The sequence below is a fragment of the Coregonus lavaretus genome (assembly GCF_964263955.1).
Source record: "Coregonus lavaretus genome assembly, chromosome: 14".
NCBI classification, from domain to species: domain Eukaryota; kingdom Metazoa; phylum Chordata; class Actinopteri; order Salmoniformes; family Salmonidae; genus Coregonus; species Coregonus lavaretus.
The window spans coordinates 27645858-27712632 of NC_140001.1; the positions used below are offsets into that span (position 1 = coordinate 27645858).

At 41.3% G+C, this 66775-nt stretch overlaps 1 protein-coding gene across 4 annotated transcripts; it reads left to right on the plus strand.

The window, feature by feature from the left end:
- Nucleotides 1–7291: 7291 nt before the first annotated feature.
- On the plus strand, nucleotides 7292–48700 carry LOC311141932 (MLX-interacting protein-like; the record flags this gene model as incomplete). Of its 4 annotated transcripts, XR_014614253.1 has the most annotated exons (18): nucleotides 7292–7608; nucleotides 23955–24061; nucleotides 26005–26090; nucleotides 26361–26450; nucleotides 26709–26750; nucleotides 29127–29367; nucleotides 31566–31655; nucleotides 31856–31950; nucleotides 32112–32709; nucleotides 33118–33224; nucleotides 33330–33432; nucleotides 33742–33854; nucleotides 34025–34132; nucleotides 34676–34803; nucleotides 34955–35078; nucleotides 35469–35598; nucleotides 36612–36686; nucleotides 36917–37000. XR_014614253.1 is itself a non-coding variant. In XM_084177446.1 (17 exons), the coding sequence occupies 17 exons, from the start codon at nucleotides 7292–7294 to the stop codon at nucleotides 44221–44223; spliced, it is 2601 nt and encodes an 866-aa protein (XP_084033572.1). In that variant the 3' UTR covers nucleotides 44224–48700. The 4 variants fall into 4 exon arrangements, 3 of the variants coding, with proteins under 3 accessions (XP_084033572.1, XP_084033574.1, XP_084033573.1); XM_084177446.1 differs by lacking the exons at nucleotides 36612–36686; nucleotides 36917–37000 and adding an exon at nucleotides 44102–48700; XM_084177448.1 differs by lacking the exons at nucleotides 36612–36686; nucleotides 36917–37000 and adding an exon at nucleotides 44102–48700 and having other exon boundaries at nucleotides 29196–29367.
- Between the last annotated feature and the right edge of the window lie 18075 nt (nucleotides 48701–66775).

The following is a 66775-nucleotide window of genomic DNA, read 5'->3' on the forward strand; positions in this document are numbered from 1 at the left end:
ATCAGACAGATGTTTTACATGGAAGATACATTGGAGATAATATAAGGCAAGTACTGGAAACAATAGAACAATATGAAAAATCTGGGAAACCAGGCCTGCTGTTTATAGCAGACTTCGAAAAGGCATTTGATAAAGTACGACTGGGGTTTATATATAAATGCCTGGAGCATTTCAATTTTGGAGAATCTCTTATAAAATGGGTTAAAATCATGTATAGTAACCCTAGGTGTAAAATAGTAAATAATGGCTATTTCTCAGAAAGTTTTAAACTGTCAAGAGGAGTGAAACAAGGTTGTCCACTATCGGCATATCTATTTATTATGGCCATCGAGATGTTAGCTATTAAAATCAGATCCAACAATAATACCAAGGTATTAGAAATCCAGGGCTTAAAAACAAAGGTGTCATTGTACACTGATGATTCATGTTTTCTTTTAAATCCACAACTTGAATCCCTCCACAGCCTCATATCTAGATACATTTTCTAACCTCTCTGGATTACAACCAAATTATGATAAATTTACTATATTACGTATTGGATCACAAAAAAATACAATTTTTACATTACCATGTACAGTGGGGAGAACAAGTATTTGATACACTGCCGATTTTGCAGGTTTTCCTACTTACAAAGCATGTAGAGGTCTGTAATTTTTATCATAGGTACACTTCAACTGTGAGAGACTGAATCTAAAACAAAAATCCAGAAAATCACATTGTATGATTTTTAAGTAATTCATTTGCATTTAATTGCTTGACATAAGTATTTGATCACCTACCAACCAGTAAGAATTCCGGCTCTCACAGACCTGTTAGTTTTTCTTTAAGAAGCCCTCCTGTTCTCCACTCATTACCTGTATTAACTGCACCTGTTTGAACTCGTTACCTGTATAAAAGACACCTGTCCACACACTCAATCAAACAGACTCCAACCTCTCCACAATGGCTAAGACCAGAGAGCTGTGTAAGGACATCATGGATAAAATTGTAGACCTGCACAAGGCTGGGATGGGCTACAGGACAATAGGCAAGCAGCTTGGTGAGAAGGCAACAACTGTTGGCGCAATTATTAGAAAATGGAAGAAGTTCAAGATGACGGTCAATCACCCTTGGTCTGGGGCTCCATGCAAGATCTCACCTCATGGGGCATCAATGATCATGAGGAAGGTGAGGGATCAGCCCAGAACTACACGGCAGGACCTGGTCAATGACCTGAAGAGAGCTGGGACCACAGTCTCAAAGAAAACCATTAGTAACACACTACGCCGTCATGGATTAAAATCCTGCAGCGCACGCAAGGTCCCCCTGCTCAAGCCAGCGCATGTCCAGGCCCGTCTGAAGTTTGCCAATGACCATCTTGATGATCCAGAGGAGGAATGGGAGAAGGTCATGTGGTCTGATGAGACATAAATAGAGCTTTTTGGTCTAAACTCCACTCGCCGTGTTTGGAGGAAGAAGAAGGATGAGTACAACCCCAAGAACACCATCCCAACCGTGAAGCATGGAGGTGGAAACATCCTTCTTTGGGGATACTTTTCTGCAAAGGGGACAGGACGACTGCACCGTATTGAGGGGAGGATGGATGGGGCCATGTATCGCGAGATCTTGGCCAACAACCTCCTTCCCTCAGTAAGAGCATTGAAGATGGGTCGTGGCTGGGTCTTCCAGCATGACAACGACCCGAAACACACAGCCAGGGCAACTAAGGAGTGGCTCCGTAAGAAGCATCTCAAGGTCCTGGAGTGGCCTAGCCAGTCTCCAGACCTGAACCCAATAGAAAATCTTTGGAGGGAGCTGAAAGTCTGTATTGCCCAGCGACAGCCCCGAAACCTGAAGGATCTGGAGAAGGTCTGTATGGAGGAGTGGGCCAAAATCCCTGCTGCAGTGTGTGCAAACCTGGTCAAGACCTACAGGAAACGTATGATCTCTGTAATTGCAAACAAAGGTTTCTGTACCAAATATTAAGTTCTGCTTTTCTGATGTATCAAATACTTATGTCAAGCAATAAAATGCAAATTAATTACTTAAAAATCATACAATGTGATTTTCTGGATTTTTGTTTTAGATTCCGTCTCTCACAGTTGAAGTGTACCTATGATAAAAAATGACAGACCTCTACATGCTTTGTAAGTAGGAGAACCTGCAAAATATAATCTTCGTAAATGATATCATCGGTAGGACTGGTGGAGTTATGTCGCACATGCAGCTAACAAAAACATATGGAAATGTCTGCTCTATCCAAAATTACAACCAAATAATTGCAGCATTACCGCAAAAATGGAAGAGGAAAGTGGAAGGGGGAAAAAGTAAGGAACTTGTCTGTCGGCCTTGCATTAAAGAACATAATTGGTAATTTTTCAATTTAAATTATTATATACAATTCTTGCTACCAATAGAATGTTATTTAGATGGGGGATACAATCTTCCCAACTCTGCAGATTTTGCTGCGAAGAGACAGATTCATTAGATCATTTGTTTTGGTACTGTCCATTTGTAGCTTGTTTTTGGACACAGGTCCAGGAATGGCTAAAGGATTGCAATATTTACCTGGAGCTAACCCTGCAGATAGCATTACTGGGTGATCTGAAAAGTCATAGTCAATCGATCAATAATATAATAATACTTTTAGCAAAACTGTTTATTTTCAATGTACAATCTGTAGAAACAATGAGAATAGAAAGGTTCAGAACTTTTGTAAAACATCACAGTACAGTTGAAAAATATATGGCAAATAGAAACCCAATATGGATGGTGTTAAGAGATAGATGGGTGGTGTTGAATGGAGTTGAAGGATGGGACTAATAACAACTAACAATATCTAATAACAACAAGATAACTAATAATGTAAGCATACTGTGTCCATAATAAGTATATAGGTTATAGGTTGAGAGCTTTTGTGAAAGAGCACAGTTAGAAAGATATGGCATATAGAAGCAAACCGGATGGACATCATGAAAATGATCGGAGAGGTTGAGGGTAGAGGAAGTTCAGTAGTAAAAACAAACAAAATAGAATTATTGTAAAATTGATTGTGTCCATAAAGTGTATATAGTATGTATAAGATGGAAGTAGAGGCCTAAGCATAGTTGTTCACTAGTTTGCTCCAATTAGGGAAGGGGTGGTGGGGTTGGAGGGTAATAAAGGGAATTATAAAAAAAAAAAAAAAAAAAGGGTATGTATGTATGTATATATATATATATATATATATATTTGCGAGAAAAAAAAACATATGGGGGATTGGAAGTGATGCAGACAATTACATTGATGGAAGTTACAATCTATCTGCAATATTAAAGCTGATCTACCCCCTAAACATTTTTTTTTTTGTAACTATCAAGATGTGCTTTAAGTGTAAACTTTCATCTCTAATTTAAGGGTTTTGTCAAAATTATTGTTTTGCCTTCAGTTTTGCCTTCAGCAAGTTGATTGACTTGGCCATCGCAGAACATTCCACTTCTTTGCCTTAAAAAGTATTGGGTTGCTTTCGCAGTATGCTTCGGGTCATTGTCCTTCTGCACTGTGAAGCACCGTCCAATGAGTTTTGAAGCATTTGGCTGATTCTGAGCAGATAATATAGCCCTAAACACTTCAGAATGAATCCTGCTGCTTTTGTCAGCAGTCACATTATCAATAAAACAAGGGAACCCGTTCCATTGGAAGCCATACATGCCCACGCCATAACACTACCTCCACCATGCTTCACAGATGAGGTGGTATGCTTCAGATCATGAGCAGTTCCTTCCCTTTTCCATACTCTTCTCTTCCCATCATACTGGTACAAGTTGATCTTTGTCTCATCTGTCCATAGGATGCTGTTCCAGAACTGTACAGGCTTTTTTAGATGTTTTTTGGCAAATCTGGTCTTCCTGTTTTTGAGGCTTACCAATGGTTTACATCTTGTGGTAAACCCTCTGTATTTACTCTGGTGAAGTCTTCTCTTGATTGTTGACTTTGACACAGATACACCTACCTCCTGGAGGGTGTTCTTGATCTGGCCAACTGTTGTGAAGGGGTTTTTCTTCACCAGGGAAGGAATTCTTCTGTCATCCACCACAGTTGTTTTCCGTGGTCTTCCGGGCCTTTTGATGTTCCTGAGCTCACCAGTGTGTTCTTTATTTTTTAGAATGTACCAAATCGTTTATTTGGCCACACCTAATGTTTGTGCTATCTCCCTGATGGGTTTGTTTTGATTTTTCAGCCTAAGGATGGCTTGCTTCACTGGCATTGACAGCTCTATGGACTTCATATTGAGGGTTAACAGCAACAGATTCCAAATGCAAATGCCACACTTGAAATCAACTCTTGGCCTTTTATCTGCTTACTTGTAATGAACTAATGAGGGAATAACACACCTGACCATGGAACAGCTGAGCAGCCAATTGTCCAATTGCTTTTGATCCCTTAAAAGGGGGGGACCACATTTAAAAAGTGCTGTAATTCCTACACCTTTCACCCGATTTGGATGTAAATACCCTCAAACTACAGCTGAAAGTCTGCACTTCCAGCTCATATTCATTATTTAATTTCAACTCCAATATACTGTGGTGGACAGCTAAAATAATAATAACTTGGTAAATTTCCAAATATTTATGGACCTGACTGTACCAGTGTCTAACAATTTATACACACAGGACATGTCAGAAGTGGCATCTTTCTTTTTTTTTGAGAGGTAATGTTTAGCAAGGACTACTTCCTCTGGCTTCAGAGGAATATGCCATGTTTGTCTTGTGTGGGCCTGCCCACTCTATGTTCTCCTGTGTTCTCGCTCTGTCCTGTCTGCTCCCCTCTATTCCTTGCTGTCTGAAGTTCTGCTGTCCTGGATCTCCTATATTATTACAGAAATGGCATAGTATCAGTGCCGTACCAATATGGATGATTCTGAACAGAAAAACACACATAAGCAATATAAGCACGCACGCGCGCGCACACACACACACACACACACACACACACAATATGAACAACAAGCAAATAATGTTTACCTGAATTGAGCTAAAAGGTAAAATCTGGGATCATTTCTGTTCCTTAATGATATTAGCAGTTCACTCAATCTTAAACCTGATTAACATTCAACTGTATTACCCTTCACTAACCACAATACCTGTGTTCTCTCTCTGTTGCTTTAGCAACAAAATCAAAATGTGTGCAATCATGGGGCAAAACAGATGAGGTTGGCTTAGATTGTTAACATGTAAGCTATATTTCGTCTCTAATGTTTATTGAAAACAAATACATTTGCACAATGACCACTTGTTGTTTCAAATACATCGTTACAGTTGTTGGTTAGCTAGTTAGCGAATTTTACCCATATTTGCATTGACATGAAATCAGTCAAAACACCTCAAAACAAGACATGGTATCAATAACATGATGAAACATGCTGAAATAAGCCACTTATGATTCCCACACATGGCAGTGTCATTCTTGCTAGCAATCTGGCCATCCAGAATCACAACAGGCTGACTTATGCCCCATGGAAGTGCGCACATTGTTTTCGTGACGTTGTCAGCCAACCCATCTATGTAGCTAGATGCTAAATAATTGTATTGTAAACATACATACACACACACACATTTTATTCACTTACTCCTGCAAATACAACAACCGTCTTTGCGTTAGCTAGACTGGGTAGTCCCTCACGTTAGTTAGTTAGCTTAACGTTATCTGTCAGTGCAGCTTTTGAGTCAACATGTTGAAATGTAAGTTACTCGAATCTGGCTTACTGTGAGGTCAATAACTCTGAATAACATCATCATGGGCTAACAAAATGTGCTATAGTAATAGCAAGCTAACAAAGTTTACCTTCGGTTCTCCTTCTCATCTTTGCGCTCGCTCCCTCAGAGAATGAACAGTCGCCCGCGCGGCCCCGAAATATGCTTTTTTGGGAGGAATCAAAAATGACTTTGGAAAACCCTGTTTGACTCCGCCTCCTAAAGTGCCACCATACACAGAAATGCTGGTTTTAGGCAGCACTAAAAAGGCAGGGCAGGCCAGGGCTCATGTTTGGAGTATTTATTGCAGTGTGTAATGCAGTGTAGCATAGCTTGTTTTACACCATCCCAGCAGGGCAAAAGACTCGGGGCTGATACAAAATCATTCGGGGCTAAAGCCCGGGTCTGGTGACGTCAATGCTGTGATGCACGCCGTTTGATGCGACGCAGACCCGGTGGCAAGCGTGAGACTGAGGAGACCCGGTCTGTCCTTTAGAGTTTTGATGCAGTGTTGCCTGATAAAGCCATGCTAGGGAATAAGTTATCCCGTGAGAGCTTTTGTTCCGAACCCACTAAGGTGTTTCAGGTGCCAAGTTTATGGTCATGTTGCAGCAGTATGTAGAAGGGAGATTCCAAGGTGTGCAGGAGGGCATGGGACAAGTGGGTAGTTTCAAGGGAAAAAGTGGAGCGTTTCAATTGTGGGGGTGGCCATGTTGCTGGGGATCAGAAATGTCCTGTGCGAGTGAGACAGGTTGGAGCCTGAGAGGATCCCTGTGAGTAGTAGGCCAGTACAGAGTGACCTGAACAATTTGTGCTTTAGTAACGTTGGCTTGTTGCCGTTTATTGTTATGGTCATTAATTGTACCTCACAGATGGAAAGGAAATCCCAGAAGATTGAATTGGTAGTAGCAGCAGCAGAGACGTTTTGGGTTATGAGATTTTAGTGCAGAAGAACTACAGGGGATTTTGAGAGAAGGGGGTCCAGCCTCCCAGGCCAACGGCCTGGTGTGGGATCTGTTAGGGCCAAAGTAGTGAGAAGGTGTGTTGGGTATAGTGGTATGTATAGGGTTATATGGCGGTGTAATTTCCTTTTTTCGTGAACAAATGTGCAATGCAGCAATATGCAACAAAGCGTCTAGCGTTCTGGAAAACCACACGAAGAAGATTACTCTCTACGTCGAAGTTATTTTGAGCCTGCAGCTCGAGTCGAGGGTGTGAGACTCCAGCCAATCACGTTTGCAGACATGACGGAGCAACAGTTAGCCCCTTCAGCTTCACTGGAAATCCTTCCATACCAGCAACACTTTTGTTAGCTGTAAGCAAACTATATATAGTTAGCAAAAGAGGATACTGTAAAGACTGGCAGTGGCTGCCAACAATTCAACGTTTCTTTCTCAATAAAGGGTGGGGCAAAACGGGAAAATTATGTTTTCGAAAGAGCAAAGTAACATCATGTATGAATAGTATTCACTTTGCTTTATTTGAACTCGCTACTAGTACTAGCTATGAGAACAGCTAACGTTAGCAAAGAAGTCCAGAAGAACGAATGTTAGCTAGTTAACTGGCTAGATAACTAAGACATGGCTACCACCAGGAAAATACGACAATACCGAAGCCCTACAGTGAGTATCAAGCAGGAGCAGGACGATGACTCGGACACGGAGGAGTCTCACATTGGTTTCAAGAAGTCGGATGGACGCGAGTCACAGATAATCCACAGTGGTCACTTCATGGTGTCCTCGCCGCACATTGAACACCCGCCAAGAAAGGGTTACGATTTCGACACAGTCAACAAACAAACCTGTCGGACGTATCACTTCGGGAAGAAGTGTACATCACACATCTCCATTGACGCGTCGTTGACAAAACTTTTCGAATGCATGACGCTTGCATACAGGTTTGTGTCTTGGTTGCTTCTCGTCGTCAATCAATTAAAAGTGTAACGTTTCCTAACTAACGTTAGATAGTTACCTAGCTGCCAAGTATTGCTTTACTGTCGTGGCATTAATTAGATGGGCTACATCTTGGACTGTGACTTGGGTTAAAAATGTACGATGGCCTTAGTGTTTTCGAAGTTTCAAAAGGTTTTCCATACCCAGCTACCGAATGGTGAAGTTTGTTTTGCATGGCCCGGTGCTCCGGGTGAGTGGAGATTACATTTAAGACCAATGGAATGGTCTCAAATGAGAACTCCGCTGACGCGGGGCACCGGGCCATACAAAACGAACTCTACCAATGACAACTAGCTACGTTTTGTTTTCTAAGCGAATCACAACAACAAGTTGGACGAGCGTTTCCTTTTCCAGTGTCTCTCGAGCATCAGATCCCACGCCCAAAGCACGGGGTGTAGCTGAAGTCACGAGTCTAAATTTCTTAAAAACACAGGCTTGTGGCATACAACAACAAGCATACAGTCTAATGCTTTAAATGTAATAATTCTGTGCAATATTATGTGTTGTGCAGTGGTCCCAAGATCAACAGTCTACTGTTGCAGTATATGGTCCTGTTCTACTTGCAGGTCTGGGTAACATTGCATAGTTTGTATAACAGTTTGACAGTTAGACCGAATTAGGTACTAGTTATTGGCATAACCATCCGTAAAAAAAGGTTTACTGTTAAAAAATTTAGTCATATGTTTCAATCCTGCCTAATAATCTGAAGTAGGGCTAGTGGAAGAAAAATATTTGTACACAGAAGGTAACTCGGCCGAAAATGCCTTCTCCAGCAGGTGGCGTTTAGAGTTTTTTTTAAACTCACCAAGGGAGGAGATTTTGTATGGAGGTCATTGAGTGTCGAATTTGGTCAACCAAAAATGTGTCTTTATTTCCTATGTGAGGTTTATTTGATCAAATAGAAGTTTCGTAATGCTTAGGTTGTTAGGCGTGTACTGGTATAAGTAGGACACGTGTCATCCGGCAACTTTGAGAAAAAACACTATCAGAGTTGTGCCTGAGGGTGCAATCCAGAATCCTTTGGACGTCCGTACCCTTAACCCTAACCGGTACCTTAACCAATTTAAATGGCAACTTAATGGGGTAGGGACATCCCAAGGATTCCGGATAGCAAGGACCATTGTGGTTCACACGCGTATCTGCCATCTCATTGGCTAGAATAGTCCCACCTGATGCCTCCACCCGACTACCTTCCATTTTTTAATACATTTATTTTCATTGTTAGCGCGGCCAATGGAGTATCTGGTCAATATAATGGAACATTTGTGGCCATAACTTTCAAACTAACAGAGATAATAATAATAAATAATAATATGTCATTTAGCAGACGCTTTTATCGAAAGCGACTTATAGTCATGTGTGCATACATTTTTACGTATGGGTGGTCCTGGGGATCGAACCCACTACCCTGGCGTTACAAGTGCCATGCTCTACCAATTGAGCTACAGATCCCACTCTGGAATTTTGATATGCCTGTAGAGTATATTATGTTCAACAATATATTTTCAATATTAATGTTTATATTTTTCAATATTCATAGATGAATGTAAAACAATTATAATATTGAAAGCTAAATACTACCTATATTACAGAGCAAGCAGTAAAGATTCATGACACCAATTCTTGCTTTGTAGCATCTACAGGGAGGGAAAAAAGTATTTGATCCCCTGCTGATTTTGTACGTTTGCCCACTGACAAAGAAATGATCAGTCTATAATTTTAATGGTAGGTTTATTTGAACAGTGAGAGACAGAATAACAACAAAAAAATCCAGAAAAACGCATGTCAAAAATGTTATAAATTGATTTGCATTTTAATGAGGGAAATAAGTGCTTCTTCTTGAGCCACTCCTTTGTTGCATTGGCTGTGTGTTTTGGGTCATTGTCATGCTGGAATACCCATCCACGACCCATTTTCAATGCCCTGGCTGAGGGAAGGAGGTTCTCACCCAAGATTTGACGGTACATGGCCCCGTCCATCGTCCCTTTGATGTGGTGAAGTTGGCCTGTCCCCTTAGCAGAAAAACACCCCCAAAGCATAATGTTTCCACCTCCATGTTTGACAATGGGGATGGTGTTCTTGGAGTCATAGGCAGCATTCCTCCTCCTCCAAACAGGGCGAGTTGAGTTGATGCCAAAGAGCTCGATTTTGGTCTCATCTGACCACCACTTTCACCCAGTTCTCCTCTGAATCATTCAGATGTTCATTGGCAAACTTCAGACGGGCCTGTATATGTGCTTTCTTGAGCATGGGGACCTTGCGGGCGCTGCAGGATTTCAGTCCTTCACGGCGTAGTGCGTTACCAATTGTTTTCTTGGTGACTATGGTCCCAGCTGCCTTGAGATCATTGACAAGATCCTCCCGTGTAGTTCTGGGCTGATTCCTCACCGTTCTCATGATCATTGCAACTCCACGAGGTGAGATCTTGCATGGAGCCCCAGGCCGAGGGAGATTGACAGTTCTTCTGTGTTTCGAATAATCGCACCAACTGTTGTGACCTTCTCACCAAGTTGCTTGGCGATGGTCTTGTAGCCCATTCCAGCCTTGTGTAGGTCTACAATCTTGTCCCTGACATCTTTGGAGAGCTCTTTGGTCTTGGCCATGGTGGAGAGTTTGGAATCTGATTGATTGATTGCTTCTGTGGACAGGTGTCTTTTATACAGGTAACAAGCTGAGATTAGGAGCACTCCCTTTAAGAGTGTGTTCCTAATCTCAGCTTGTTACCTGTATGAAAGACATCTGGGAGCCAGAAATCTTTCTGATTGAGAGGGGGTCAAATACTTATTTCCCTAATTAAAATGCAAATCAATTTATAACATTTTTTATATGCGTTTTTCTGGATTTTTTTTTTGTTATTCTGTCTCTCACTGTTCAAATAACCCTACCATTAAAATTATAGACTGATCATTTCTTTGTCAGTGGGCAAATGTACAAAATCAGCAGGGGATCAAATACTTTTTTCCCTCACTGTACAGATGAATCATTATGGGGTCTTAAAGTGGCAATCTGCAGTTGCTACATACATTTTTGGACTTATAAATTAATGATATGTACCCATAGATTCTTGAAGAATACACTTCAGTATACCAAAAACTTTTGCCCCCAGAACAGCCTAAATTCGTCGGCCGTGGACTCTACAATGTGTCGAAAGCATTCCAGCAGCGTTGCAGTAAACACAAACCTGGCACCTACTACTATACCCTCTTCAAAGGCACTTAAATATTTTGTCTTGCACTTCACCCTCTGAATAGCACACATACACAATCCAAATATGAAGAGTGGTATTCAGTGATTTGTTGGATTTGCCCCAAACATAACACTTTGTATTCAGGACATAAAGTTAATTTCTTTGCCACATTTTTTTCAGTTTTAATTTAGTGCCTTATTACAAACAGGATGTTTTTGAATATTTTTTATTCTGTACTGGCTTCCTTCTTTTCACTCTATCAATTAAGTTAGTATTGTGGAGTAGCTACATTGTTGTTGATCCATCCTCAGTTTTTTCCTATAGTAATAGTAATATGCCATTTATATGCCGTTTAGCTCTGAACTCTGTAACTGTTTTAAAGTCACCATTGGCCTCATGGTGAAATCCCTGAGCGGTTTCCTTCCTCTCTGGCAACTGAGTTAGGAAGGATGCCTGTGTCTTTGTAGTGACTGGGTGTATGGATACACCATACAAAGTGTTACTATTAACTTCACCATGCTCAAAGGGACATTCAATGTCTGCTTATCTTTACCCATCTACCAATAAGTGCCCTTCTTTGCGAGGCATTTGAAAACCTCCCTGGTCTTTGTGGTTGAATCTGTGTTTGAAATTCACTGCTCGACTGCAGGACCTTACAGATAATTGTATGTGTGGGGTACAGAGAAGAGGTAGGCATTCAAAAATCATGTTAAACACTATTATTGCACACAGTGTGAGTCCATGCAACTTATGTGACTTGTTAAGCACATGCTTACTACTGAACTTATTTAGGCTTGCCATAACAAAAGGGTTGAATACTTGACTCAAGACATTTCAGCTTTTCATTTTTAAAGATGTACTATGCAGAAATCGCTCCACCATTTCCCGGTTGCTAAAATGTTATGAATGCTATTCCCATCTGCTGTCGACATCAGGATACGATTTGAGAGCACTAGTTAGCTCCAAAAGTGGTTATAGCTTTGACTGCATGCTGACAGTGAATTCAGAGCCATTAAGTGGCTAGCTAAACAATTTTACCAGGTTCCCGTGAAGCAATTGTAATGACAGTCCACCACAACATACACAAGAGTTTCCTGATTAGCAAGGGGTAGTCGGTTTTAATTTAATTGTGTATTAGAAACACAGTTTGAGGTCATTGTGAGGAGATTTCGCAAGTGGTTAAATGGGGAATTGGGCTTCCTGGGAAAATGTTGTCAGAGTTTGAAACAGTAACCAAGGCGGGCGGAGCATAGCGAAGGGTCATTTGGCTCCAATGAATGTAATTTGCTCAATAGGAGTTGAGAAATAAAGTTGACCTCATTAGAAATAAGATATTCTCCTATTTTCTACTGTAGGTAGGCCTATGTAATAAAAAATGTGTTTATTCTGTTGCTAGCGATATTCATAAAAACATTGAAATAAAAAAACTTTTTGCGGACCCCCTGCAGTACCTCCACGGACCCCTAGGGAGCCGCGGAACCCCGGTTGAATACCCCTGGTTTAAACTTTGATATCATGGATGGTCAGGCCTTGCATCCATAGCTCTGTCTATGAATTTGAGGGTGGTTACATTTCTCCATCCCTCAGATTTTTACAGAAACTGGGTCGGGTAGATGCTGATTGCCGCTTTAAAGGAGGCCTGGGTGAGAGCAAAATAACATAAATATGCCAACTTTGATAAATTATTTCTTAATTATGCTTTTAGATACAAATGTCAAATATGTCAACAATCCTTCCTCCAAAGGACTATTCTATAGATTACATTTTGTGAAAATCCCCCAAATCATGTTATTTTTCTGTCTGCATTCTATAAGAAATCAATCAGATGCAGTATTTTGTCTAGTGCCAAACACAGGCAGACACATACTCACCCTGTTTCGCTGAGAGAATGGACCCTGGATTGTTGGGATTTTAAAGCCTGTGTTTAGCCATGCTTGATGTGCTGAGTGTGAAGAGGACACTTGACACCAGATGCCCAGGCAATGCAAACAGCCTGCGCACCACTTTGCTGACAGGGGTTTTGCGATAAAAGTCGGTATTGCTCCTTCTCGGAACACCCTCAACCCATGTCAACACATGATATGACACCTGTGCAAGGGAGATTGCATCCCTTTACAGCTCTCTGCTTGCCAAGGATTGGCACCATCGCACATCCCGCAACCTTTGCCCTAGTTTTACTGCAGACTAGGCTTAGTGGATGTAGAGAACAATGACAGATGTTCAGAACCTGAACTAAATGTAGGTGGTAGGGCCATGGTGCAGGTACACAATACGAACCTGGCCAATTAAATCAGCAGCATTTTTTGCACTTTCATTCTCATAACCTAAGGTCATCCCTCAATGATGTCAGGTAAGCGCTGCTAGACAGTTTACCTCTAGTGAACCACACCCTTTACTACATGGTCCATAATCTGGATTCCTTTAGCACTTTGGCTCTCTCTTAGAGCAACAAGTGTACTGCAATGTAGATGGTCCAGGTACACCCTATTTTGCTACACAATAGGACAGAGCCTGAAGAGTCCACCATAAAATCAAACTCACTCCTCTTTTTTTTTATTACACTACATTTGAAAATGCACCCAGCCAATGTGCAACTACTATGAGTGAAAAAGGTTGACAGAATCATTGTGGTTCCTTAAACTGGGCCAGTCTACCACATTCATGTCCACTCTTGACCTCGGCACTTGCTCAAATGGCTTGACACGGCACAAATAAATCACCCACCAGCACTGTCGCTCAGAAGCAGCGTGTTGCCTTTCAGTTGGGGGGTTGGGTAGGGAGTGGGCGGGCGGGTGAGTATGTGGGCGTCCGGAACAACAAGTGTCCTCACATGGGCTGTCATAGATGGAGAGGTTTTAAGGCTTGGTGTCCCCAGGAATCTACAATGCAGTGGCTAGTGGCTACATTTGTAGACATGTAGCCAAGTGGATGGGTGATGCGGGCATCCGGCTCAGGTGGCATTGTACCCATCAACTTGGCTTAAGGGAAGGACATGTCCTTGACCCATTGATAGTTTCAGTTCACTTGTCAGGGGACAACATACCTTTCATTCTATTCCTATGCAAAATACATAGTAAATAGAGTCTATGCCCATTGTCATTGGGTAATTTAAACTGAAAAACACTTGCTTGAGTGGTGAGGTGATTTGCTAAATGATGGACTGCAAGCACCACTTGAGCTGCGACTAGCGCTACCGAAACAGGGCCCGGTTTACCAAAAACACCTTCGTAGGAGCATCGTTAAATCTCCGAGCTGTTTCCCAAAATCATTGTTAGTAAAGTTGCACTTGAAAACGCTCGTTATTTACCGACTGCCTCAGACCACTCGTGGAACCAGCCCCAGCCTGGCCTCCGGGCCAATACGAACTGTTTCGTTAGATGCTTTTTTGCATCTAACGAAGATCTCTGCTAAACACAGAATCAAGATGTTTATCTGTCTCTCTGACCGCCGATAACTTCAGAATGAAGTTGACTATGCTACAAATACAACGTTGCCAATGTCTTTGCAATTGTTACAAATAAGCGAAGGATAAAAAGACGCTTCAGATGAAAATTGTGATGACTGCATTTAAAGATAAGTATAGACTACATAGGCCTATATATTTAAATCCTATTTAAATCAATTTAATGTTAAATCAATTATGTTTAGCTAATTGTAGGCTACTGTCTGTAATTTTTTGCCTCAATATATTTAGTGATGTGTAGGCCTAACAGCATGTGCGCAATGATGTGCCAAATCTGTGATTTTAGTGCATTATTATTGGGTAACCATTGGGTAACACTCCTCTATATTTGCAGTCATAGGTGGTAATATCTCTCTAGGAGATGATCCATTCTCAGTATTGTGAAATAATTATAATGTTAAGGTGAGATTTTAATATAGAAAGGTGATCCGAGAGCAGAGCTACCTTTTTTCCCGTCCTTTTCAGTATCGACACATGCTTAAATGACGTATTTAACAAACGTTCTCTCTGCGTGGTGTTTTGGGAAAATGCATGTTACGTCTTCGGCCGTTGTTGGAACGATGCGTTGTTAAAACACTCCTAAGCCCAGGTGCGTCTTTCTCGCTGTTCATCGTTTACTCCTGTTTTAACAGGGTGTTTTTCCCCTAATATTGTGAGTTGAGACATGCAGTTAACAGCATTAGAAAGCAAAACATTCACCTCTTTTTAACCATACATTAATTTGTTTGCCTTGTGTTTGATTTGTGAGCTTAAACTTGGTGGGCAGGCTTTTGTTAAAAATGTAACAAAGTAGACTAATGATTCTGAAAGAAATATGCTCTTTGCCTTTACCAAAACAATGTTTTTGTTGCATATTTCAGTCTGGAACCTGCCTAGGAGTAGGGGTGTTGTAACCAATTCTAAATGGCACACTAGCAGTTAGAAAAATAGCACTTGTAAATAGACACAACGCACAAATTATTTAAAAAATGCAGCTTGTGCTTGGAACACAGGCTTATTCCCTACTTAAATCAACCAGTCTATTTAGAACTTGTGATTTGGCAAGCAATGTAGCTTGTCTATAGTTTTGTTTGTACGTTTTTATAGGCAGTATATCTGAAGGCCTAATATAATATTTTGTGCGCAGCACGCGTGTGTATAGACTAGAGGAAGTGGTGAGATCAGAATTGAGTCAGTGAGGCATGGAGGGAAAAGAGAATGTAGAGGAATGAACTGTGTGATCGCTTGGCCTTGGTTCCTTTTTTTCGGAACACTTCTATATTTAATGTGGATGCTACCATGATTATGGATAATCATGAATGAATCGTAAATAATGATGATTGAGACATAAATATCGTAACCCCCCCCCCCCCCCCCCCCCCCCCCCCCAAAGAAATGCAAACCTCCCCTGTTATTGGTAATGTAGAAGTGTTCAGAAACATATTATATTCTTATTTAAAACAAAAGATTTACCATTAATTTATATTGGGCGTAATATAATCTAATACACAACAAACACAAACTGCAAATGCATCCAACAAGTTTGTAGAGTCACAAGCTGGATGTAGTCATTGTGTGCTAGGAATATGGGACCAAATACTAAACTTTTGACTTCTTTAATACCGAACAAAAATATAAACGCAACATCTTTTTTTTCTTTACTGAGTTACAGTTCATGTAAGGAAATCAGTCAATTTAAATAAATTCATAAGGCCTTAACCTATGGATTTCACATGACTGGGAACAGATACCTTAACAAAAATGGGCCTCAGAATGGGCCTCAGGATCTCGTCACGGTATCTCTGTGCATTCAAAATCCCATAGATGAAATGCAATTGTGTTCGTTGTCCGTAGCTTATGCCTGCCCATACCATAACCCCACCGCCACCATGGGGCACTCTGTTCACAACATTGACATCAGCAAACCGCTCGCCCACACGACACCCACACGACGCCATACACGTGGGCTGTGGTTGTGAGGCCGGTTGGACGTACAGTACTGCCAAATTCTTTAAAATGACGTTGAAGGTGGCTTATGGTAGAGAAAGGAACATTCAATTCTCTGGCAACAGCTCAGGTGGACAATCCTCCAGTCAGCATGCCAATTGCACGCTCCCTCAAAACTTGAGACGTCTGTGGCATTGTGTTGTGTGACAAAACTGCACGTTTTGGAGTGACCTTTTATTGTCCCCAGCACAAGGTGCACCTGTGTAATGATCATGCTGTTTTTTTATTTGTTAAATTTGTTTTTGTACTTTTACCCCTTTTTCATGATATCTAATTGGTAGTTACAGTGTTGTCCCATCGCTGCAACTCCCCTACGGACTCGTGAGAGGCGAAGGTCGAGAGCCGCGTGTCCCCCGAAACGTGACCCTGCCAAGCCGCACTGCTCGCTTAACCCGGAAGCCAGCCGCAGCAATGTGTCAGAGGAAACACTGTCCAGCTGGCGACCGAAGTCAGCTTGCAGGTGCCCGGCCCGCCACAAGGAGTCTCTAGAGCGCGATGGGACAAGGAAATCCCTGCCGGCCAAACCCTCCCCTAACCCGGCGCTGGGCCAATTGTGTGCCGCCTTATGGGTCTCCCGGTCACGGCCGGCTACGACACAGCCTGGGATCGAACCCGGGTCTGTAGTGCACTGCGATACTGTGCCTTAGACCGCTGCGCCACTCGAGAGGCATGATCATGCTGTTTAATCAGCTTTTTGATATGCCACACCTGTCAGGTGGATGGATTATCTTGGCAAAGAAGAAATTCTCACTAACAGGGATGTAAACAAATTTGTGCACACAATTTGAGAGAAATAAGATTTTTGTGCATATGGAACATTTCTGGGATCTTTTATTTCAGCTCCTGAAACATGGGACCAACACTTTACATGTTGTGTTTATATTTTTGTGCAGTGTAGAGCAGTGCTGCCTTTTTTTCTGTTTCTATTCAGTATCGACAAATGCTTCAACGACTCATTTAATAAACGTTCTCTCTGCGTGGTGTTTTGAGAAACACATGTTACATCTTCGGCCGTTGTTGGAACGATGCGTCGTTAAAACACTCCTAAGCCCAGGTGCGTCTTTCTCACTGTTCACCGTTTACTCCCGTTTTTATCAGGGTGTTGAGACAAACAGTTAACAACATTAGAAAGCTAGAATTCACGTATTTTTAACCATAAATCACCCATATTTGGTGGGTGTTAATTTGTTTGCCTTGTGTTTGATTTGTGAGCTTTAAATTGGTGGGCAGGCTTTTGTTATAAATCAAACAAAGTAGACTAATGATTCTGAAAAAAAGACACTCTTTGCCTTTACCAAAACAATGTTTTTGTTGCATATTTCAGTCTGGAACCTGCCTAGGTATAGGGGTGTTGTAACCAATTCTAAATGGCACGTTAGCGGTTCGCAAAATAGCACTGGTAAATAGACGTGACGCACCTATTTTAAAAAACGCAGCTTGTGGTTGGAACACAGGCCTATTCCCTACTTAAATCAACAAGTGTATTTTGAATTTGTGATAAAGCAGTCGTGATTAAGCAAGGAATGTAGCTTGTCTATAGTTTTGTTTGTGTATCCCATCAGTTAGATACGTTTTATAGGCAGTATTTCTATAGGCCTAATGGGATCTTTTATGCGCAGCACGCGTGTGTATAGACTAGAGGGAGTGGTCGGATCAGAATTGAGTGAGTGAGGCACGGAGTGTAAAGAGAATGTAGGGGAAAGAACTGTGATCACTTGGCCTTGGTTTATTTTTTGTTGTTTTAAACAAATGGAACACTAGAATCAATGTGAAATAAAGGTCGTCTTTGTGAAAACATTTTACCTTCCCGACCAGGCAACCACAAAGCAGATTCCACTTGCCGGACTGTTCAGTTTACCTGCCCCGGGCCATTGGGCAACCGTTAATGTCAACCCGACATAGAAATATGCTATCTGAATGTAACAAAATGCTGTGTCTTGCTGAACGCGGCCCCAGATTCTCATGGAAAGTTCAAAAGGGGAAAGATAGTTCCAGGGAGGGTCCTCTTCAGACAGACTCTCCCAACAAATGACGAGTTTGGGTAGGTGGGGCTTAAAATGCGGGCGGGAATCGTGCTCATGTTTAGCTAGGGCAACAAGCAGATACGGCAGTGACGTGCGTCCCATTTCTGACTCATCCTCTCTGTCCCAACTGAAGCCGGAACTTCTACAGACGTGTAAGCTGGAGCGTTGTGGGAGGCAACCCATCTGTGTAGAGAGACGAGCTAAACATTGGCCTTTAACACCATGTCTGTAGGGGGAACAAATCCATTGCTGTGGTGCAACCTGTTAGTCCTATAAATATGAATGTCATGTTGTTCCTGTTTTTTCTTGTCCTGTTGATAACCTCTGTCTTCCTGTGTTTGACTCAGCCCTATGAACTTGCCCTTTAGTTATAGTTCAGATCATACTAGGCCAGGGGTTCCCAAACTTTTATGGGCCACGACCCCATTTTGATATCGAAAAATTATTGCGACCCCAACCAAGTGAAAAACATTGTTGAGGTCAGGGCTCTGTGCAGGCCAGTCAAGTTCTTTCACACCGATCTCGACCAAACATTTCTGTGTGGACCTCGCTTTGTGCATGGGGGCATTTTCATGCTGAAACAAGAAAGGGCCTTCCCCAAACTGCTGCCACAAAGTTGGAAGCACAGAATCATCTAGAATGTCACTGTATGCTGTACTGTTAAGATTTCCCTTCACTGGAACTAAGGGGCATAGCCCGAACCTTGAAAAACAGCCCCAGACCATTATTCCTCCTCCACCAAACCTTACAGTTGACACTAGATGGCAGCCGTTTTACACCTCTCTAACCAATTGTACTATTATGTGTTTTTTTTGTGTTATTTGTAATTTATTCTGTACATAATGTTTCTGCCACCGCCTCTTATGACCAAAAAGAGCTTGTGGATATCAGGACAGCGATTACTCACCTCGTATTGGACAAATCTTTTTTTCTTCAACAAGTTGGACGCAAAGGATATCCTTCAGACACCCAACAAGGCCCAAATCCCCGTCATTCACGTGAGAAAGAGACGGCGATATCGTGGACGTATGTCGGGGTGCCTTGGAAGGATCCGACGGCGAGCGAGTAAACTGCCTCTTCCATCAATCCTATTAGCTAATGTTCAATCATTTGAAAATAAATGAGACGACCTAAGATTACGGTTATCCTACCAACGGGACATTAAAAACTGTAATATCTTATGTTTCACCGAATCGTGGCTGAACGACGACATGGATAACATACAGCTGGCGGGATATACGCTACATCGGCAGGATAGAACGGCTGACTCCAGTAAAACAAGGGGTGGCGGTCTGTGTATATTTGTAAACAACAGCTGGTGCATAAAATCTAATACTAAGGAAGTCTCAAGGTTTTACTCGCCTGAGGTAGAGTATCTCATGATAAGCTGTAGACCACACTATTTACCAAGAGAGTTTTCATCTATATTTTTCGTAGCTGTCTATTTACCACCACAACCGATGCAGGCACTAAGACTAAGGCTGTATAAGGCCATAAGTAAACAGGAAAACGCTCATCCAGAGGCAGCACTCCTAGTGGCCGGGGACTTTAATGCAGGGAAACTTAAATCCGTTCTACCTCATTTCTACCAGCATGTTAAATGTGCAACCAGAGGGAAAAAAAACTCTAGACCACCTTTACTCCACACACAGAGACGCTTACAAAGCTCTCCCTCCCCCTCCATTTGGCAAATCTGACCATAGCTCTATCCTCCTGATTCCTGCTTATAAGCAAAAACTAAAGCAGGAAGCACCAGTGACTCGGTTAATAAGGACGTGGTCAGATGACGCAGATGCTAAGCTACAGGACTGTTTTGCTAGCACAGACTGGAACATGTTCTGGGATTCTTCCGATAGCATTGAGGAGTACACCACATCAGTCACTGGCTTCATCAATAAGTGCATCGATGACGTCGTCCCCACAGTGACTGTACGTACATACCCCAACCAGAAGCCATGGATTACAGGCAACATCCGCACTGAGCTAAAGGGTAGAGCTGCCGCTTTCAAGGAGCGGGACTCTAACCCGGACGCTTATAAGAAATCCCGCTAAGACTTCAGACGAATCATCAAACAGGCAAAGAGTCAATACAGGACTAAGATTGAATCGTACTACACCGGCTCTGATGCTCGTCAGATGTGGCAGGGCTTGAAAACTATTACAGACTACAAAGGGAAGCACAGCCGCGAGCTGCCCAGTGACGCAAGCCTACCAGACGAGCTAAATGTTACATTTTACATTTTAGTCATTTAGCAGACGCTCTTATCCAGAGCGACTGACAGTTAGTGAGTGCATACATTTTTTTATTTTTTTTTACTTCTATGCTCGCTTCGAGGCAAGCAACACTGAAGCATGCATGAGAGCATCAGCTGTTCCGGATGACTATGTGATCAAGCTCTCTGTAGCCGATGACAGTAACACTTTTAAGCAGGTCAACATTCACAAGGCCGCAGGGCCAGATGGATTACCAGGACATGTACTCCGAGCATGCGCTGACCAACTGGCAAGTATCTTCACTGACATTTTCAACATGTCCCTGACTGAGTCTGTAATATAATAGTTTCAAGCAGACCACCATAGTCCCTGTGCCCAAGGACACTAAGATAACCTGCCTAAATGACTACCGACCTGTAGCACTCACGTCTGTAGCCATGAAGTGCTTTGAAAGGCTGGTCATGGCTCACATCAACACCATTATCCCAGAAACCCTAGACACACTCCAATTTGCATACCGCCCCAACAGATCCACAGATGATGCAATCGCTATTGCACTCCACACTGCCCTTTCCCATCTGGACAAGAGGAACACCTACGTGAGAATGCTATTCATTGACTACAGCTCAGCGTTCAACACCATAGTGCCCTCAAAGCTCATCACTAAGCTAAGGACCCTGGGACTAAACACCTCCCTCTGCAACTGGATCCTGGACTTTCTGACAGGATGGCCCCAGGTGGTAAGGGTAGGCAACAACACATCTGCCACGCTGGTCCTCAACACTGGGGCCCCTCAGGGGTGTGTGCTTGGTCCCCTCCTGTACTCCCTGGTTACCCACCACTGCGTGGTCAAGCACAACTCCAATACCATCATTAAGTTTGCCGACGACACAACAATGGTAGGCCTGATCACTGACAACGATGAGACAGCCTATAGGGAGGAGGACAGAGACCTGGCATTGTAGTGCCAGGACAACAACTTCTCCCACAACGTGATCAAGACAAAGGAGCTGATCGTGGACTACAGGAAAAGGAGGGCCGAGTACGCCCCCATTCACATCGACGGGGCTGTAGTGGAGCAGGTTGAGAGCTTAAAGTTCCTTGGTGTCCACATCACCAACAAACTATCATGGTCCAAACACACCAAGACAGTCGTGAAAAGGGCACGACAACGCCTATTCCCCCTCAGGAGACTGAAAAGATTTGGCATAGGTCCTCAGATCCTCAAAATGTTCTACAGCTGCACCATCGAGAGCATCCTGACTGGTTGCATCACTTCCTGGTATGGAACTGCTCGGCATCTGACCGCAAGGTGCTACAGAGGGTAGTGAGTACTGGGGCCAAGCTTCCTGCCATCCAGGACCTCTATACCAGGAGGAAGGCCCTAAAAATTTACTCCAGCCACCCTAGTCATGACTGTTCTCTCTGCTATGACACGGCAAGCTGTACCAGAGCGCCAAGTCTAGGTCCAAAAGGCTACTTAACAGCTTCTACCTCCAAGCCATAAGACTTCTGAACAGTTAATCAAATGGCTACCCGGACTATTTGCATTAACTATTTGCATTTTTACGCTGCTGCTACTCGCTGTTTATTATCAATGCATAGTCATTTTACCCCTACCTACATGTATAAATTACCTCGACTAACCTGAACCTCCTGTATATAGCCTCGTCATTCTTATTTTATTGTTACTTTTTTTATTTAGTTAATATTTTCTTAACTCTTATTTTTCTTAAAACTGCATTGTTGGTTAAGGGCTTGTAAGTAAGCATTTCACGGTACGGTCTACACCTGTTGTATCTGGCGCATGTGACAAATACAATTGTATTATATTTTTCTGTTAGAAACATGCACAGCCGAGGGAAGGGGGGGCATGGTTCGCTTTTGAAAGACTCTCCAATAAGAATTATTTCCTCTGAATCCACTGATTCAGTCACTCATCTGTATAATGCGTTCAGTTTCCCAAATATGTCTGTTACATAGGCAAGGAGACACATTTTATTTTCATTACACAGAAAGTCAGTGTTTTATTTTTATTTTTTTTACATCCATTGTGAATGACAGCAGTTCCTCTCTCAATGCGAAAAATCTTTCCAACACTCCCCCTAGATAACCACCAAGCCTCGGTGTGCAATAGAACATTGTCATGCTCTGATCCCATATCTCCACATAGTTTTGCGAACAGTCGTGCGCGCGGTGGATGTGGTTAAATGTAGTTTACAATCAAAGTTATCTGCTGCAGTATATCTGAGTTCTGTGCTCCTGCTCTTTTACCGCCAGTTTCTCTCGGTGTATCATATAATGCGTCCATATGGCAGAGCGAGACACATTCTTAACTAGAGTGCAGAGGCCTGCATCAATACCTTTGTCTTATCTGACAAAGGTATTGATGTGAGTTTCTGTGCCTCTGCCTCCCCACACATTGTTTTCAACATATGAATTGTGGCCGGTAATATCAAAGTCGCTGCAATAGTGTGTGGTTTCATAGCGTAGCGGGCCTAGCCATTCACCGTGGGAATAATTCATGTGCAACGGTCAAGTGCAGCCTTTTCCCATATTCTAAAAGCGCTCTCTGGTTGAATTTGATCTTTTAGATTTGAATAATTTTCATTTCGATTTTTAAGATGAACCACATAACCATGAGTTTGAGATACAAAGACGATATTATAATATATTTTATTTTGTGAAATGTTTTATTTTTCAGGATTTTGGAAATTCTCCCACAACCCCATATTCATATCAGGTGACCCCACATGTGGTTGCAACCAGCAGTTTGGGAACCGCTGTACTAGGCTGTGTGGTATCATCTGCCAAAAGTCCTATGTGAACACGGCCATAGGAACGTTGTGGTTGCTTGAAGTAGAACAGTATTTGATCTCTCAATTGGGTTTAGACAGTGCCTCTTGGCCTATGTATATGCTATGGTTTATTATGTTTATTTTGTATCGTATCATTCTATGCCTCAGATTATCTTTATTACAATCAAAGACAATGGATCTTATAGGCCTGAATGTGAAACTACTGATACATTCTTTTGAGAAACAAGTTGTTCATGATTGATTAGAACATGCTAAAACCTCCACTGCCTTGTCTTTGCCTCACCTAAGCGCTCTGCCTCTCACTGTTGTGTTTTGTGTAGTCTCCAGTGTCAACGGTGGCCTACTTAGTCCCTATGGATGCATGTGTTATGTTGGCCTTTTCAGAGTTGGAGTCATGGAGTGTGTCTACTGTCAAGGCAGTCTGCCTACACTTAGGAGAAAGGGTGTGTTGAGCTGTCTGAAATCAGGGGTGACATCCATATTTGTTCTATGATAACCTCTAACTCAACTGGTAACATTACCTCTTGATTTTGTCAACCTGCACCTTTCCCACTTGAGTAGGTCATTTAGATGCTTGTGTTATCTTTGGCCTTTTCAGCGGCAAGTTGGTGTCGCCAAAATGGAAGAACTTCAAAGGCCTGAAGCTGCTGTGGAGAGACAAGATCCGGCTCAACAACGCTATCTGGAGGGCCTGGTACATGCAATGTAAGAGCTCCACACACGGCTTCATACTCTATTCTGTCTCTCACTAAAAACAGCAAACCCACTGTTGTAACGAAGTTGAACTTGGCTGAAAAAAGTATGGGGATTAACGCTTGTGCAGGGGTATTTTTGGTTGGGTCTGGAGTGCCACTAAATGGCACTTGAATCCCCTTCTGATTGAGAAGTACAGTGGGGAAAAAAAGTATTTAGTCAGCCACCAATTGTGCAAGTTCTCCCACTTAAAAAGATGAGAGAGGCCTGTAAATTTCGTCATAGGTACACGTCAACTATGACAGACAAATTGAGAGAAAAAATTTCCAGAAAATCACATTGTAGGATTTTTTATGAATTTATTTGCAAATTATGGTGGAAAATAAGTATTTGGTCACCTACAAACAAGCAAGATTTCTGGCTCTCACAGACCTGTAACTTCTTCTTTAAGAGGCTCCTCTGTCCTCCACTCGTTACCTGTATTAATGGCACCTGTTTGAACTTGTTATCAGTATAAAAGACACCTGTCCACAACCTCAAACAGTCACACTCCAAACTCCACTATGGCCAAGACCAAAGAGCTGTCAAAGGACACCAGAAACAAAATTGTAGACCTGCACCAGGCTGGGAAGACTGACTCTGCAATAGGTAAGCAGCTTGGTTTGAAGAAATAAACTGTGGGAGCAATTATTAGGAAATGGAAGACATACAAGACCACTGATAATCTCCCTCGATCTGGGGCTCCACGCAAGATCTCACCCCGTGGGGTCAAAATGATCACAAGAACGGTGAGCAAAAATCCCAGAACCACACGGGGGGACCTAGTGAATGACCTGAGAGAGCTGGGACCAAAGTAACAAAGCCTACCATCAGTAACACACTACGCCGCCAGGGACTCAAATCCTGCAGTGCAAGACGTGTCCCCCTGCTTAAGCCAGTACATGTCCAGGCCCTTCTGAAGTTTGCTAGAGTGCATTTGGATGATCCAGAAGAGGGTTGGGAGAATGTCAGATGAAACCAAAATATAACTTTTTGGTAAAAACTCAACTCGTCGTGTTTGGAGGACAAAGAATGCTGAGTTGCATCCAAAGAACACCATACCTACTGTGAAGCATGGGGGTGGAAACATCATGCTTTGGGGCTGTTTTTCTGCAAAGGGACCAGGACGACTGATCCGTGTAAAGGAAAGAATGAATGGGGCCATGTATCGTGAGATTTTGAGTGAAAACCTCCTTCCATCAGCAAGGGCATTGAAGATGAAACGTGGCTGGGTCTTCAGCATGACAATGATCCCAAACACACCGCCCGGGCAACGAAGGAGTGGCTTCGTAAGAAGCATTTCAAGGTCCTGGAGTGGCCTAGCCAGTCTCCAGATCTCAACCCCATAGAAAATCTTTGGAGGGAGTTGAAAGTCTGTGTTGCCCAGCGACAGCCCCAAAACATCACTGCTCTAGAGGAGATCTGCATGGAGGAATGGGCCAAAATACCAGCAACAGTGTGTGAAAACCTTGTGAAGACTTACAGAAAACGTTTGACCTGTGTCATTGCCAACAAAGGGTATATAACAAAGTATTGAGAAACTTTTGTTATTGACCAAATACTTATTTTCCACCATAATTTGCAAATAAATTCATTAAAAATCCTACAATGTGATTTTCTGGAGAAAAAAAATCTCATTTTGTCTGTCATAGTTGACGTGTACCTATGATGAAAATTACAGGCCTCTCTCATCTTTTTAAGTGGGAGAACTTGCACAATTGGTGGCTGACTAAATACTTTTTTCCCCCACTGTATAGCCTACAGTTAATGTGTACAAATCATATTTAATCAATCTGGGTAAATTGATTTCTGCTCTCAAAATCATATTAGGTATATTCTCTGATTAGTATAGAGGGTGTGTTATTTGGTGTTATTTTCGCTCATATGGTAGCTCTTGCATGTGTTCTACTCTACAGATGTGGAAAAGAGAGAGAACCCTGTCTGCCATTTTGTTACTCCTCTGGATGGTACCATGGACATGGAGGACCATCGTCCGGCAGAGGTAAGGAAGGGTAGTGGATTTCAGATTAGATAGGCAACACTACCATACAGCTGCTTCACCCTAATAACCAAACGCTTCTTTTTGATCACTTTTTTATCCCATACGTATCGTTTTAGCTCCTTTGCATTACCTCTTCATTATCAATCATATGATTTTTCCTCTCATCTGTTCCACTCCAACCCATGGCTCTCACCCCTCCTTACCACTCACTCCACTTTCCTGTCAACCTCTCCTCATGTTCTTTTCTCCCTCCCCCTCTATCTTCCATAGGCAATAGCCACAGAGGGTAAATATTGGAAAAGAAGAATTGAAATTGTAATTCGAGAGTATCACAAGTGGAGGACATATTTCAAGAAAAGGGTAGAGTAATGGATTTTGTTATTGCCTGAAATTGTGCCTTTTCTGTGTTTATATTAAAGTACCGCAATGTCGCAATTAAACAAAGTAGGCTAATGTTCAAGACTAAGCAGCAGTAGGCCTATTTTAGGTTCTTGTCAGTTGCTTTAACTGGATGGTGAGGCAACCAGTTGAATATCCTACATTTACTATGCTCTACTACATGTTATACTTTCAATATAGGAATCTGCCAAATAACATAGATTTTCCAATTTGTCACAGTTACAGAAGCACAAGGATGATGATCTCTCAAGCCTTCTCAAGGTATGCATTCTTAGCGTTCTTGTATGTGTTGCTGCCTCTATTCAAATTTGGTAATAACAAAGGAGTGGTTAACACCCAAATAATCAGTACATCTGAAATCTAATGTGAAAATGAAAAATAATAGGTTATTAATGTCACAGAATAAATTAACTAGATGTGGGTAGGAAAGTTGTAGGTTATGTTCTAATGCTGTTTTTGAGTACACATACACTCACTCTCCTATGTATTTATTTGGACAGTGAAGCTAAAACGTTTAATTTGGCTCTATACTTCAGCATTTTGGATGTGAGATCATATTTTTCATATCAGGCAACAGTACAGAATGTCACCTTTTATTTGAGGGTATTTTCATACATATCTGTTTTACCGTTTAGAAATGAAAGCACTTTATGCATCTAGTCCTCCCATTTTAAAGTGTCAGAAGTATTTGGGCAAATTCACTTATGTGTTTTAAAGTAGTCAAACTTTAGGATTTGGTCCCATATTCCTAGCACGCAATGACTACATCCAGCTTGTGACTCTACTAACTTGTTGGATGCATTTGGATTTTGTTTTTGTTGTGTTTAAGATTGTTGTGCCGTATATAAATTAATGGTAAATAATGTATTGTGTCATTTTGTAGTATTTTATTGTAAATAAGAATATAATATGTTTCTGAACACTTGATTACCGAAAATCATGAATGAATCACATGTTTTCAGTTCTGCCCACACATTTTCTATAGGATTGAGGTCAGGGCTTTGTGATGGCCACTCCAATACCTTGACTTTGTTGTCCCTAAGCCATTTTGCCACAACTTTGGAAGTATGCTTGGGGTCATTGTCCATTTGGAAGACCCATTTGTGACCAAGCTTTAACGTCTTGAGATGTTGCTTCAATATATCCACATAATTTTCCTTCCTCATGATGCCATCTATTTTGTGAAGTGCACCTGTCCCTCCTGCAGCAAAGCACCCCCACAGCATGATGCTGCCACCCCGTGCTTCACGGTTGGGATGGTGTTCTTTTGCTTGCAAGCATCCCCCTTTTTTCTCCAAACATAATGATGGTCATTATGGCCAAACAGTTCTAGTTTTGTTTCATCAGACCAGAGGACATTTCTCCAAAAAGTACGATCTTTGTCCCCATGTACAGTTGCAAACCGTATTCTGGCTTTTTTATGGCGGTTTTGGAGCAGTGGCTTCTTCCTTGCTGAGCGGCCTTTCAGGTTATGTCGATATAGGACTCGTTTTACTGTGGATATAGATACTTTTGTACCTGTTTCCTTCAGCATCTTCACAAGGTCCTTTACTGTTGTTCTGGGATTGATTTGCACTTTTCGCACCAAAGTACCTTCATCTCTAGGAGACAGAACGCGTCTCCTTCCTGAGCGGTATGACGGCTGCGTGGTCCCATGGTGTTTATACTTGCGTACTATTGTTTGTACAGATGAACGTGGTACCTTCAGGCATTTGGAAATTGCTCCCAAGGATGAACCAGACTTGTGGAGGTTTACAAAAAAAATTCTGAGGTTTTGGCTGATTTTCTTTTGATTTTCCCATGATGTTAAGCAAAGAGGCACTGAGTTTGAAGGTAGGCCTTGAAATACATCCACAGGTACACCTCCAATTGACTCAAATGATGTCAATTAGCCTATCAGAAGCTTCTAAAGACATTACATCATTTTCTGGAATCTTCCAAGCTGTTTAAAGGCACAGTCAACTTAGTGTATGTAAACTTCTGACCCACTGGAATTGTGATACAGTGAATTATAAGGGAAATAATATGTCTGTAAACAATTGTTGGAGAAATTACTTGTGTCATGCACAAAGTAGATGTCCTAACCAACTTGCCAAAACTATAGTTTGCTTTTGACTACTTTAATACACATAAGTGAATTTCTCCAAATACTTATGACGCGTTCAAATGCGGGCACTAGATACATAGTACTTTCATTTCTAAATGGTAAAACAGAATATATAAGAAAATGCCCTCAAATAAAAGGTGCCATTCTTTACTGTCACTTCATATGAAAAATGTGATCTCAAATCCAAAATGCTGGAGTATAGAGTCAAATCTTCACTGTCCAAATAAATACGTAGGGGAGTGTAATAGGCCTACTTCAATTGTGCAAACAAACACCGCCCAAAAAATAAAATAAAAATAAAAATAAAAAAACAAACACCGCTTGTTGCATAATTATTTGGATTGTTATGAGGCATATGTCTTATCAGAGAGACTGCTTGGAATCAATTTGAGTATGCAATGTGCATATTTCATAATTGTTTTCTTACTCTGTTAAATAGATTAGTTATATGACTGATATGCTGTATAGTGTGTGCACTGCATGTTTTTTTTGTGTGACTGGCTGGCTTGTTGCATTTTGAATACCCCAAGGGGCCAGAAGAGCAGTTTTCGCTGTTTGGGGAGGTCTTTCCAGACACCTTCTGTGTGTCCCTTTGTCAGGATGAGGAAATGGCTGGGCGCCGCGTTGCTCGCAAGAGCTGTGAGTCACCCGTCCCCATGGAGATGGACCCACTCTTTGACATGGACGTGCTGATGTCAGAGTTTTCTGACACACTCTTCTCCACGCTGGCCTCCCACCAGCCCATGGCCTGGCCCAATCCCAGGGAAATAGGTGAGGGCCTGCCACCAACATCCCATTCCATACACCAGGGCTTATCAACTATATTCTTACAGGGGCCAGATTTGATATGAATGATATTTACAGTGGGGAAATAACACATTTATTTAGAAAAGAAGTCCGTTTTTCAATCATGTCAATAACTGTTTTATGCCTCCCCTGTAGTCCCAAATTAAGTCAATTTAATTGATTTGAAGATGTCACTAACTCCCTAGTCCTTGCCGATGACAAGCATACCCATAACATGATGCAGCCACCACCATTCTTGAAAATATGAAGAGTGGTACTCAGTGATGTGCTGTGTTGGATTTGCCCCAAACATAACACTTGTATTCAGGACAAAGATGTAATTTCTTTGCCACATTTTTTTGCAGTATTACTTTAGTGCCTTATTGCAAACAGGATGCATGTTTTGGAATATTTGTATTCTGTACAGGCATCCTTCTTTTCACTCTGTCATTTATGATAGTATTGTGGAATAACTACAATGTTGTTGATCCATCCTCAGTAATCTCCTATTACAGCCATTAAACTCTGTAACTGTTTTAATCTTTGTAGTGACTGGGTGTATTGATACACCATCCAAAGTGTTAAATTAATAACTGCACTATGCTCAAAGGGATATTCAATGTCTGTTTTTTTTTACCCATCTACCAATAGGTGTCCTTCTTTGCGAGGCATTGGAAAACCTCCCTGGTCTTTGTTGTTGAATCTGTATTTGAAATTCACTGCTTGAATGAGGGACCTTACAGATAATTGTGTGTGGGGTAGTCATTTAAAAATCATGTTAAACACAATTATTGCACACAGAGTCCATGCAATTTATTGTTATATATATATATTTAAAAAATATATTTTACCAGGGAAGTTGACTGAGAACACATTCTCATTTAAAGCAACGACCTGGGGAATAGTTACAGGGGAGAGGAGATGAATGAGCCAATTGGAAGCTGGGGATGATTAGGTGGTCAGATTGGGAATTTAGCCAAGACACCGGGGTTAACACCCCTACTCTTACGATAAGTGCCATGGGATCTTTAGTTACCACAGAGATTCAGGACAGCTGTTTAACATCCCAACCGAGAGATGGCACCCTAAAGAGGGCAATGTCCCCAATTGCTGCCCTGGGATATTTTTTTTTACCAGAGGAGAGTGCCTCCTACTGGCCCTCCAATACCACTTCCAGCAGCATCTGGTCTCCCATCCAGGGACTGACCAGAACCAACCCTGCTTATCTTCAGTGGCAAGCCAGCAGTGGGATGCAGGGTGGTATGCTGCTGGCCTACAGGGTGGCTAAGCACATTTTTACTCATGAACCTATTTAGGCTTGTCATGACAAAATGATGGAATTTTATTAATTTGTAAACATTTCTAAAAACATAATTCAACTTTGACATTATGGGGTATTGTGTGTAAATCAGTGACACAAAATCAAAATGTTATCCATTTAAAATGTAGTCTGTAACACAACAAAATGTGGAAAAAGTCAAGGGGTGTGAATACTTTCTGAAGGCACTGTATGTGTTGGCTTTCTTGTGGCGGCAATCGCTGAGAAAAGCAACTCTCCTCCCTAAGCTCACATAGGCTGCTCAGCCATTATTACCCTTGCTTAGTCACCGAACATCTTTATGTAAAAGTAGATCATGATGCTCAGCAGACTACGAAACAAGCGATGTTGCAGGCTAGATGTTGATCGGATAAAGTTTATGATAGCCATAACTGAGTCCGTGATGTTTTTTAACTCAAATCGCGCGCTGCTGTATCAGGCAGTGTAGTGATCTCATCTGTAGTGAAAGCGCCAATAGGCGGGCAGACAGACCCTGTACCCCTGTTAGCAGCTCTGATTGGCTGTAACTCGTATGTTGGGTGATATTGATTGACGGCACTTAATGGGTGGGACTACAGGAAAACATATTCTCCCATTGGAGAATATTGAACGAGGGCTCCTTTTGGCACTAAACATTGGATTTTGCTGGGATTTTTTAACTGTTCTTTTTATTAATGTTCAGAATTGATCAAAGGGCCATTCTAAATTGATACAGGGGCCAGATCTGGCCCGCGGGCCGCCAGTTGAATAGCCCTGCCGTACACCAAGCCTGTTTCTATTCACTCAGATCCACCCAAGCCTTTCCCCAATCAGATCTATAGGAAAAGTCTGTTTGTTTTTCACACCCCATCCATGTTCCCCATAGCTCATGCAGGGAACGCAGACATGATCCAGCCTGGACTCATCCCCCTACAGCCCAACCTGGACTTTATGGACTCCTATGAGCAATTACAAGGTAATGACAATGCACTCTGCCACAGCGACAAACTCTAAAATAATGTCACTTGCACAGTGCACAAACTCTTTAACAGCACCCTGGAGCACCATGTTACTCTCATATGGGAAGTGTAATACAGCAGGTGACATATCCTAACACTTATGAGGGTAGAGTGGATGTTATACTAATTCTAACTAACCTAGAGACTCTTCTTCCAGACTTATTTCACAGCCTCCGTCAGCCCATCTTCCCCTCTGCTTCCCTCACTACCTCATCCGCCACTCCTCTACCCAGCAGCAGCTCTCAATCCCAGGTAAACCCCAACCCTAGGCCCGGTCCCTGTGAACCTCAACCCTAACACACCCACAGACCTAACACACTCCTGCCTTTTATTCTTAGATGTTTTCACAACATCTTACTAGCTGATAACATTATAAATGTGCTATCTTTGCTCTTGTCCTTGTGACTTGATAGGGCCAGCTACTCTCCTCCATGCACCTCTCAGCTGACCTCCCGTCCGTCAGTCCTGACCACAGACTCATCGCCTCCCCAGCCCCCCTGACTATCTCCTCCCCCATGTCAAATCAAACCAGTGGGACCAGTGGAAGCCCCTCTTACGTACAGAACTACATGCCTCTGTTCTCTGGGCCGGTTCCCCCTAGTACTCAGGCTGGAGGCTCCTCCTTCATGCAACCCTCAGCCCTTCCCACGGTGCGGCACACCCAGCCCTGCCAGGGTGCTGCCACGGCAACACCAGTAGCCCCCCCACCCCTGGATGATGCCACAAGCCTGGACGGTTCCACACCCTTATCTATCATCACACAAACAGCCTCCTCCACTGTTATACCCAGTGATGCTGCCACCACCTTCAGTCACAGGTCTAACTTCAGCTCCCTAACCCGGGTACCTCCACCACCACCCCTCCAGCCTCTGGCACCCTCACCTGCCGCCACCCCCCAACACCCACAGACCTTCACCCTGCCCAGACCCATCCAGCCCTCTTGCTCCAACAAAAAGACACGCCGTGTGCAAAGGATTGTTCCTGCCATCTCATCTCACCTCATCCTAACAGGTGAGTTAATCACATCCCAAAAGGTTTAACTGTAGCTGAATATGAATGGTGTATTGATTTAATATCAAATGTAATATTGAATTAATACATGCCTAGCCGGTGCTACCCAGAAAAAAACTACCACATTAGAAACAATAGTATTTATTGAGGTGTGGGGATTACTGCTCCACAGTGTGATCTCACCACAAGGTGGTGCTACCGTCTATCATTATATAGTCAGTTACTATTGTAATGAAAAACTAAATGAAAACTAGTCAATGTTTGCAGGCGAATCAGCCTAAATGATCCTAGCAAAGATCATCAATGACATCCAAGCTCAATATTAGACATTAAATACATGAAAGAATCAGCATTTACCCTGTGGTTTTAATGTCAAAGGCCCTGACTGATGATGTTTTGCTGTCTCAGCACCCTTCCCAGGGCATACCAGTGCAGTGATTGTTACTCCAACCCCCCTGAAAGCAGACGTGGTTCCCTCAACTGGCGTGGTCATCGGCTCCTCCAGCCTATCAAGGGTAAGACCCGGTGTGCTCTGAAGCACCCCCTTTGCTTTCAACTGTTTTATTTAAGATCGTTTTCATTTAATTTGTGTTTTATTTCTTTCCATCCCTCTATCTCAGGCTCCTGGAATTCATATCCTTCCGAAGTCTCCCCAGCTCATTATCCCTAAAGAGGAGACCTACTCTTCCAGCCGCAAGAAACAAAAACCCTCCACAAGTACTGGTGAGAGTGACATACGCCAGGCCCTTACTTTTTTTGTTATATGCATGTACACTAAGCTCAGTCAAGTGTCAGAGGGTGTTTTCCTCCTGTCAAACCTAAGCTATCAATCTATTAGCTCTATGTGTGCATACAGGATGTGGCATGGTAACACATTCATACACATTGTTTTGGAATGTTTACAGTACTGTTCTGCTTTCCATAAAATTATTGAATTGTCTTTAATGTGAGTTGGTGCTCACTGGTGTAGCAGGGTGTAGCAGTCTTTGTTATGATGGTTTTTGGTAAGTGTGGATCATCTGTGTCACCCAGGGCATGAGGGGCGTGGCTCAGGTCAGGGGTCACCGTGTGGGTCAGAGCAGGTCTCCAGTCCTCAGTTTCCCCTCAGCAGCAGCACAGCCCTTTCCAAGAATGAGTCCAACCAGGTAACAGCAGCCCACCCTCCTGCCTACTACTCTCTCTCTGTCTGTGACTGTGTCTGTGTATAACTACAGCTTTTTCAAGCTGGTCCAGTGTTGTGTGCCTGCCGTTGAAGCATTGCAGACTCTGATCATTCTAATTATGTGTGTGTCTGTTCTCTCCCTGTCTGTTCCAGAGCCGTAGGGTGACCCATATCACTGCTGAACAGAAGAGGCGCTTTAACATCAACATCGGCTTCAAAACGCTGTGCAGCCTGGTTCCCACTCTCAAGTCCCAGTCCAATGTAAAGCCATGTCTGTCTGTCATCTGTCTACTGAGTCCTCATACTAATAGCTTTTGGTGGCTTTTATTTAAAGATCAGTTCAGAAGCATAGTGTATGCACATCCAGTTATGTTCAGGTACAAATATAGTATCCATTTCATACACAGACCAAAATCCCACAAATTTACCATGCCTGCTTTTTTATACCAGATTTTTCGTATATATGAAAGGGGTAGGGGGTAAAAAAAACATGGTAAATTAAAAGCACTGTAACCAAATACAGTTATCGTGGGCTGTGTAAATGGTTCTATGCTTTTTTTGCAGGTAAATTCATTAACACTTCCATTGTTTAACACCTCTCTAATGTGAAATGCAAACAGCACCCATGGTTTAATGTTCTTTTACAGGTAATATACCACATCATCAGTCTGAAATGGGTAATGGTAAAGTCATGAAAGAATGATACATACCCACACATTGTTGAATGCTCCAGCAGTTTACGACGTGTCATTTCTACATGACCTTTCCAATATCGGCACCTATTCTTGTTGTGTTTGATACCAGATCAGTAATGCGGCCACGCTGCAGAAGACAGTGGAGTACATTGGGAAGCTGCAGCAGGAGAGGCAGCAGATGCAGGAGGAGACTAAAAGGCTACGGGAGGAGATTGAGGAGGTCAATGCCTCCATAAAGTATGTACTTCCTCACTGTTATCTGTTATCTCTCTCCTCTGAGTAGACGAGTTCAGTAAACTGTATACTGGTACACAGCCTTATGTGATGATACTATGTGTGTGTTTACATGACATAGTAATCTGATCTGTGTGTTATTGCTGTGCCACAGTGTTTGTCAGGAGCAGCTGCCTGCTACGGGGGTGCCCATCACACGCCACCGCTTCGACCACATGCGGGAGAAGTTTGATGAGTACGTGAAGAGCCGCACACTTCAGAACTGGAAGTTTTGGATCGTATCCTTTTTTTTACCCTTATCACTGACATTTAACATGACTTTGTCATAATGATATAAGATTCAATCAGGCTACTTTTAATATTATGCTGGTACATTTTCATTTAGATCAGATGGCTAGATTAGATGCTGTATATAAGCAAAGAAGAGCTATAATTTTTGACTGTTGGAAAAGCCTACCAACCTAAGGTTTCAGGGGGACTTGTGAAAGGTTACGACTGTAGAAAATGAAGTAGTATAATATAGGACTGTATACCATGAGCCATCTGAGTACATCTGAGGTCCTTTCTGTCAGAGGTTCGTTCATATGTCTCCTGAGATATAAATAGGATGCAACTTTGGATCTGTTCCCTCAATAGTGTGTGTTTGACCCTTGACCCATCATCCTTAGTTCAGCATCATCATTAAACCCCTGTTTGAGTCCTTCAATGGGACTGTCTCCACCACAAGCAAAGGGGAGCTGTGTGAGACCACACTGCAGTGGCTGGACCGTCACTGCTCCCTCCATGTGCTGAGGCCCAGTGAGTAAACTACACACATCGCCCCAAACCTCTCTCTCACACACACACACACACAGCATATGTTTTACTGTCATTGTGGGGTCCTAAAATTGATTTCCATTCAAAATTATATTTTCCCTAACTTTAACCCTAACCTTAACCCTTAACCTTAACCCTACCTCCTAAACCTAACACCTAACCCTAAGCCAAAAATAGCCTTTGTCGTTGTAGCGACCTGGGAAATGTCCCCATGAGGGAGAATTTTCCTTGTTATACTATCCTTGTGGGGACTGTACCCACGAGGATAGTATACAAGCCCCCCCACACACACACCCACACACACACATGTTTGTTTTACTATCCTTGTATGGATCAAACAATTGATTCCCATTAAAAATCATATTTTCATGAACCGGTACCCCTAAATCTAACCCGAACTCCTAACCCCTAACCCTAATTGTAACCCTAAACTTAACCCCTGAGCCTGGTCCCCACAAGGATAGTAAAACCAAAAACCCACACAGACACACACACACACAATGTTTTCAATTAAATGTTTTCAAGATTCCCCCATGATTTTCCTGCAAATCAGTCTTCCTGTAGCTGTAGCGTCAGAGTAGGACAGTGAGGAGGTGGATAGAGAAGGGCCAGCTGGCAAATGGTTCCATTACAGCAGTGATATTCAAATGGAATTGCAGTGGGGTTCCAACATTTTAAAAAAAATTCAGGGGAGTGAACCAAAAATTAAGAGTACGTATTATTTCATAGGACAATATACAAACGTTATTGAGAAAGATAATTACAAAAATATATATGTATTGAGTAAATGTACAGAGCCTTCAGAAAGTATTCACACCCCTTGACTTTTTACACATTTTGTTGTGTTACAAAGTGGGATTAAAATGGATTGAATTGTCATTTTTTGTCAATGATCCACACACAATACTCTGTAATGTCAAATTGGAAGAAAAATTCAATTTTTTTTTATTTTTATTAATGAAAAATAAAACACTAATATACTGTATCTTGATTAGATAATTATTCAACCTCCTGAGTCAGTACATGTTATAGTCACCTTTGGCAGCGATTACAGCTGTGAGTGTTTTTGGGTAAGTCTAAGAGCTTTCCATACCTGGATTATACAATATTTGCCCATTTATTCTTTTTAATTGTTTTCAAGTGCTGTCAAGTTGGTTGTTGATCATTGCTAGACAGCCATTTTCAAGTCTTGCCATAGATGTTCAAGTAGATTTAAGTCAAAACTGTAAATAGTCCATTCAGGAACATTTAATGTCGTCTTGGTAAGCAACTCAAGTGTATGTTTGGCCTTGTGTTTTAGGTAATTGTCCTGCTGAAAGGTGTATTTGTCTCCCAGTGTCTGTTGGAAAGCAGACTGAACAAAGTTTTCCTCTAGGATTTTGCTTGTGCTTAGCTCGATTGTTTCTTTTTATCCTAAAAAACTCCCTAGTTCTTGCTGATGACAAGCATACCCATAACATGATGCAGCCATCACCATGCTTGAAAATATGAAGTGGTACTCAGTGTTATTGGATTTGCCCCAAACATAACGCTTTGTATTCAGGACAAAAAGTTAATTTTTGACAATTATTGCCTTATTGCAAACAGGATGCATTATTTGGAATATTTGTGGAGTAACTACACTGTTGTTAATCCATTCTCAGTATTCTCCTATCACAGCCATTAAACTCTGTAACTGTTTAAACATTTCCATTGGCCTCATGGTGAAATCTCTGAGCAGTTTCCTTCCTCTCTGGCAACTGATTTAGGAAAGACGCCTGTATCTTTGTAGTGACTGGGTGTATTGATACACCATCCAAAGTGTAAAACTCATAACTGCACTATGCTCAAAGGGATATTCAATGTCTGCTTTTTTACCCATCTGCAAATAGGTGTCCTTCTTTGCGAGGCATTGGAAAACCTCCCAGGTCTTTGTTGTTGAAGCTGTGTTTGAAATTCACTGCTCCGCTGAGGGACCTTACAGATAATTGTGTGTGTGGGCTACAGAGAGGAGGTAGTCATTCAAAAATCATGTTGAACACTATTATTGCACAAAGAGTGAGTCCATGCAACTTATGTGACTTGTTAAGCACATGTTTACAACTTAACTTATTTAAGCTTGCCATAACAAAGGGGTTGAATACATTTAAGCTTTTCATTTTTAAAGATGTACTATGCAGAAATCATTACACCATTTCCCGTTTGCTAAAATTCTAATAGTTTGCCTAATTTCAGTTTATGTGACAAAACAAGCAAGTATAGTATAGAGAATCATTGTACCATCTAAACGGCTGTGAAATATATTTTCCATAATCAAAAATATTGTATTTTCAAAACTGAAAGTAAAAGATGCAAAAATGAAACAGAAAGAACGGGAAGCATAGAAATAATGCACATAGAACAGATGTACCGCTTCTTAGACTTGCGTTCAATTAGAACGACATATCTATAACTCACATTTCTATGTGAATTTGGTCAGGTCGCCCAAAAAGTTACATATTGCAGCTTTAATTAATTTGTAAAAATGTCAAATAAATAAATTCCACTTTGACATTATTGGGTATTGTGTGTAGATCGGTGACAAATCTCTATTTCATCCATTTTAAATTCATGGTGTAACACAATGTGGAATAAGTAAAGGGGTGTGAATACTCTGAAGGCACTGTATATATTGGTTCTCTTTATTTTGATAGGAGAGATGAAAATGTAATGAATTTGAAGCTAATTTGTTGATGTGAAAATCTAACCCCTTTTTAAGGTTATTTCATTAGATTTGGGGTGGGGTCTACATAATTTCAGGTGGAAAAAATGGGGTTCCAGAAATGTTGGTGAAAATAATTTGAGTCCCCGCTGAAACAGTGAAGCGCCAATGCAGCACATAATGTTTAGCCGGGAACACTGCAGCAGAAGCGAACTCCTTCCTCCGCTACTCTTTAGTCTGCGTGAGGCTACAATACGCTGAGTTACCCGGTGAAGCGATCTGTAGCCTATTGCGTGATTGTGTTTATGAGTCTGTTATTAAAGAATGTGAAACAATGTGTATGTTTACTCATATATGGCTATAAATATTGTATATACATTAGCACCTATGTGTAGAATATTGTGTGTATATATACAGAAATTGGTTCAGTTATGGCTTAAAATAAGTTAAAATGGGCAGAATATTTTATATAAATTTGTGCATATGGTTATATAAAAAGGCTGAAGGCTAAAAACAAACTATACTATATCTAGGCCTATATCTAGTTTCTACAATGTATTTTTGTTTTAAAGAATGTATTTTCATTTTATCTTGTTTTTACACCAACCATTTACTATAAAACATGTATTTATCAACAGATAAGCTTAGCAAAATACAGTAAATGCGTCCGACCTTCTCCCTAACCCATGTTGCCGGAAAGTATGTCAGGAGCTCCTCCAGTTGACGTTCCGGGCTCTGAAAGAACCAGGTATCTAGCAGGTTGTCGACACATTCGCCTACATCAGCCGGTGGGGCGAATGCTAGCGTGCCGAGCTCCCTGATCTCTTGGGCGTAGTCGGTGTCGTTGAGGTACTTTTGTCGCACTTTGGGAAGTACTTGTACTTTTCGCCAAATGGCCTGTTTCATGTGAAAGAAGCAACCCCGGTTGTGGGTCCCAGAAAACACCTTTGTGAAGGCTTTAAAAGCCGCTGGCTTGAAGTCAGTCATGATGGAGTCTGGTTTCAGGTCTTGCCTCTTCAGCGCCGCAAATGCACGAGTGTATGTTCCCTAAAAATAGAAAATATATAATGTTAGACTGCATGGTTAGGCCTACATGTTGTCCTTAATTTAAAAAATGTATGAACGCTTTATGAACACTTTAATGAACACTTCAATAAAACAACGTCAATAGTAATTGTTGATATATACCTTCAATCTTATTGGGCAGCAACATGAAGACTGTTGGAACCATGTGTCCCTCCTGCAACCCATGAATGGTGTGTACACGGTCTTATAAATGTTATCACTATACTTATTAAAAATCAAAGTTCTTCCAGAGTTTTTGTAGAATCAAGATAGACTTTATTTCACAAAGCAACAGAAGCCGAGCTGGTCTGCAGAGCAACTAAACTCCCAACACTTGGCCCTCAGTTTATATACAATTTCCATTCCTGCTTGTTTTACATACTCTTTAGCTTAAACCCTCCCAGTTCAGTTTCTCCAGCCTTCATCTTTTGACCGCTCCGCCCACTATCTTTATTTATGATAGTGGCAAAATCTAACCCTATTCAGTCTCCTCCTTCTATTTATCTAGTCTGGAAACAATAGTGGCAGAACCAGGCTTTCTCATGTAAAAAATAACAGAGCCATCTCCTGGCTCTGCTCTGTTTATTCCAAAACATATCAATCCATACTTAAATATCGTTTACACATGGCAGGTCCATAACCCATTCTCAACCATATACATTTAAGACTTTCCTCATGCATAACAGTATAATCAATCAAGAGACATGTCCTGACTCTGGCTCAGACTCCCTCCTTGTGTACCACTCGGTACCACACTCCGTATTCACTTAGTCGTAATGCTTGTCTTTATGATTAACTATGTTTTAATCTTTATAGTCTAAAAATATGTACCATGTTTAACCTATGGTCTGACCTTGTGTACCACTCGGTACCATGGCTCAGTATGATCTACTGAAAAATACCCAACAACAATTGGCTGAACAAAGGAGGGGTTGTCTTGAATGTTCCATCTACGTCTTTTGAGTCTCACAGGTATTCCAAGTTGCGTGTGCTTGTGAAGATCCAAATTCTGTCTGGCTGGGGTCCGCTGTCATGCTGGAGGAACAGTTCTCCATTGTAGCCCTTATAGCTGTCAGGGATGACGAGTTTGGAGAGGGATGTAGGTACAGGGGGTGCCGCGTTCTTTTGTTGGTGCCTCTGCACCAACTTCTTCATGTTCTTCAGAGAGGGCATTTCTCCCCAAATAGACGCAGGGAAGCCATGTTTCATTCTAGGTATCCAGGCTTCTCTCCTTTGGACAATTCATCACCTTTTGGATCCGAATCCGAGCATTGTCCGGGATATGGTGTGTTCTCCAGATAACTTGGAGGTAATGCAATCAGTGAGGGTTGTGCGATCTCGGCATTCGAAAGCATCATAGAATATTTGGATTATTAGCATATGAACGACTTGCAATTAAATTTCTGGACTATCGAAGCCATCCATCGGACCCATTTACTGTATATAGATCCGGCAGTTCAAAGAGGATAGTTTCAAAGGTAATCTATTGGGGCTAGTTATTGTTAATTAGCAGCATACTTTAGTTTGTGTGTCTATTATTATTTAACATTTAATTAGGACCTAAAACTAGAACCGTCTTTTGGGCTTCATGGGAATGTAAAATTGTAATACATTCTAAAAACATTTTACTTGTCCAAAATCGTGTGACATAAAACACTACTTGCCTATCAATATAATAAGCATTTCCCTGTGAAATTAGACATGCAACTTGAACCCTGTTTCAACAATCAGGTGAATCAGATTTTATTTAAAAAAATTTACAGTAAAGTGAACATTTAAAAAAATTATGGAAGTCTCATACTTTACAGTCCAAACTATACAGGCTAAAATTGTAATAAAAAAAACGGGGTTCAAAAGCTAAGAAGCTTTATTTCCTTGTAATACAATTTATTCACTGGCTTCACCTGTGTCCTCGCCAACCAGAGTAGGGCAGCACTTTACAACATTCCAATGTTATAGTCTTGTGAATCTCTCATGCATATTTTTATATTGAAAATTGGAACAATGGGAGAGATGGACAAATGCTGATTTCAAAACAAAATGGATTACATTCTTATTCACATTGTCAAGACATGAGGTGAGTATCAAAATAGTGTTAAAAGTTGAACCTCAGATCTTTAGTATAATGTGGTATTCAGTTCTGTTGAAATAGCCTACATTTTCCGTATCATAGTGAAACTACATAAAATGACATAGGCCAAATGGATTTTGTGATGTCCTATATTACATTTACTTATTTAGACTGTTAAAAGGTAAGGGGAAAGGCAGACATTTTATATAAACATTGGATTTCTTGATGTCAATACCAAAGCTGATAATTGTGACAACTTGATTGAATTGGAATTATGTGAATAATGATGATGACGGTATAGCCTAACCCTTTAATCATAGGTTATTGTTACTTTGTGTCTCTAAAATCAAATGTTTCCATTTCTATAGACGTGACAGTCTGTTTTAACTGAAACATCCAATTATCAGCCTTTTACCAGATCAATTTTTCTGCATTACATTTTTTATTTTCATAACTGATCAAAATTAAGTATGCTATAGCCTATAGATAATATTCTGCCCATATGAACACATTTATCGTAGGTCATATAAAAAACACCTATGCATGATTTAATGAAAAGCAGCAAACAGACACATTGTTTCACATTCTTTAATAAAAGACTCGTAAACAGAAACAGGCAATAGGCTATACAGCTGGATTCACATTTTCCACGCCAAATAAGCCTACAAGGACACTTGAGGTATCTCAACGAAGTTTATTGTGCGAGGGGGTTGTGCTCTGCATAGTACTTTCCTCAAAAAGTTTTGCTCGACAAAAAGCCTGAAAAACGTTGAATACCACTGTATGTGTGAGGTACGCTATACTTCTTTTTTTTTTTGAATGTATATAAGTCAATTTCACCCCCATTTTCTTTGTAAGGAAATATTTGCCTCCTGATGTGACATGGTCTCACACACTATCACACACAATATTTTCCCTGTCACTTATTTACAAGAATGAACACATTCTCTTTCAGTCTCTTGTTCAACCTGTGTCTCTCACACACTCAATCTAAGAGGAAGGGATGTTGACATCAGAGATGATCATCACTGGAGACAGTTCAGTTCACTAGGTTACAGTGCCTAGTGAAAGTCTACACACCCCTTGCACATTTTCCTAAAAATTGATTAAATTAGATCTTGCTCACGCTCAGTAAATTTGGTTAGGAATCATTGATGGACAGCAATATTCAAACCTTATCTCTGATTTTCAAACAAATTTAAGTCAGGACTGAGACTGGACCATTCAGGAACACTCAACACCTATTGGTGTTGTGGAAAATAACCACTATACTTTATTACAAATCAGTCCTTCCAGAGTGTTTGTGGGATTAAAAATGACTTAATTATAATGTCAACAAAGCCAGGCCAATCTGCAGATTCGCCCCCTCTCTCCTACCTATATAGTCTCCTTCCCCCACCCTAGGTTCAAATCCCTCCCTCTTCAGTTTCCTGCTCTTTATCACTCCGCCCACTTCCTTTGTCTCTGAGGGTGGCTAAATTCGACTTTCATTAAGTTCAGAATCACATAGTACTACAATCAATCAACCCTTATCTTGCAAAAACACTCATGTTTAGTTTAAACTCTGTTCAACCCCCGCTCTTTTCACTGTGTTTGAAGATAGAAACAAAAGGCTCAAGCCAGTTTCAGTCTTTGATATGATAAGACAACCATGGATCTAAGTAAGAGCAAGCAATTTGACCCTGGGTCAGCTTCCCTCTTTATCCCCACACACACAGTGAAATGACCCAATTACATTCCTGGCCCAGTAACAAATAATTCTAACTCTATGTTCGTGATTAACCCAGTTTATCTCATAGTCTATTAAAAATACACATAATTGGAAAGCTGTCATAGTGTGTCTTTGGCATTACATTTGTGTAATAGTCCCAGGATTAGGTATTTGAGTATTGTGGTGGCAGCATCATGTTATGAGTATGCTTTTCACCGGCAGGGACTGGGGAGTTTGTCAGGATCTAAATAAATATGAAAGGAGCATAGCCCAGGTAGAAAGTTCGAGGAAACCCTGCCACAGTCTTCTGAATACCTAACCCTGGGATACAGTTGTATTTTCCAGTGGGCCTATTACACAAATGTAATGCCAAAGACCAACCAGAATGGCTTTCCAAGAGGTGTTAAGTGTTCCTGAATGGTCCAGTCTCAGTCCCGACTTAAATTTGCGTGAAAATCTGAGCCAAGGTTTGAATATTGCTGTCCATCAATGATTCCCAACCAAATTTACTGAGCTTGAGCAATTTATATAAAAACAATGGATATATGTTGCCTTAAGAGTTGTGCAAAGTTGGTGTCTTATTCAAAATGATTCAAAGCTGTAATGGCTATTAAGGGCTTCCACCAAGTATTAAAGTAAAGATTCACCCATTGTTTATGTTTCATTGTTTTTGTGCATCTCTGAGCGATGTTCTATCGATTCCCAGGGTCATAGACTTTTACTAGCGACTGTATATTACTACCATCTGATTAGCATGCTTTTGGAAGTAGGATCATGAAGAGTCATATACACAATCTTACTGAGAGGCATGCTAGCTCCTTGTCTTTATCTTTGTCTGTTATTTCATAAATTATTTTATGGAGGATTTTTTTTTTTTTTACTTGTTTTGTGTAACTTGTTGTCACACAAAATGTAAACTGTGATGAATGTATAGCTGATTGGTCTTTCTGTTGTCCAGTGGTACTGAACACTCTCCGACAGCTCAGCACAAGCACATCCATCCTTACCGACCCCACCCTTCTGCCTGAGGAAGCCACCCAGGCTGTCATCAACACCCACAGGCACTCTGCAGACTCCTAGCCGCACCTCGAGGGGAGGAGTGGTTCAGATAGAGTGCATGATCTTAGTACCCTATAGTACAGCACTCCACAGAGGGTCTCTACCACAAACTACTCTAACCTCTCCAGATTGAAAAATACCTTGAAACTACAGTATGGAAAAGCACCAGCACTAGTTTGTCTTAAAGGTAATCCAAAGAGGTTACTCTGTCTTCCACCCTATCCATTACCATTTAGAACAGGACATGAAGTTTATGGTCTTTGGATACGTGACCTCATCCAGCTTACTGACCTCTCATTCCTACACATCGAGTGGGCTTTGCGGTCAACAACCCAAACTCGGTGCATTACTTTGGATGATTAATACACACAACACATAGAACAACATTTACAGCATATTTTGAATATGGCAATAACGTTGCTCTTTGTTGATGTAACTCTACACTGTTGATGGTGGAACTCCCAATTCGTTTTTAGGCTTGCAGTGCCTTCAGAAAGTATTCACACCCCTTGACTTTTTCTACATTTTGTTGTGTTACAGCCTGAATTTAAAATGGATTACATGTAGTTTTTTTGTCACTGGCCTACGCACAATACCCCATAATGTCAAAGTGGAATTATGTTTTTCGATTTAAACCCCCCCCCCCCAAATTGATTAAAAATTAAAAGTTGAAATGTCTACAGTCAATAAGTATTCAACCCCTTTGTTATGGCAAGCCTAAATAAGTTCAGGAGTAAATATTTGCTTAACAAGTCACATAAGTTGCATGGACTCACTCTGTGTGCAATAATCGTGTTTAACATGATTTTTGAATGACTAACTCATCAATGTACCCCACACATACAATTATCTGTATGGTCCCTCAGTCGAGCAGTGAATTTGAAACACAAATTCAACCATAAAGACCAGGGAGGTTTTCCAATGCCTTGCAAAGAAGGGCACCTATTGGTATATGTGTAAAAAAAAAAAAAAAATGCATTGAATATCCCTTTGAGCATGGTGAAGTTATTAATTCACTACAAAGATACAGAAATCCTTCCTAACTCAGTTGCCGGAGAGGAAGGAAACCAACTGCTCACAGTTAGAGTTTAATGGCTGTGATAGGAGAAAACTGAGGATGGATCAACAACATTGTAGTTACTCCACAATACTAACCTAATTTGAGGGAAAAGAAGGAAGCCTGTACAGAATTTTATTTTCTTCTCCAAAACAGGCATCTTGTTTGCAACAAGGCACTAAAGTAATACTGTATACAATTTGGCAAAGCAATTCACTTTTTGTCCTGAATACAAAGTGTTATGTTTGGGGCAAATCCAATACAACACATTACAGAGTATCACTCTATATTTTCAAGCATATAGTGGTGGCTGCATCATGTTATGGGTATTGTTAGGTTCTGAACAAACAGAGTAAAAACTCAAACGGACGACTAGGAAAAGCTGAAACCAAGTTTATTCCCCCACTGGGTCAAACAGCTGCAAAGACATGTTAACACAAGCATATATATTTATACCCTCCTCCTAGGCGGAGTCAACTCCTTGCACATCTAAACAGCCAATATATCTCTGTTGCAAGTCAGGACTTAATTGGTTCCTCTCGTGGGCATGGAAGTATATGTGTGTAACAGGACTGTTCCTTGTCACTTCATCTGACCCGACCTCGGGCTAAATTCCTCACTCCTCCCTACTCCACGGCTGTCCTACCTTATCAGTGACTGAAACCAGACTTGCACTTTGCTTCCCTCCTTAGGAGCCACGAGATTTAACAATACCATATTTTGACAGAATGTAAACTTTCTGCACTCACCCTTCCTCACTCAGTAACTTTCCATACACCTAGTTCTTTCCCACCCTCCATTGACCCCAACATATACATTCATTATACATGTAAAGTAATCAATAAGTTCTAGTATGGTAACATGAACAAGTATATTTCAAGCTAGAATCCAATAGTATGCTTGCAATCGTTAAGGACTGGGGAGTTTTTCAGGTTAAAAAAGAAACCAGGAAATCCTGGTTCAGTCTGCTTTCCACCAGACACTGGGAGATGAATTCACCTTTCAGCAGCACAATAACCTAAAACACAAGACCAAATCTACACTGGAGTTGCTTACCAAGAAGACAGTGAAAGTTTCTGAGTGGCCGAGTTACAGTTTTCACTTAAATCTACTTGAAAATCTATGGAAAGACCTGAAAATAGTTGTCTAGCAATGATCCACAACCAAATTGACAGAACTTGAAGAATTTTGAAAATAATAATGGGCAAATGTTGTACAATCCAGGTGTGGAAAGCTCATAGAGACTTACCCAGAAAGACTCACAGCTGTAATCGCTGCCAAAGGTGCTTCTGCAAAGTTCTGACTCAGGGGTTTGAATACTTACGTAAATTAGATATTTCTAAATTTCATTTTCAATACATTTGCTAAAATGTCTAAAAATGTGTTTTCACTTTGTCATTATGGGGTATTGTGTGTAGATGGGTGAATTCAGTCTGTAACACTTTTTTTTTGGAACAAGTCAAGGGGTATGAATACCTTCTGAAGGCACTGTACTTTGGCAGGCAAATAGCATGGTGTTTGAACTCTAGGGGATTTACCGTGCTTGCTCGTTTTGTTTAATCTTTTTGTTTTTATTCAGCTTTTAAATTGTTATTTAAGGTATGAAACAAAGAAAGCAGCATATGAATTGTCATAAAAGGGAAATATCTCTTGAATGAGTTGTAGCATCCTGAGATTCTGTTGTTGTTTTCTCTGTTTGAATGACAGTGAGTGTGGATACATTGAGTGTTATCAAAAAGGCTATAAAACAAACCAAAGGCTTAGCACTGATTGGCAGTATGCTTTGAGTGCTCTGAAAGCCTTCAGTAACTACTTACTACTGTTTTTTCATTCTCATCATTTGGCTCAGGTGCCTTTGCATCTGGTGGGGTCTCAAACTCTTGCACAGTTGTCTTCCCTCCATGAAGTGGGAGGGAGGGTGTCCCAGTTCTTTGTGGCCAGACATTCTGGGTATTCTACCCTTTTTCTTGGGGGAGGTTGGACTGTGCAAATCATACCAGAAGTCTTTAATATCCTCAGATGAAGTTAAGCCAAAGTTTATCCATGGAAAAGTGTTTTCACTCAAGGAAGATTCTGCCTTTACTAATGGACCCTGAGTGGTTCGAGGACAAGGCCATGGACAGATCTGAAGCACTTTGAGCACATTTAACCTTACACGCTGCAGCCTACCTTTCATTCAGTAATTTAAACAAATTAACTTTGTGCTATAGGAGCATTCAAACATTATGTGGTGAATGTTGCTCTTTTCTTGTTCTCTCAGGGATGCGCTGGTGAGCGTTTTATGCTGTTCCCTATAACCAAACGAACAAACACAATCAGGATATTTTAAGCTGAAGAAAGCATCAGCTATAAGCATACAAGTTACATACGTATGTTTGATGTTCTTTTTTTGTTTCACATAATCAAGTCATCCTTATGTCTAACGTATGCTTATGACAGCATTATGCTAGCCTGTCAAAGATGCATATCTCTTCTCATAGTTCAGATCTTATTTGTCTAAGATACAGTTAAACATTATAGGCCATATTGCAAAAGTAGAAACATTAATTTCACATCCCTTTCCTTTATTTGTCTCAGAAACCCTGACCTACATTGGCACATTGTGGGAGGCATTTAGAGAGACTACTTCTTTATTAGCAATGCACCTCAGAACAGCAAATACATGGATATACTTTATTACTGTAACTCATGACTGTTGCAGGGTGATATTTTGTCTATTTTTATTTCAACAATATGCACATTTGTGTTAACACTCTTCAGGCAGTCTTTAATGTAACTGATTGCTTGCTTTTTTTTCTGTATTTATTACTTTGATGCATAACAGAGTTTGCTTTGAATTAAATCACATTTAGCACCATTGGTTCTGTATTTCATCAATGTATGTAATTTTTCTTAGAGGCTATATGGGCTTTACGAGAGTCCTTAATAGATGTCTCAATAACTGCGATCACCCGTTTGCACCCTTTGCTACTCTACGAGTGGAGTACCCTTTATCCTATGACTGGGGACTATATTATTGTTACAAGATTCTGAGCCCCATGTACAGTATTGACCACATCAGACAGCATTATGTGGGCTAATCACAACTAACATTAATCTAGTGTCATTCAGATCAAAGGTTTTATTTCTGTTCCATTCAAAGGGAATTGGAACTATGCAAAGACTCCAAAAGGACAAGAGCAGATGGATGTCATTAAAAAAATGTGTTTGCCAAGCAGTTATTATGTGGGGAAAGTTTCCAATATTCCTCTGTCAAGAATCATGACATGTTTTATGTTATAAAACAAGGATTAACAATTTTGTTTAAGGGGAGATTTCATTTATGAGATTACTTTTTGGAAGTCCTTGTCTTTTTATGTTTGTTCCCCCTGAGATACAGTAAATAAGTGTTGTAAATATTCTCTTTCTTGGTCTACAAAGTAAAGACATTTTTCCTTTTTACATGGTTTCTGTGTTTTTGTACTGTGTTTTAGGTAACATCAATATCCTCCTTTCTTGCGTTCCCGAGTGCATATGTCGCAAGTCTAGGAAGTATGACAACGGTACAGTTTTCTGCTCTTTGACAGTTTCACTCATGTTCAAGAAATTATTATTTAAAAAATTTATTGCATGTTAACTGATTTGCATCAGGTATAATACCTGGCATTTCCAATGATGGCTAACATTATTGTATGATATCAACTGATAACAATGATACTGTAAGTCCAAGAATTGGCTGTAACTAGTGGAATATGAAATATAGAAATGGAAGTAATTTTCTACTGTTAAAAAAGGACTACAGTGTCAACATAATCATCCGTTGCTTTGGTGGGTGCTTATATTTGTGTGTGTATTATAGGTACAGTGGGGGGGAAAAGTATTTAGTCAGCCACCAATTGTGCAAGTTCTCCCACTTAAAAAGATGAGAGAGGCCTGTAATTTTCATCATAGGTACACGTCAACTATGACAGACAAATTGAGAAAAAAATTCCAGAAAATCACATTGTAGGATTTTTAATTAATTAATTAGCAAATTATGGTGGAAAATAAGTATTTGGTCACCTACAAACAAGCAAGATTTCTGGCTCTCACAGACCTGTAACTTCTTCTTTAAGAGGCTCCTCTGTCCTCCACTCATTACCTGTATTAATGGCACCTGTTTGAACTTGTTATCAGTATAAAAGACACCTGTCCACAACCTCAAACAGTCACACTCCAAACTCCACTATGGCCAAGACCAAAGAGCTGTCAAAGGACACCAGAAACAAAATTGTAGACCTGCACCAGGCTGGGAAGACTGAATCTGCAATAGGTAAGCAGCTTGGTTTGAAGAAATCAACTGTGGGAGCAATTATTAGGAAATGGAAGACATACAAGACCACTGATAATCTCCCTCGATCTGGGGCTCCACGCAAGATCTCACCCCGTGGGGTCAAAATGATCACAAGAACGGTGAGCAAAAATCCCAGAACCACACGGGGGGACCTAGTGAATGACCTGCAGAGAGCTGGGACCAAAGTAACAAAGCCTACCATCAGTAACACACTACGCCGCCAGGGACTCAAATCCTGCAGTGCTAGACGTGTCCCCCTGCTTAAGCCAGTACATGTCCAGGCCCGTCTGAAGTTTGCTATAGTGCATTTGGATGATCCAGAAGAGGATTGGGAGAATGTCATATGGTCAGATGAAACCAAAATATTACTTTTTGGTAAAAACTCAACTCGTCGTGTTTGGAGGACAAAGAATGCTGAGTTGCATCCAAAGAACACCATACCTACTGTGAAGCATGGGGGTGGAAACATCATGCTTTGGGGCTGTTTTTCTGCAAAGGGACCAGGACGACTGATCCGTGTAAAGGAAAGAATGAATGGGGCCATGTATCGTGAGATTTTGAGTGAAAACCTCCTTCCATCAGCAAGGGCATTGAAGATGAAACGTGGCTGGGTCTTTCAGCATGACAATGATCCCAAACACACCGCCCGGGCAACGAAGGAGTGGCTTCGTAAGAAGCATTTCAAGGTCCTGGAGTGGCCTAGCCAGTCTCCAGATCTCAACCCCATAGAAAATCTTTGGAGGGAGTTGAAAGTCTGTGTTGCCCAGCGACAGCCCCAAAACATCACTGCTCTAGAGGAGATCTGCATGGAGGAATGGGCCAAAATACCAGCAACAGTGTGTGAAAACCTTGTGAAGACTTACAGAAAACGTTTGACCTGTGTCATTGCCAACAAAGGGTATATAACAAAGTATTGAGAAACTTTTGTTATTGACCAAATACTTATTTTCCACCATAATTTGCAAATAAATTCATTAAAAATCCTACAATGTGATTTTCTGGATTTTTTTTTCTCCTCATTTGGTCTGTCATAGTTGACGTGTACCTATGATGAAAATTACAGGCCTCTCTCATCTTTTTAAGTGGGAGAACTTGCACAATTGGTGGCTGACTAAATACTTTTTTCCCCCACTGTATGTGTGAATTGGATATGTGTTTTTTTGCATATCCCAATGCCCCCTCAGACAACGGCGACCCTGGCGCAATTAGGGTTAAGTGCCTTGCTCAAGGGCACAGACTGATTTTTCACTTTGTCGGCTCGGGATTCTAACTAGCGACCTTTCAGTTACTGGCTCAGCGCTCTAACTGCTAAGCTACCTGCCGCCCTATGATAGATGATTTATTTGAAAAGATAATGCATGTCTTGGCGTTAGGGATCTGCTCCTTCAGGGTAGCTCACTGCCAGAGCGAAGCGTCATATGAAGATTATAATATAACTACAGTCAGTGAGCACGCAGAACTCAGACAGGTGGAGGCTGTGGTGGTGGCGGAATATCAGAAACAGCAAGCATAGCAAGTAACAGCTAGTTACAGCAGCACGGCAGCAAGAGACACCAGCACGTGACATCCGGCATTGAGGAAGCATGTGTAGAACTGGTCAACTTAAATAGACCATGTAATTAGTGTGAATACAATTGGTGCGATATCAGGTTTCCCTTCTGAACTGACTACGCTTAATTTCAGAAAGGAAACACCACGTGTACGTTTTACCATTTATTAGAAAAGATAACAATGCATGTCTTGGCGTTAGGGCTCTGCTCCTTCAGGGTAGCTCACTGCCAGAGCCAAATGTCATATGAAGATGATAATATAACTACAGACAGTGAGAATGAGATGCTATATCAAATCCCCCAAAACTGCAGAAACCCAAGCCAGACGATTAACTGAGTACGGCAGAAAGTGCAGTTTAAGAGCTTTCAGTAGACCAGCAAAGGTAATTCTACCATACATGACTGGACTACTAACCAATGTGTGAATACTAACCATGTGTAGCATGATTTAATGCAGTCGTATAACTATTTCACGATGCACCGCCGGGTACCCTCGATGAGGCAAGATGAACAGTCATCTTGGTACTTGGGAAATACAGTGCATTCGGAAAGCATTCAGACCCCTTTTTTACATTTTGTTATGTTACAGCCTTATTCTAAAATGTATTAAATTACTTTTTTCCCTCAATCTACTCACAATACCCCATAATGACAAAGCGAAAACTGTTTTTGGGAAATACCTTATTTACATAAGAATTCAGACCTTTTGCTATGAGACTCGAAATTGAGCTCAGGTGCATCCTGTTTCCATTGACCATCCTTGAGATGTTTCTACAACTTGTTTGGAGTCCACTTGTGCCAAATTCAATTGATTGGACATGATTTGGAAAGGCAGACACCTGTCTATATAAGGTCCCACAGTTGACAGTGCATGTCAGAGTAAAAACCAAGCCATGAGGTCGAATGAATTGTCCGTAGAGCTCCGAGACAGGATTGTGCCGAGGCACAGATCTGGGGAAGGGTACCAGAACATTTCTGCAGCATTGAAGGTCCCCAAGAACACAGTGGCCTCCATAATCTTTAAATGGAAGAAGCTTGGAACCCCCAAGACTCTTCATAGAGCTGGGCAAACTGAACAATCGGGGGAGAAGGGCCTTAGTCAGAGAGGTGACCAAGAACCCAATGGTCACTCTGACAGAGCTCCAGAGTTCCTCTGTGGAGATGGGAGAACCTTCCAGACGGACAACCATCTCTGCAGCACTCCACCGATCAGGCCTTTATGGTAGAGTGGCCAGACGGAAGCCACTCCTCAGTAAAAGGCACTTGACAGCCCGCTTGGAGTTTGCCAAAAGGCACCTAAAGGACTCTCAGACCATGAAAAACAAGATTCTCTTTGAGTGTACCAGCCAGAGCCCGGACTTGAACCTGATCGAACATCTCTGGAGAGACCTGAAAATAGCTGTGCAGCGACGCTCCCCATCCAACCTGACAGAGCTTGAGAGGATCTGCAGAGAAAAATGGGAGAAACTTCCCAAATACAGGTGTGCCAAGCTTGTAGCGTCAATATTGTTTTTAATTTGTATAAAGCTGTGTTTTCTTGCAGACATTCGCTGTGAAGTTGATAAGTTGGTTGGTAAGTTGGTAAGTATATAGCACATGTATCTGTCTTGTATTGCAAGTAACGTTTACAAGCATGTAAATATTTTTATATTTGTTTGCTGGTAAATATTTGAAACTAGCTCAAATTGGCTGTAATTGTATACATTTGCATATTAAATGTATTAATTGCAAGTAACATTTTCAATTGACTGAAATTGTCTGTTCAGTTGCCCAGTTCCTTACTGGTCCTTCTCTCTAGCCATTCATCTTTTGTGCCCGATTCCAAATAACATTTTAGGTCAGGGTTGGTATGGAATTGGACATTGGTTTCTAGTTAGTGTTTGCATATCCGGATGTTCTAGATTTGTGTACGTAATATGGCAGAAGTGTCCCGGAGTCCACTACACAGCAGAGTTGAGTCATCACCATATTGCTACACCTATCCAAGCACCATCAGGTCAAGCACTAAAAAGATAGAGTAGGGGGTTAAAGGCCTTAATTAAATTGTGTAAAAAATTTAAAAATACTACAAAAAATACTATAAAACTTATCTCGGCCTGTACCTTGACGTGGTGAGAGGTCTTCCAACTAAACCAGGCCGATGTTATTGAAAATGAAGTATCCTTTATGTTTGCTTTTCCATCCCACCACCCCTGACTGAGACTGGCTGCCTATCGTGACAGGAAGAACCTCCCAACCACACAGCACCCACCTCTCTATTCCACCCACCAGAATTAAGTATTTCAGTCCGATTGCCATGTGAGTGTACAAAAAATAATCGGTGAAAATAAATGAATGACACGCCTGTATCACAAAAATATAAACGTTTGTATTAAAATCTTAAATATTGCCAGGTTGGTTTTCACAGCTGTTTCACAAGGTGTTAATTATTGTAAGTTCTGAGGTATGCTTTGATGGTATTTATTTGTTCCACATTATTCGTTGTTGTATCCTAGGACCTACAATAGATACATATATATTCAACCACAAGGGGGTACTAATGAGCTATGCGAGATAGAAAAAAATGAATCATAATAGAGGACTACCGAAATTATATTATTTCAGTGTAGATAATGGAAGGGCAGGTTAAAATAAAAACATGACAGCCAGACAAGCCAGTGTATGAATCGGATTTGCATATGAATGGAGTGGAAATGAGCTTACTTCATGATCTGTAAGGTAAGTAACTTTAATGTGTCAAGCAGATTACACGTTTTCTTTGCCATTTCCGAAACGTAGCAACGTTTAAGACATGGATTTCATGTTGTAACGTTAACAAGGTACCCAAAAGTAGTTCGAATTCATGTTTTCATTTTATTAGCTAAACAAAACTTGTTTAAACAGCGAAATTGTCACAGAAATCAGCCATTGCATAGCGATGATGAAAATAACGTCATTTAGGCTGTAACTATCTCCAAAATGATAATCATTAGGTCATCACACCATTGATATAGTAATGGACACTAATAGTTGATCTAATCCCATTGTGATGCGGAGGGAAACACTATTTGCCATGACAGGCCCACTATGTGTTCAAAGGGGGCGATTACGTTTTTGTTCACACCAGCAATATGCTGGAATATGTTAAGGACCACAAGATATCATTCCAAGAAGTACTTCATACCAGTGGAGATGTATGGTCCTGTGGGGATCTATTTTCTTATAACTAGATGTGATGCCTAGCTTAGAAAGAATACATTAATGATTAAACATAATAGGTTTGTGCTGTACTGATATAGATTGTTTAACATAACAAGCTGTGATTAATGTGAGGAACAGTTAGGGGGTAGGCTGAGACAGACTTGTGACTCACATACACACACACTGCCTCTTTGTTAAACCGCTCAAGGACAAAGTACTGCAACATGAAGAAGAAAACTATGTCTGAGGTTGCTGACTCGAGACAAGTTGTAAAGATAACAACTAATGCCTGGCAACAGTGAAGCGCCAAGGGGCTGGGACCAGCCTGTGCGCCATCGATAGGTTGGGTAAGTTTAAACCACACCCAGCCTCTACTCTGACAGGCCCAGCAGGGAGCGGGAACTATCTCTGTCAAGAGTATTTAAAGAAGAACTTATAACAAAAGCTCAGTTCTCTGACTGCCCTGCGTGGTTTTTCAGTGGGCCCGTATATACGAACATCATATTTACCATTCAAGTGTTTGCATTAATTAAAATACTAGTCTATTTTAGAAGACGTGTATTGACCTCTTTTTGTTCCTATACCAGATTTGAATTGCCGCAATTTAACAATTGGTGACCCCGACGTGATCTGGTAGAGGGACTTCGCTGGATATCGTCCGGCCCATTGGACATCTCTGTCATTGGACGGTGTTTTTCACAAAGAGTCCGGACTACTAAAAACAGGTAAGCAGACACCTATTGTTATATGACTTAAGTTCTGCACATTGGCTTTATCCAAATAAATTTTGTGAAACACCTGTTTGATGTAAGTGAACTAAATTCTGAATTATTATACGAATTATTATGAGTAGATAAGCACCATATTGTGACATGCAAACCTGTGGTGAATGTGATGTTAAACCATGGTATTATAGAGTATTGTTCCACTGACACGTACCAGAGGGCTAGGTACGGCTAGGATCGGGGAAAATACTGAAACCCTCAGGCTAGGACCACCAGGGGTGGGAACTGGGGGTATAGGGAATTATTGGATTAAAAGTGTTGCGCTACTGGCAAGGAACGTAACTACGAGGGTACGGCTAGGATCAGAGGGACACTTAAAATTGTAGATAGTGTTGCGCTATCGGTAAGGTCCGTAACTAGTACGGCTAGGATCGTAGGAGCACTTTAAAGTACACTATAGTGTTGCGCTTCGGCAGGGAGTTGTACTTGGGGGTACGGCCCAGATCGGAGGAGCACTTTAAAGTATAGGGTGTTGTATGAATGAGAGTGCGAATGATCCCAGTGTAATAAAAGAGTGATTGCAAATGAAATAAAAGCGTGAATGCGGGTTATTAAAATTAATAAACCTGTATACCTTGATAGAAAACTAATTAGGAGTTAAAGAAGTCTGTAGCTGCTTAAACCGTATAACCCGTTAATAACAATTGGGAACATAAAGGTAGAATAATGAATAACTAGTATGACTAAACTGAAACGTTTGAACTGATATAACTGAACTGTAACGTTTGATGTTTGCCATAGCATAATACTGGTTTTAAATAATTAAGTTGAAGCAATTTGGTTTATTATTTAATTTAACGTTTGATGTTTGACCCTGCAAAATACTGGTTAAATAATTAGACTGAAATAATTTGGTTTATCGTTGAAATATAAATATGCACCGACTTTAACTAATTAGGTGGGAATAATTTGATTTAAATAAATAGACTAACGTACTTTAAATAACGGACGAATATTACGTTAAAACGAAAAACGGACAAAACCTGTTCGGAGTAGAAACAGGAGGGAGAACCGCGTAGGGGTAAATTTAAAGAAGCAGTGAGAGAGAGAGAGAGAGTAGGAGGGGGCCAGTACCCACTGATAGCCTTACCTAATCTATTGGCGGGGAATGAAAGAGGCCCCAGCAACCTTAGAAGGAGGTGAGAGCTAGTGCGGTTTTCATTTGGTGATGTCACTTGCTCTATGAACTGGAAGTATATACTTTGAAAGGATCGCGGAATGTGTGGGGTGACTGGCAATGTATGTAGAGGGTCCCTGGTTCGAACCCAGGTAGGGACAGTGGGTAAAGCTTTCGCATTGGGGCTATAGACCTAGATTACTACGTGGATTGAGAAATGTGAAAGGTTGAATTAGATAGCTTAAGTAGAAGTATTTTAGAAAGGTCTATGAAAATATGTTACAAGGTCCCCGCGCCTCCCCCGTTGTGTAGGAAGGAGCAAGGGGAGGGGTGAGAGATAGTTAAAATAATAAGCATACATTTAATGATATTCCTATCAACGATAGCAAGTATTTGTTTTATTAATTAGGGCCTAATCAGAGAGAACAGTTAAATAAATTGAACAGCAAACTGAAATGGCGATAGAGCTGTGAAAATTAAGTTGAGGACAATAATTTATGGCTCTGGTTAGCGAAAAAAATTATAATAATAATAATAATAGAGACAGTCCGGCGAGTTAGATTGAGCTGTAAGATTTCAAGTAGAGGTCTAAATACTTGACTGGAAGGCAGTGCTTTGATAAATTCTAATTGTTATTACTTTATTCAATAGGTTGCTTAACACCAGTGGTGTATGCAAATAGTTGGTGAATTCTAGAACGATAATTTATTTTCGTTACGGGGACCAGGGGATGCAAGTAGCTTTAGCTATTATGCTGAGGGAATAGCACCAACCTATAGTGGGTTCTAGATTTGTTAAATAAACAAACGTATATTTTAAACTAAAGTAATGCAATAGGCTACAATTATAACATTATCAGAAAAAGGCACAATTTAATGTGAAATAGTTATTACAATTATTATGAATAGTTATTACAGTTATTATCATTGATCCAGTAATGATAGAAGGATAGTAGAGGAAAGGCAAGGGATTAAATCTCATTTAGGGAAAGTAGAAGAGTATGAAGATATACAGTGGGGAGAACAAGTATTTGATACACTGCCAATTTTGCAGGTTTTCCTACTTACAAAGCATGTAGAGGGCTGTAATTTTTATCATAGGTACACTTCAACTGTGAGAAACGGAATCTACAACAAAAATCCAGAAAATCACATTGTATGATTTCTAAGTAATTCATTTGCATTTTATTGCATGACATAAGTATTTGATCACCTACCAACCAGTAAGAATTCTGGCTCTCACAGACCTGTTAGTTTTTCTTTAAGAAGCCCTCCTGTTCTCCACTCATTACCTGTATAAAAGACACCTGTCCACACACTCAATCAAACAGACTCCAACCTCTCCACAATGGCCAAGACCAGAGAGCTGTGTAAGGACATCAGGGATAAAATTGTAGACCTGCACAAGGCTGGGATGGGCTACAGGACAATAGGCAAGCAGCTTGGTGAGAAGGCAACAACTGTTGGCGCAATTATTAGAAAATGGAAGAAGTTCAAGATGACGGTCAATCACCCTCGGTCTGGGGCTCCATGCAAGATCTGACCTCGTGGGGCATCAATGATCATGAGGAAGGTGAGGGATCAGCCCAGAACTACACGGCAGGACCTGGTCAATGACCTGCAGCGCACGCAAGGTCCCCCTGCTCAAGCCAGCACATGTCCAGGCCCGTCTGAAGTTTGCCAATGACCATCTGGATGATCCAGAGGAGGAATGGGAGAAGGTCATGTGGTCTGATGAGACAAAAATAGAGCTTTTTGGTCTAAACTCCACTCGCCGTGTTTGGAGGAAGAAGAAGGATGAGTACAACCCCAAGAACACCATCCCAACCGTGAAGCATGGAGGTGGAAACATCATTCTTTGGGGATTAATTTCTGTAAAGGGGACATGACGACTGCACCGTATTGAGGGAAGGATGGATGGGGCCATGTATTGCGAGATCTTGGCCAACAACCTCCTTCCCTCAGTAAGAGCATTGAAGATGGGTCGTGGCTGGGTCTTCCAGCATGACAACGACCTGAAACACACAGCCAGGGCAACTAAGGAGTGGCTCCGAAGAAGCATCTCAAGGTCCTGGAGTGGCCTAGCCAGTCTGAACCCAATAGAACATCTTTGGAGGGAGCTGAAAGTCCATATTGCCCAGCGACAGCCCCGAAACCTGAAGGATCTGGAGAAGGTCTGTATGGAGGAGTGGGCCAAAATCCCTGCTGCAGTGTGTGCAAACCTGGTCAAGACCTACAGGAAACGTATGATCTCTGTAATTGCAAACAAAGGTTTCTGTACCAAATATTAAGTTCTGCTTTTCTGATGTATCAAATACTTATGTCATGCAATAAAATGCAAATGAATTACTTAAAAATCATACAATGTGATTTTCTGGATTTTTGTTGTAGATTCCGTTTCTCACAGTTAAAGTGTACCTATGATAAAAAATGACAGACCTCTACATGCTTTGTAAGTAGGAAAACCTGCAAATTCGGCAGTGTATCAAATACTTGTTCTCCCCACTGTATTAGGGAGAAAATACCATTAACTGAGGGATATAAAACGTTTAGCTGAAAAAGACAACAGGAATAATTTACCTTACACCCTAATATAGACATTAGACCACACCAGAAGTAGAGATGGCAGGATCACCAGTAGCAATCATGAAGAGAAGGTTCCCAGAAAATAGTGAAGATATTGGTAATATCTCTAACAAATGAGAAAAAGGACCAGAAAGATAGTAACTAAATGGCCAAAGGAGGGAACATTTGATGTAACCGTGATTGTATTGGCTAAAAAAATGAAATAAGACATTTACAGGGGGGACAGGAACAATAGAAGGGGAGACAGATTTCCCTAGGGGGTTGATCAAATAATTGATAATGGATCATTTGAGATGAGATCACATGTAGCAGATTTAGGGTAATCAATTAAATAATAATTGTATACTCGAGGAATTTTGAGTGGTTTTATGGATTAGTTATGAGGAATTAGATTGATACAAACAATTATTGATGGGTTAGGACTGGGGATATCTGTATCATGTTTTGTGTGTAATACCATCTTTAGATTACTGATGGTAATTGAAGGTTAACAAAATGTATAACCAGGAGAAAGAGATTAGCTTATCTCATTGGAATGTTGCCCAGGGCTAGGGGGAGCAGTAGTGAAGTTAGGCAGGATTTAAAAATAAGGGATGGCAATTGGATGATAAATTACCAATATTACCTAAGTGATTGTTTAGGTAGGTGGTAATATTGACACATGGGCAAAACATGTGTCAAAAGGGGGATGGTAGGAAATGGTAGGATTAAATAATAAATATATACGAAGGAGGGGACAAAATACTTAAAAAAAAAAAAAAAAAAGAATGCAGTCAGAAATAGAAATTGAGAGCTGAACACGTGTGAAGATAGTTTATTAACCACACCCGTATGTCAGAGGTTTTGTGCCCCACAGGTGAACTAAAGGAGAAGGTGACCCACTCTATCTAACCAGGTGACTGGTGAGCATCCAGTCCCTAAAGAAGAAAAACTGGAAGCAGGCCTGTTGGGAAGGGCCCTATCAGGTTATATTGGTCACTGCCTTTGCCATTAGAATAGCAGAAAGAGCAACCTGGGTCCACGTTACCCACTGCAAAAAAGGTAAGAACACATGCAAGCACCACTGAACACATGCAGAGTTAGAGAGAAGAACTGGACCAATAGGGTCTGGGGATCACCTCTGTTAAAAGATCTCCTACCCCAACCTATCATCACTGTAGTGTGTTCTCAGGGTGTGAGTATGGGGTACTACCAAGCAGAAAGACTGAGGACAGGAGAGGGTAGGCGGTTTTTGGGAATATGGATGACTTGAGTTGCATCATAGTCTCGGTAATGGTCTTGATATGTCAAGATCCACCACCAATTGTGCTATGCCCTTACCATTGTTAAGAAGTAAAAGAGAAGCGACCCGACATACTGACCGTCAATGACGAGTGGCCTACAAAATGGGAGTCAGAGAAGGGCAGACTGTCAGATTCAAAATAACGGTTAGGGACGTAGCCAACGGGTGGGGTACATGTCAATAAGCAGCTTGGGATTATAAAATCCCATTATATTCGTGTTCGGCCCCCACGGCGGATTGTTCCTAGACTCAAGTGTTTAAATACACTTGGGGATGGGGATATGAGACCGGGCGGGACTGAACATCCAGATGGGGGGTAAAGAGAAACAAAGACATCACCAATTATCAATTGGAGATAGTAGTAATGTGACAGACTTAAATTCGGAAGCACAGGAGAGAATTTTTACCCTTACAGCCCCTGTAACCGATGTGTGGTGGGTGTGTACCAGTAAAGGCAGTGTAAGGCAGAGAATTCCAAAAGGGTGGCTAGATACGTGCGCCCTGGTTCTACTGGTTCAGCTAGTTAGAATTAGTCACCAGGAACCAAGGATTAAACGGATGTAGGAGGAGTTTTAACAAGAAGGAGAATAGCCCTATTTAGATGGATGCGATTGGGATACCAAGGGGGGTATCGGATGGATACCGAGCTATGAAACAATTAGGGGAAGGGTTTACAAGCGAAATTGTGGATTGGATTAATTATATCTATTACGACCAACAACGATTTATTGGCTAGACTAGGGATGCAACAGAAGGGATCTTTGAACAATTATCCGCCATCTCACTCTTATGACTTAGTAAAAAGAGGTTGGCTCTAGATCAGGCAGAAAGGGGTGGTGTCTATAGAATGGTAAGCCATTGTTGCACATTTATCCCTAACAATACCAGTCCTGACGGGAGTATCTCTAAAGCCCTAGTTGGTTTAGATAAACTATCAGCTGAAATGAAGAGCATGGCTGGAATGGAGGGAAACGGACTGTTCTCCTGGTTGGGGGAGTGGTTTGGTAAGTATGCTGCACTGGTGGTTACTGGATTTCTGACCCTAGTAGTTGTGTTTCTAATATTAATGTGCTGTGCTGCCTGTGAAATTCCTTGTTTGAGAAAGTCTGTTACAGATGTCGTGCATACGGCTGGTATGATGCCCCTCCTAGGGGCTCAAGAAGGGGATGCAGACACTGATTCTAGCTTTCGGAAGAAACTGGGGTTGACAAAGGATGACCCTTGGTTTGCTATTGGTGAGGTGGTGGAGTGACACCCTAGTGGGTGTCTAAAGGGGGAATCAAAATTCCCTGTTTGTGTTTTTATGTTTTATAAATCCATTTTAACTATTGTGAATGTTTGTCTTTCCTTATGTGAAGGTTTGAAGTTCCTGGGTGGCTGGTAGCCAACCTAGTACAAGTTAGGTGTAGATGGAAGGACGGAAGGCCTTTTTATTATCATTATTGCCTATTAATAAAAGTGTGATTCTTTTTGTTTGTATTGTATTTCAATGAGTGACACCCTAGTGGGTGTCAAAAGGGGGAATCCTAAATTTCCCTGAAATTTCTTATTTTGGGTTCACACCCAGCGGGTGTGAAAAGGGGGATTGTGGGGATCCATTTTCTTATAACTAGATGGGATGCCTAGCTTAGAAAGAATACATTAATGATTAAACATAATAGGTTTGTGCTGTACTGATATAGATTGTTTAACATAACAAGCTGTTATTAATGTGAGGAACCGTTAGGGGGTAGGCTGAGACAGACTTGTGACTCACATACACACACACTGCCTCTTTGTTAAACCGCTCAAGGACAAAGTACTGCAACATGAAGAAGAAAACTATGTCTGAGGTTGCTGACTCGAGACAAGTTGTAAAGATAACAACTAATGCCTGGCAACAGTGAAGCACCAAGGGGCTGGGACCAGCCTGTGCACCAACGATAGGCTGAGTAAGTCTAAACCACGCTCAGTCTCTACTCTGATTGGCCAGCAGGGAGCGGGACCTATCTCTGTCAGAGTATTTAAAGAAGAACTTATAACAAAAGCTCAGTTCTCTGACTGCCCTGCGTGGTTTTTCAGTGGGCCCGTATATACGAACATCATATTTACCATTCAAGTGTTTGCATTAATTAAAATACTAGTCTATTTTAGAAGACGTGTATTGACCTCTTTTTGTTCCTATACCAGATTTTAATTGGCGCAATTTAACAGTCCAGTGATGCCAATTTAGCAATTTTGTTGCTAGATTTAGCAACTTTTCAGAATACCCTGACAACTTTATTTTCAAACAGCACCTAGCCACAAATATAGCTACTTAAAAAAATTTATTTGGAACTTTTAGCAACTTTTGAAAAGTGACTAAAATGCTAAAATGCACGCATTTTCCCTCTAAATGACACAAAAACGATTTTCTCTGTCACACACTCAGTCACAACACACGTGCCTGGCTGCAAAGGTGCATTGTGAGTGACGTCAGCAGCAGGCGCTCAGCTCGTGCACAGGCAGCAGCAGGCCAGCCAAGCAGCACAACAACCTGGAGAGAAATGCCTAGCGGACACATCATTATTTGAGTTAAGTTGCTTGTTCATTAAAATAGCATATATACCTTGTTATTAGCTTGTACCTATAATTGTTGATCAGTTAGGTAGCATGTTAACTAACTACCAATACACTGCTTAAAACTAATTGTTCAGAATGTGTAGGTTTACCAGTTAATAAGAAAATAAATAAAATGTAATTGTTCAATAATGTGTAATTGTTCAATAATTCAATGTGTTGTGTTTAAAAATATCTGATCATATAAAATGGGTTGTGTTTATAATACCTTTACAAATAAAAATTTGATAATAAACCAACAAATCTAAACAAACAGATGTCAAATTATATTTGTCACCGAGATGGCCAGTCAATTTCAGTAACGTTATTATGTATTCTACATAATGACGCAGTTTAACGTCATTTTGCAAATAATCGACCTGCCTCCAGCAACTTCCCCTTAAAATTAGTAGGCAACACTGGATGTACCCCAACAAGCCAGATCCTCCATACGCTGGCGGTGGGGGCTACCTGATGCAGTGTTGCCAATTTAGCAACTTTGTCGCTATATTTAGCGAGTTTTCAGACCCCTCTAGCGACATATTTTCAAAAAAGCGACTAGCGACAAATCTAGCGACTTTTTCTGGTGTTATTGGAGACTTTTGGAGACTGACGTGAAAGCACGTATCATTCTTACTCTTCTCAACGAGCAGCGGGTGCTTTGTTACCCCCATCCCAAAGCACTCACAGGCAGCACAGTCCCTCCCAGCAGCAGTCAGAGCAGGAGATGTTCACCCCTCCGCGTCCAGACTGCGCATGCGGGAAGCTGCCGCTGGCTGATCCCGCCCTGGCTTACATTCAAGGCGGGATGTAAATGTAGGGTGTTTTTTACTCACTTGTTGTCTCTCCCACAACGTTATTCCTCTCCTACAGCGTCCATCACAATTACAGTGGGGGAAAAAAGTATTTAGTCAGCCACCAATTGTGCAGGTTTTCCCACTTAAAAAGATGAGAGAGGCCTGTAATTTTCATCATAGGTACACATCAACTATGACAGACAAAGTGAGAAAAAAACTTTCCAGAAAATCACATTGTAGGATCTTTAATGAATTTATTTGCAAATTATGGTGGAAAAGAAGTATTTGGTCAATAACAAAAGTTTCTCAATACTTTGTTATATACCCTTTGTTGGCAATGACACAGGTCAAACGTTTTCTGTAAGTCTTCACAAGGTTTTCACACACTGTTGCTGGTATTTTGGCCCATTCCTCCATGCAGATCTCCTCTAGAGCAGTGATGTTTTGGGGCTGTCGCTGGGTAACACGGACTTTCAACTCCCTCCAAAGATTTTCTATGGGGTTGAGATCTGGAGACTGGCTAGGCCACTCCAGGACTTGAAATGCTTCTTACGAAGCCACTCCTTCGTTGACCGGGCGGTGTGTTTGGGATCATTGTCATGCTGAAAGACCCAGCCACGTTTCATCTTCAATGCCCTTGCTGATGGAAGGAGGTTTTCACTCAAAATCTCACGATACATGGCCCCATTCATTCTTTCCTTTACACGGATCAGTCGTCCTGGTGCCTTTGCAGAAAAATAGCCCCAAAGCATGATGTTTCCACCCCCATGCTTCACAGTAGGTATGGTGTTCTTTGGATGCAACTCAGCATTCTTTGTCCTCCAAACACGACGAGTTGAGTTTTTACCAAAAAGTTATATTTTGGTTTCATCTGACCATATGACATTCTCCCAATCCTCTTCTGGATCATCAAAATGCACTATAGCAAACTTTAGACGGGCCTGGACATGTACTGGCTTAAGCAGGGGGACACGTCTTGCACTGCAGGATTTGAGTCCCTGGCGGCGTAGTGTGTTACTGATGGTAGGCTTTGTTACTTTGGTCCCAGCTCTCTGCAGGTCATTCACTAGGTCCCCACGTGTGGTTCTGGGATTTTTGCTCACCGTTCTTGTGATCATTTTGACCCCACGGGGTGAGATCTTGCGTGGAGCCCCAGATCGAGGGAGATTATCAGTGGTCTTGTATGTCTTCCATTTCCTAATAATTGCTCCCACAGTTGATTTCTTCAAACCAAGCTGCTTACCTATTGCAGATTCAGTCTTCCCAGCCTGGTTCAGGTCTACAATTTTGTTTCTGGTGTCCTTTGACAGCTCTTTGGTCTTGGCCATAGTGGAGTTTGGAGTGTGACTGTTGAGGTTGTGGACAGGTGTCTTTTATACTGATAACAAGTTCAAACAGGTGCCATTAATACAGGTAACGAGTGGAGGACAGAGGAGCCTCTTAAAGAAGTTGTTACAGGTCTGTGAGAGCCAGAAATGTTGCTTGTTTGTAGGTGACCAAATACTTATTTTTCACCATAATTTGCAAATAAATTCATGAAAAATCCTACAATGTGATTTTCTGGAGAAAAAATTTCTCAATTTGTCTGTCATAGTTGACGTGTACCTATGATGAAAATTACAGGCCTCTCTCATCTTTTTAAGTGGGAGAACTTGCACAATTGGTGGCTGACTAAATACTTTTTTCCCCCACTGTACATACTCAGGTCAGATGGCGCTGAGCCTGGGAGTGGTAGGGTCCAGCATTGATTTCTTCCCCATTGATGAGCCAAGTTAACAAACAGATCACCGACCATTTCGAATCACACCGTAACTTCTCCGCTATGCAATCCGGTTTCCGAGCTGGTCATGGGTGCACCTCAGCCACGCTCAAGGTCCTAAACAATATTATAACCGTGATCGATAATAGACAGTACTGTGCAGCCGTCTTCATCGACCTGGCCAAGGCTTTCGACTCTGTCAACCACTGCATTCTTATTGGCAGACTAAATAGCCTTGGTTTCTCAAATTACTGCCTTGCCTGGTGCAGCAACTACTTCTCAGATAGAGTTCAATGTGTCAAATCGGAGGGCCTGTTGTCTGGACCTATGGCAGTCTCTATGGGGGTGCCACAGGGTTCAATTCTTGGGCCGACTCTTTTCTCTGTGTATATCAATGATGTCGCTCTTGCTGCTGGTGATTCTCAGATCCACCTCTACGCAGACGACACCATTTTGTATACATCTGGCCCTTCATTGGACACTGTGCTAACATACCTCCAAACGAGCTTCAATGCCATACAACACTCCTTCCGTCGTGTTAAGTTGCGTCAATTCAAATCTGGTATTAGGAACAAAAGAGGTCAATACACGTCTTCTAAAATAGACTAGTATTTTAATTAATGCAAAACACTTCAATGGTAAATATGATGTTCGTATATACGGGTCCACTGAAATCCACATTGTTCTAAATTCTTCCCTAAATACTCTGACAGAGATAGTTCCCGCTCCCTGCTGGCCAATCAGAGTAGAGACTGAGCGTGGTTTAGACTTACTCAGCCTATCGTTGGCGCACAGGCTGGTCCCAGCCCCTTGGCGCTTCACTGTTGCCAGGTGTTTAGTTGTTTTGCAACTTCAGACATAGTCCGTTCCTCTCCACTGTAGCAGAACACATGTCCTTGAGCGCGGTTTAACAAAGAGGCAGTGTGTATGTGTCTGTGAGAATCACAAGTCTGTCTCACCCTACTCCCTAACATTCCTCACATGAATCACAGCTTGTTATGTTAAACAATTTATATCAGTACAGTACAAACCTATTATGTTTAATCATTAATGCATTATTTCTAAGCTAGGCATCACATCTAGTTATAATAAAAAAGATCCCCACAGTAGCCTCCAACTGCTCTTAAACACAAGTAAAACTAAATGCATGCTCTTCAATCAAACGCTGCTGGCACCCGCCCACCCGACTAGAATCACTACTCTCGACAGGTCTGACCTAGAGTATGTGGACAACTACAAATACCTAGGTGTCTGGTTAGACTGTAAACTCTCCTTCCAGACTCACATTAAGCATCTCCAATCCAAAGTTAAATCTAGAATCGGCTTCCTATTTCGCAACAAAGCCTCCTTCACTCATGCTGCCAAACATGCCCTCGTAAAACTGACTATCCTACCGATCCTTGACTTCGGCGATGTCATTTACAAAATAGCCTCCAACACTCTACTCAGCAAATTGGATGTAGTCTATCACAGTGCCATCCGTTTTGTCACCAAAGCCCCATATACTACCCACCATTGTGACCTGTACTCTCTCGTTAGCTGGTCCTCACTACATATTCGTCGCCAAACCCA